The sequence below is a fragment of the Aythya ferina genome, assembly GCF_964211825.1.
Source record: "Aythya ferina genome assembly, chromosome: 28".
In the NCBI taxonomy this organism is placed as follows: domain Eukaryota; kingdom Metazoa; phylum Chordata; class Aves; order Anseriformes; family Anatidae; genus Aythya; species Aythya ferina.
This window is the reverse complement of record NC_140325.1, coordinates 2,349,485-2,414,829: the sequence shown is the minus strand read 5'-3', so window position 1 is coordinate 2,414,829 and position 65,345 is coordinate 2,349,485. Positions and strand designations below refer to the sequence as shown.

At 66.5% G+C, this 65,345-nt stretch overlaps 5 protein-coding genes across 16 annotated transcripts in view; 2 read left to right on the top strand and 3 right to left on the bottom strand.

The window, feature by feature from the left end:
* ENDOU (endonuclease, poly(U) specific) overlaps nt 1-3,392 on the top strand; it is a gene marked incomplete at its 5' end in the record, with an annotated part of 8,775 nt that extends 5,383 nt beyond the window's left edge. For both annotated transcript variants that reach the window (XM_084499754.1, XM_084499755.1), the window contains 8 exons: nt 676-810; nt 989-1,030; nt 1,267-1,438; nt 1,551-1,750; nt 1,844-1,957; nt 2,047-2,153; nt 2,452-2,594; nt 2,958-3,392. In XM_084499754.1, coding sequence (XP_084355880.1) covers nt 676-810; nt 989-1,030; nt 1,267-1,438; nt 1,551-1,750; nt 1,844-1,957; nt 2,047-2,153; nt 2,452-2,594; nt 2,958-3,072 — 1,028 coding nt within the window. In that variant the 3' untranslated portion in view covers nt 3,073-3,392. The remainder of the gene's footprint in view (nt 1-675; nt 811-988; nt 1,031-1,266; nt 1,439-1,550; nt 1,751-1,843; nt 1,958-2,046; nt 2,154-2,451; nt 2,595-2,957) is intronic.
* Nucleotides 3,393-13,994: 10,602 nt separating this feature from the next.
* NEUROD4 (neuronal differentiation 4) lies at nt 13,995-14,990 on the bottom strand (the record flags this gene model as incomplete). The annotated part of the gene is made up of 1 exon (XM_084499863.1): nt 13,995-14,990. One exon carries the CDS (start codon nt 14,988-14,990, stop codon nt 13,995-13,997), a length of 996 nt encoding a protein of 331 aa, XP_084355989.1.
* Nucleotides 14,991-28,903: 13,913 nt separating this feature from the next.
* TESPA1 (thymocyte expressed, positive selection associated 1) lies at nt 28,904-37,235 on the bottom strand. Of its 6 annotated transcripts, none has more exons than XM_084500224.1 (12): nt 35,619-37,235; nt 34,618-34,771; nt 33,137-33,357; nt 32,816-32,858; nt 32,153-32,202; nt 31,999-32,052; nt 31,703-31,763; nt 31,462-31,548; nt 31,161-31,369; nt 29,909-30,918; nt 29,521-29,602; nt 28,904-29,395 (listed from the first exon to the last, which is right to left on the bottom strand). In XM_084500224.1, exons 3-12 carry the CDS (start codon nt 33,300-33,302, stop codon nt 29,316-29,318), a joined length of 1,842 nt encoding a protein of 613 aa, XP_084356350.1. In that variant the 5' UTR covers nt 33,303-33,357; nt 34,618-34,771; nt 35,619-37,235; the 3' UTR covers nt 28,904-29,315. The 6 variants fall into 6 exon arrangements, with proteins under 6 accessions (XP_084356350.1, XP_084356349.1, XP_084356351.1 ...); XM_084500223.1 differs by lacking the exon at nt 35,619-37,235 and adding an exon at nt 34,869-35,101; XM_084500225.1 differs by lacking the exon at nt 35,619-37,235 and adding an exon at nt 34,869-35,100 and having other exon boundaries at nt 31,462-31,545.
* A 2,024-nt stretch (nt 37,236-39,259) lies between these two features.
* Nucleotides 39,260-45,724, top strand: PPP1R1A (protein phosphatase 1 regulatory inhibitor subunit 1A). Of its 5 annotated transcripts, none has more exons than XM_084500054.1 (7): nt 39,260-39,428; nt 43,289-43,349; nt 43,982-44,019; nt 44,140-44,203; nt 44,530-44,751; nt 44,866-44,958; nt 45,633-45,724. In XM_084500054.1, exons 1-6 carry the CDS (start codon nt 39,348-39,350, stop codon nt 44,952-44,954), a joined length of 555 nt encoding a protein of 184 aa, XP_084356180.1. In that variant the 5' UTR covers nt 39,260-39,347; the 3' UTR covers nt 44,955-44,958; nt 45,633-45,724. The 5 variants fall into 5 exon arrangements, with proteins under 5 accessions (XP_084356180.1, XP_084356179.1, XP_084356181.1 ...); XM_084500053.1 differs by having other exon boundaries at nt 39,261-39,428; nt 44,866-44,954; nt 45,628-45,724; XM_084500052.1 differs by having other exon boundaries at nt 39,267-39,428; nt 44,530-44,757.
* A 1,894-nt stretch (nt 45,725-47,618) lies between these two features.
* Nucleotides 47,619-63,403, bottom strand: PDE1B (phosphodiesterase 1B). Of its 2 annotated transcripts, none has more exons than XM_084500041.1 (16): nt 63,360-63,403; nt 62,499-62,634; nt 56,190-56,303; nt 54,821-55,003; nt 54,027-54,093; nt 52,868-52,984; nt 52,623-52,763; nt 51,397-51,497; nt 50,416-50,541; nt 50,198-50,299; nt 49,853-49,973; nt 49,673-49,754; nt 49,445-49,571; nt 49,062-49,201; nt 48,692-48,805; nt 47,619-47,748 (listed from the first exon to the last, which is right to left on the bottom strand). In XM_084500041.1, exons 2-15 carry the CDS (start codon nt 62,627-62,629, stop codon nt 48,708-48,710), a joined length of 1,650 nt encoding a protein of 549 aa, XP_084356167.1. In that variant the 5' UTR covers nt 62,630-62,634; nt 63,360-63,403; the 3' UTR covers nt 47,619-47,748; nt 48,692-48,707. The 2 variants fall into 2 exon arrangements, with proteins under 2 accessions (XP_084356167.1, XP_084356166.1); XM_084500040.1 differs by lacking the exon at nt 47,619-47,748 and adding an exon at nt 48,577-48,599.
* Between the last annotated feature and the right edge of the window lie 1,942 nt (nt 63,404-65,345).

Genomic DNA, 65,345 nt, shown 5'->3' with positions numbered 1-65,345 from the left:
ATAAATAGTTCGGCGGGGAGGCCCCAGTTTGCCCGGCGTGGCGGAAGGACTGGTGGACGGGTAGAAAATGAAGGCGTCTGGAATGTGGCACTCCTCCGCGCTGGGGACGGCTGGGCCTGGGGCACTGCCTCGAAGCCTGGTGTTAACGGGGTGAATCAGAGCAGGCAATTAGTGGTGGGGAGCCAAAAAGGTGCTTCCCCGTGCCAAGCGACCTGCCAGGGACCCCGGCGTGGCACGTGGCTGCGGCCGAAGGGGAGTGACCCGTGGAGATGCGTCCTGGGGACTCAGCCGGTCCAAACGCCACCCCAAAATGTTGGGAAAGGAAAGATCCTGGACAGCTTCGCGGCGGGAGCTTGGTCCTTGCGGCTACCCCAGGATGGGAGCAGGGAGGGAATGCGCTGAGCTACGGGCGTTGGGGTGCTGCAGCATCCCCATGGTCTGGGGAATGAGGAACTGGCCCAGCTCTGGAGCAGCTGGGGCTCCTTTCCTCACTCCTTTCCTTGCTCCTGGACACCCTCAGCACCGGTGTCCCCGTGCTGTCCCCTGCCACCAGCCAGGACCCAGAGCCACGCGGCAGCTTGGGCTGAAGGCAGAGATGCTCCCGGATTTGGGAATGGATGATGCAGGGCTCCTGGTCCACCCCGCAGACCACGCTGTTGTTTCTCTCCCCCAAAGAGCTGTACACGGCCCCCGACTCCTGCAAGGGGCGCTGCGAGGAGCCCTACAGCAAGGAGGACGAGTGCCACTGCGACGCCGAGTGCGAGAGCCACCACAACTGCTGCGAGGACTACTACGAGCACTGCCGACCGGGTGAGCACTGCTGCCTGAGGAGGGGGCTCCGTGGGGATGCTGGAGCCCGGCGGTGGGGTGCCAAGGGCTGGTTCCGTGTGGGCACCCACCCGTGCCGCTGTGCGCTTGTGCGCGTGGTCCTGGGCAGCCCCAGCCTGCTTCTCCAGCACCCTGAGCCCTTTTTCTTGTTTTTGTGCAGGTGGGGAATGGGGTGAGGAAGCAGCACGCAGGCATGCTGGTGGTGAGTGGCTCTGGGTCCCCTCTGTGTGCCTCTGGGCTGCTTGGCACCTCTTGTTTTGGCACCTTTGAGGTGCTGCCACCGTTTGTGCAAAGCCTCTGCGTGCTGGTGCTGAGCCTGGGGGTCGAGGACTGATGTCCCCCTCTCACTTAATGAAGGCTCTTGCCCCCAAAAATGTGGGGTTGGTGCCGGCTGGGACCCCCCTGCACCCTGTGGTCACCCCGCGCCTCTCCCCGCAGAGGGTTTCTCCAGCAGCCGCGATGCCATCAGCGACCAGGAGCTCCTGCAGGTCTCCGAGCAGCTCTACGGGGCCGATCACAACAAAGCCCGGCCCCAGGACATCACCATCAACCCTCAGTACCGGGCTGCCCCCGACGAGACGGATGACCAGGAGGATCGCTCCCCCCGGCCGTGAGTGCGCCCCGGCACTGCCACCAGCGCCCTCACCACGTGCCAAGGGACCTGGCCGTCTGGAGAGGGGTCCAAAAGGGTCTCCAAAGGGTTCCTCTCCCCCCCTCCCCAGGCTCTACGCGTTCGTGAACGAGAAGCTCTTCTCCAAACCCACCTACGCCAGCTTCATCAGGCTGCTGGACAACTACCAGCGGGCGACGGGCCGGGAGGAGGAGGTGACGGCGGAGGAGCTGAGGGAGCAGGACACCTTCCTCCGGGAGGTGATGAAGACCGAGCTGATGAAGAAACTCTTCGCTTTCCTCCATCAGAAAAGTGAGTGTGGAGCTTGGGAGGAGCGGGGTCGCCGCGTGTCGATCCCCCGGCTCCTATTTCCCTGCCTCCCTCCCCGTTCTGCTTTGCCCGCAGACCGCTACGGCTCCGAGCAGGAGTTCCTCGAGGATTTGAAGGAGATGTGGTTCGGCCTCTACTCCCGAGGCAACGGCGAGAAGGACTCCAGCGGCTTCGAGCACGTCTTCTCGGGTAGAGCCGGCGCGTCCCGGTGGGATGGGGCAGGGTTTGGGCAGCGGGGGGGGGTGCCCAGCTCACCCCAGGGTCTCATTTGTGCCTAGGGGAGATTAAAAAAGGGCAAGTGAGCGGGTTTCACAACTGGATCCGCTTCTACCTGCTGGAAAAGCAGGGACTCGTCAACTACTACAGCCACAACTACAACGGGCCGGTGAGTGCTGCCACCATGGGAGGGTTTGGGCTGGCCTCACTCCATCATCTGCACCCCGAGGGGGGCAAACGGGGACCCCCCCGGTGCGTGGGGCAGAGGTGCTCACCCCTCTGCCCCCCTACGTGGACCTTGGGGTGGAAGCAGGGTGGGGAGATCTGGAGAAAGTGGTTGCAAAGGGCAAAAGTCACTCCCAGACAGGAGCAGGAGTGAGGCTGGGAGCCTCCTGGAGAGGCCACACGAGGGTTTTGCTTGGCTTCCGAGGGTCTCAGCCCCCGATCCCCCTTCCCCTGCCCTGCAGTGGGACTCCTACCCCGACGTGCTGGGGCTGCAGTTCAGCTGGGACGGCTTTTACAAGGAGGTGGGCTCCGCGTTCATCGGCTGCAGCCCCGAGTTCGAGTTCGGCGTCTACACCTTGTGCTTCATCGCCCGTCCTGGGAGGGCGTAAGTACGACGCCGTGTCCGTCCGTCCGTCCGTCTGTCCTCCTGCCACCGAGCCCTCCTGCTCCCCACGGAGCAGCCGAGTCAGCCCCTGGGCACTCAGCACGGTTTTTGGGGGCGTTACGGGTGGGATTGGGATGGGATGGGGGACGTGGGGACACCGGGAGAGCTTTGGGGAGGGAGGAGAGGTGAGTGTGGGGCGCAGGGGTGGGATTGGGATGGGGACATGGGGACACCGGGAGAGCTTTGGGGAGGGAGGAGAGGTGAGCGTGGGGCTCAGGGTTGGGATGTGGGGACACCAGGAGAGCTTTGGGGAGGGGGGAGAAGTGAACCTGGGGCTCAAGGGTGGCACGTGTGTCCCCACAGATGCCACCTGAGCCTGGGTGGCCACAGCATCAGCATCCAGACCTACACCTGGACCAAGTCCACCTACGGCCCTGGCAAGAAATACATCGCCACCGCCTACGTGATCTCGCCCTGAGGCTGCCCCCATCCCGGCTGGGAGGAACGGGGCGGCCGCAGCCCCACTGCTCCGGGGCCCTGGGCTGCCCCTCGCCACGGATCCCCCGTGTGGGGCAGGATTTGTCCCCCCGTGAGAGATGGGGAGCCCCGGGACCGACGTGGGGCAGGACGGAGGTGGCTGTGGCCCGCGTGGAGGCAGAGAGGGGAGGGAGGCAGCAGCCCCAGTACCTCCCAGTGATGCATCGCCCGGTCGTGGCAGGAGAGCAGGGGGCAGAGAGGGACCCGCAGTGGAAAGAGGAGGCCCCCCCGAGCGAAATAAATACTGACCCTGGAAGGAGATGCGGTCACCTCCTCGGTGTTGGAGACCCTGCTGTGCCCCGAGGGATGTGCCATGGGCAGCAGCAGCTCTGCCAGCCCCCCCCCCACGCCCCAGCCCCATGGATAGGGTGGGCGTTGGGACCCCTGGGTGCTGCCAGGTGCTCCCCAAATCGCCTTTCCCCTGGGGCCACCCCATCCTCCCCATCCCCTGCTCTTATTTTACCCCATCAGCGCGTGTATAAATGTGTGTGCAAACGGATAAAGAGTGCGGGGCTGCTCCCTTCCATCAGGGACCCCAAGAAGACCCCCCCATGGTCCTTGGGCAGCTGCTGACGGGTCCTGCCCCGAGGAATTACCCCACTTGGGGACCCACAGGGCTGCTGTGTGCCCATGGCTGCGTCCCTGGGGACCGTCACAGGGGAATCGGGGTCTGCAGAAGGTGCACCCTCCTCCCGGAGCCCAGCTGTGCTCTCCGGGGGGGCTCTCCCCAGTGGCCCCCGTTCCCAGCACGGAACTGGGGCTGCTCCAGGCTCCTGGGGGCTCTCTGAGCACGGGCACCCTAACATCTCCTGCACTCGGGGGCACAAATCCCAAACCCTGTGGGCAGCTCAACCAAAGGAGATGGCACCCGTTTAGCTCTATTCCCCACCTCCCCACGCTGTCCCAGCACCCTTGGGGGGGGGCTGACAAAGACCCCTACCACCCCCTTGCTGCTTGAGCCCCCTGAGCTGCCCAGACCCCATCCTTTTCCCCACACGTGCACCCCCTCCTCCTCCCCTTGGCGATTCGGGTGCCGTGGGCAGGGTGGCCACCCTCTCGGGGGTGTTGGCTCGCGTGTCATTTTATCCGTGCCCCCCCCCGGCTGCTTTCCTGCACCCCCTGGGCTTGCAGCAGTGCCGGTGGGTGCCTGGGGAGGGGATGCTGAGGAGCGCTGAGATTTGAGCTGCCCGACAGATGGCCGGCTGCCACCGCGGCTGGGGAAGGGGTGGGCGTCCCCGCGCCATCTGCCAGGGGTCACGGGTGACCCCCAAACCCCGCCGCAGGGGAAAGGAGGGGTGTGAGGCGTGGAGGGGGGGGGGGGGGCATGCCAGAGCTTGATTTACAGAAATGCGTTTGGGATGGGTGCGGGTGGGCTCCTCACTCTTGGATCCCCCCCTCACCAACCCCAGCACCGCTCCCCGGGGACGCACGCAGCAGCCCGGGGGCTCGGGGAGGTGCCGTGCTGGTGGGGTGGGTGGCAAGGGGCAGATTGTGTGGGGCAGGGCACGGGGGGGGGCAGCGATGCCCCCGGTACCCTCGTGCTCGCTGGAGCTCGTCCTGAAGCTTTTTGGTGGTTTTTTGGGGGGGGGGCTGCTCGCTGCGGGGCTGCCCTGGCACAGGACCCAGCTCCTCCTCCTGGTTCTGCTCCCCCCCCAGCTCCATCCTCCACGCGTGCCCACCCGCTGGCCTTGATACCCCACGCAGCAGCCTCTGGGCTTCCCAATTCCCCTTCCCTCTCCACCCCAGGATCTCTTCTTCCCTCTCCATCCAGAAGGATCCCAGGCGGCACGGAGAGCTCAGGTCCCCCGCGGTCGCTGGGCACCCCGGGGCTGCCCTCCCTGCACCCGATTTTGGGGTGAACGGAGGCGAAACCCCGCAGGGACGGGTCACCCACCTTGTGCCTTTGTGGGGGTGGTGGGTGCAGGGCTGGGAGACGCTCGGGTGGTGCTGAGGAGCTGCTTCCAGAAGGATTTGGGATCCCCGGGTTGCTGCAGGCAGGAGGGGAGCGAGGAGGAACGAGGTGGGCACGCGCCCGGCCGGCTGCGGGTCTCGAGCCGTGAGCTGGGAAGGCTCCAGGGAAGACCTGGGAGGGCTGAGTGGACCCCAAAAACCCCCAGCAGGTTGCTGTGGGCACGATCCTGCCCTTCTGCACCCACAGGACCAGCAGGATGCGGCCGAGGACCCAGCAGACCCCTTGGGGACCAAAAGGGGTCCCCAAGTCCACCCCACTGGGCACCTTGCGCCGCAGGAGGGGACGGCGGTGTCACCCCCAATTTGAGGACCCCCAGTCCCTCCTTAGGGCCACCACCACATCCCCTCTCATCCTCCTGCCCCTTCTGCCCTGGGGGGGGGCACAGGGGGACCCTCCAGCTTCCCCCCCGAGCGTTGGGAAACCGAACAAAACGAGCGGGGAAGAAAGGGAAGGGGCAGGAGAGGGGTGGAGAGGAGGGGCAGGTGTCAGCAAGCTGCCTCCAGCCATCTGTTGCCAGCTCGGGGACTCGCTTTCCCCCTCCCTCCACCCCAGCTCTGCGTCCGATGGGGCCGATGGATGCTCTCATGGGAGGGGGGGCAGCACGGCGGCGTCCCCCACCTGAGCGCAGCCACGGCCGGGGGTCTCGCGGGGGGCCGGGGGGCACGGGGCTGAGCGCGGCAGCTGAGCTCCCGGAGAGGCTCGGGGCTCCGCTGCCCTCTGCTCCCTGCTCCAAGGAGGAAAGGGGCTGTCCCCTCGTGTCACCCCCCTCCCCAAAAATCCCTCCTTGGCAGAGGTGCCCCCTCCTGATGTAAGGGGGAGATGAACCCCTGAAGTGAGGCTTTTTGGGCATGGGCATCCTCCGGAGGGGCTGCTGGAGCGTCTCCCCCACAGGACGCCCGTGCCCAAACCATTCCCCTGGGTGATCTGAGCTGCTCAGATTCAAACAAGACCCCTCCCCGCCCAAATTTTGGTGAAGGGTTGCTGCGAATTTGGGTCTCCAATCCTCTCATCCATGGCCGGGAGCTGCTTCTCCGCTCCCTTCCCCGCCACCAAAAGGCCAGGACGAGGGGGCGAGCGCGGGGTGGCACCAGGAGCCCGACACCTCCGCGCCTTCGGGGAGGGCAAAGCGAGGATGAGGAGGGTCCCAGCTCCACCCGAGCCCCCCGAGGAGCAAAACCTGCTGGATTATATCCTAATCCCAAAGGCCTTGGGGACCGGGACTCTAAGTGGAGGCTCTCTAATCCCTTCCCGTAAGCGATCCGGCGCTAACTGCCCCGATGGGACTCCGGCCACATCTGGTGGGGGAGCCCGCCGGGGCTGCCCGCGGCTCGCTAAGAGGATGAGGGTGCGGAGGGGAAAATGCTAAACCATTTATGCCTCGGGCACTTTTTTTTTTTTTTTCTTTTTTTTCCTTTTTTTTTCATCCGCGGCGATCAGACGTCGGAGCCGGCTCTCCAACCCCCTCCTCATCGCCCCTCGTCGTCGCTGGGACCCTCCTGTAAAAAAAAAAAAAAAGCAGAAAAAACAGCACGGATGCGGCCACGAGCCCTGCGGGTGCTGCATCCAGCTCCTTTTGCTCAGCCTCTTGGGGGGGGCAAAAATTGACCCCCCCCAGCAGCTCTGCCCCATCCCTGAGGCTCCACGCCAAGGCTGGAGATGATGTCCTGAGCACGGGAAGCTCAGGGAGGGCTCAGAAATTCAATGAGCTGAGCAAAAGCAGATGGGAAAATGACCCCCCCCCCAAAAAAAAAGTAACCACCTAGAAGGGTCCTGGGGGCGGTGTCCCCCCCTCTCCCCCAGCCCACTTGGGGATGAAGGAGTGGGGTCGAATCCTGCTGGGGTGCAGCTAGGAGCTTAGCCGGGGTGGAAAGGGTGAAAAATCCTCATTTTGCAGCCCCAGTGCTTCCCCCTTGGGGGGGCAAACAGAGCGATGGGGTGGGGGGAGAACCAAGCCCCCCCCCCGGAGCAGGGGCATCGCTGACAGCTGGGCTGGGGCAGGCGGCCTCGGAGCAGGGGTTAACGAGCGGCAGCCGAGGCCGTTATCCCATATGGGGTTGTCCCTTATGGGGTTATCCCTTATGGGGTTATTAAATATGGGGGGGGGGGACCGGCACGTGCCAGGACCCTGCCCCACGTGCAGGTCCGAGCCCCCTCGTCTCCAAACCACGCGAGGTGCAGGGTGGCTGCTCCAAACCCGGAGATATTCGGAGCTGCTTCGCCCCTCGTGGGACGCCCCCCCCACGAACTAATTGATGCCACCGGGGGATAAAAAAGACCCCAGAGCTTCACCGGGGTGTGGGGGGGTTCAGAGCGGATCAGGGGGGACCAAGCGGAGGGGGTGGCCGCGGCACGGCGAGCAGGGCGAGGATTTTGGCACTGCCGGCCCGCAGCTGGCCCTGGCCGTTGGGGAGCCACGCGGTGGCCGCGTCCCTTGCCGGTGGGCTCGGGCTAACGGCCGGGAGCCGGTTGTGGCCCCCCCCCCTCCCCAAGCCCCTCGCCCCGAAGCCGGGCGCACGGGCTCCCCGCGGGGGCCGCGGAGCAGCCAACTGTTCCCCGGCGAGGCCGTGCGGCGGCGGCGGTGGCAGCGGGCTGCAGCCCCGGCTAATCCAATCCATCAGGGGGGTAATGAGCTATGAAAGTGCGGATTCAATTAAGGGGGATTGCGACGGAAGGCAGAGCCCCGGCGTGGCAGACGGAGAAAGGAGCCCGCTCCCCTCTGAAAGGGTCCATCTGTGCCGCCGGGTCCCCTCTTTGTGCTCCCTGAAAGGGATGGAGACGCACAAAGGCGGCCGCAGCCCCCGCCAGGCGAGCGCCGGAGCCTCTGCCCATTTCCCTGGGGGGGGAAACTGAGGCACAGAGGGGCGCGGGGAGCGGTTTCGGGCGCCGTGGCGAAGTTTGGAGGGCTCTGGATGCTGCCAGCGAGCCATTTTGCGGGGGGTTTGTGTTTTATTTCTGAGTTAGGGGAGGGTCTTCGGCACGTCCTACAGCCCTTCAGGCATCCCGGGCACGGCTGCTGGCTCAGGACCCATCGCCCAGCTGAGACCCCGAGCTTTGGGCTGGATTTTGGGGTCGCCCTGCCCCGTTCCTACAGCATCCTGAATTTTGGGGGCCTCTTCCCACCGCTCTGTACCAGCACCAGTCCCCATCCCCTGGCGTGGGGAAGCCGCTCTGCTTCGTGCTGGGCAGCTCAGGAGCCCCCCACACCACCCTGCTGGGCTCCGTGCCTCAGTTTCCCCTCCTGGGAAGGGCTGGCAGAGCCAGAAGCACCCAAAGGTGCATGCAAAGGTGCTTCAGCACCCTCCTCTCCTCAGCTCCAACCACCGGGCATCCAAATCTGGGACCCCCCGAGCATCGTTCCGGCTGGAAACACCCCCGGGGGCCTCTTCATGGGAGAGCCCCCCGCCCGATTACAATTTGGGGGGGGGATTGGGCCAGGGACGAGTTTAAAGACGGGATTATTGCTGTACAAATTCTGATTAAACCGTCCCCAAACCCTCCTGCTACAAGATTAAGCAGAGCTCTAATCTCAGCCAAGCAGCAAGACTTCGTCAATAACTCCAAATCTCCCCGCTGTTAGTTTATCTGCTGGGGATTAAGCAGGGAGGTCCCTGAACTTGTATAAAATAATAATAATAATAATAAAATAAATTAAAAAATAAAAGAAATGCCTGTGTGCTGGCCAGTGCGTGGCAGCTGTCATTGCAGGCGTCGCAGCCGGAGCTGCCCCAAATGTCTGCGTGGGGCAGGTTTTCTCCTCGCCCTATGTGGGGCACCAGACCTGAGCCCTTTTGGGACACCCCAAAAATGTCCTTCGTGGTCCAAGGACGGGCTCTGAGACCCCCACATGGGGGAGGACGGTGGGAGCTGGGGGTGAAGGAGCTGCTGCACGCTGCAACCTCGGAACGGAGCCCTTGGTCCCTTGCCCACCCAGCCCAGAGCCCCCCCACAACACCACTGGGGCAGGACCGTGGTGTCCCCTAACAGGGCCATCCCCTTGGGTGCCAGGAGGACACGGAGCACCCCCGGAGCTCCCCGCTTCCCTCAACGAGGTGCTCCCAGCCCTGGGAACGCTGGCTGAGCCGGGATGCTCCCCAGGATGCGGGACAGTCCCGGGATGCGGGATGCTCCGGAGATGCGGGATGGACCGAGCAGATGCCGGGGGAACGCCGGCCCTAATCCCCTGGCCCCGGCCCCGCTGCGTAAACACCCTGTACAGCTTTGCAAACAGATTGAAGCGCGGCTGATCTGGAGCGCAGCGGAGAGCTTAGGGGCTCAGAGGAGCCAGCGCCGGGATTTGCGCGAATTCCCTGCCCCGCGCTGGCAGGAGCCGGCGGGATGGGGACCCCCATGGGGCTGGGGGGACACGGGGAGGGGACCTGGCCCCAAAGCAGGGTATGGGGGGGATGTAGCAGGGCAGTGGGGCAGCCCTGAGGGGGTCTGGGGTCGGGGAGAAGCTGCAGGGATGGCCTGAGGAGCTCCGGGTGCTCTCCAAACCCCTGAATCGAGGGAGATGAGATCCCTCCAGGGGCTGGCCCGCTCCCAAATCCCTCAGGTCCCGTTCCCTTCGAGCCCACCAGCTGGGAGAACACCCACGGGAGCTGCAGGGTTTGGGGACACGTCTACCCCACGGAGACCCCTCGCCCATGCTGTGAGGTGCTCGGCACGAAGCCCCTCTCTGGCTCCTCTCCTCCAGCCTGGCTTTTGGGGTCCCTCCTGCCTGTCCCTGACCCCATTTGGAGTTTCCCACACTGCTCCAGGTCTTGCTGTGCTGCTGGACAGACGTCCAAACAACGTCTTTTTGGGTTGTTTTGTGCCACGCACGTGTGCCCGGGGGTCCCAGCTTTGCACAAGCCCCCATCGAACCCTCAGTGCCCTTTTGGGGGCAGACAAGCCACGTCCCAAATCCCCCGGGGCACAACAGGGTGCCACCACCTTGTCCCCTTGGGACCACGTGCAGCTCCTCGCCCACCGGCCCCGCACTCATCAGCAAGAAAGTTAGCTGCCAAAATCTGATGTCCCCAAGGGGGGAAAGACGATTAACTCGAGAACCGACCGTCTGAGAGTTCGGCTTAGTGGGAAAAGCCTCGTGGCTTCCCAAGCCGGCCACATTAGGAGCTCAGTGGCTCACGGCGTTATCAGATTACAAACAATATCAGAATTACAGCTTTTAAAGCTGGGTTTTAAAAAGGCTTAGCAATTATACGGCTCGGGGCTCTCCCACCCCGCTGGGGAAACCAGGGCGACTCGCAGCCAGGACCCTCGGAGCTGCTCCAACCATGGCTGTTCCAGGGCGAGCTGGGGTGTCCCCTTCCCCGAGCACCACTGACCCCAGGACGGAGATCAAGTGGGCTTCAAGCAAAGCTTTGGAAGTCCTAGAGGTGCACAGAGCTCCGCCAGGTTTGCTGTGGCCATTTCTGAGCCTCATTTCCCTCCCGAATTCCTCTCCATTCGCCCCGTTATTGACCCACGCTGGGGGACACGGGGTCTCCAAGCTCTGGGACATCTCCGTCCCCAAGTGCTTCCAGCTGGGGCACCTCCAGAAAGCCTGGCACCTGCGTGTGATCTCCACCACACCAAACCTGGGGTCCCACCACCCCACACGGAGCCGTTTCCCATGGGAGATGCTCTCCCATCACAAGGAGATGCAGGAGGGGAGGACGGACCACCCCCTGCTCCAGCCTCCCTGGTCCTTCCCAAAGGAGCATCCTCCGGCCCCAGCTGCGACCCGGCATGGGACAGGGGGAGTTTTTAACAAAGGAGCCTTTGTGCTGGATGCTAATTAGTCATTAAGGCCGGGTAAGTGCTCCTGATGGGCTAAACTCATGGGGCAGGGACCCTGCTCTCCTCACACCGCGGTGCCCACCGTGGCTTCACGTCCTCGCCAGGGACGGTGACAAGTGGCACTGCTGTCCCCAAAGCCTGAGCAGAGGGCGAAGCCTCTGAATGTTGCAGAGACACCAGGGCACCCCCCCAAATGTCCCCCCAAGCCCAAGAGCCCCCCCAAGGCACCAGGGAACGGCCGTGAACTCACAAGGGACCGTGCACAAGCACAGTGGCCTCGGCCACAGCCTGGCGCAGCTCCCGGCGTTTTGGAGATGAGTTTGGCCACCGAAGGGTGCTGAGGGGGGGCCGGGGGGGCCGGGGCACAGCTGGACTCTGGGCACCAGCGCTGAGCTGGCAGCATTGCCACAGCCAGAGGCTGTTTTTCCCTTCACTGCTGCCCCAGCATCTTTGCAGGGGTCACCGTGGGGGGGTCTCACCCTCTCTGCCGGCTGCAATAACCCCCAGCCCACTGCACGCACAGCCTGGGGCAGGGTAAGACCCCTGCGTGGGGGGGTTCCCGCTTGCTTAGGGGACACAGGAGGCCTCCACGCCTGCCTGCACGTCCCCCCATCCCTTAGCAGCAGAGCTGCAGCTGCGGGCCCCCCCGGAGAGCCCCCTCACCGTGCACAGCTTGCGGGGACGAGGCGCTCGGCGGCTCCCACCGGGCTCCGTGCAGCAGCCGGCGTGGGGCTTGGGGGGGACGGGGAGGCTCCGAGCGGCGCGGGGACACGTGGCACTCAGGTCCCCGTGCGAGGGGACGGCGGGGATGAGAGGCCCCAGCGGCAGCCAGGAGCTGCTCCAGGATTTGAGCACAGCTGGGCAAGGCAGGCTCCGGCGAGCACAGCACCGAGCACGGGCAGGGCGATGCGCGCCTCGCACGTGGATGGGGTGAAACCAGGACGTTGGTGCGTGCACACCTGCGTGTGTGTGCAAATTTGGGTGACCTCCTGCGTGTGCACACATGCAGCAAGAGGATGGCGTGCCAGCGTGCAAAGTGTTGCCATGCACGTGTGAGATTTGTGCGTGAGCGCGGCTGCGGGGCGCACACGTGGCTGCTGGGGCGCATGGAAAGGTTCCCATGTGTGTGTGCGAGTCCACACGTGTGTTTGGGCACACACCAACATGTGTGTGAGCTTGTTTGTGGCGTGCAGCCCATGAAAACCAGCTGCAGATGACCGATGTGCCAGGGACAGTGAGCAGAGCCCCAGGGCAGAGACAGCAGCAGCTGGATGCTAAATGCCACCACCCCGTAGGGGAGCCCGGTGCCACCCAGATCCTGCCACCCCTGGGGACCTTCCCGGCTCCCAGCAGGACACGGAGCCCAACCCCATGGTCAGGGATCCCAGCTGGACCCCAGCATGGGGGGTTTGGGAACAAAACTCCCCGTGTCCCTCTGGTTTCCCCGCCAGGCAGCCCGCGTCGCCACGCTGAGGACCACAGACAAGGAGACGACAGCCCCGCGGTGATGCTGCTTCAAACAAGACCACAACTTTATTTGAGCTAAAAACCCAATTCTGCTTTCTTTACAAAAGGATAAACATTTGCTCTCAGTACAAAAGGAAACAAGCCCTGGGATCCAGGGGCTGGGCAGGGACCTCCGGAGCGCAAATCCTCTCCAAATTCCCAACTCTGTACAAAACACCTCGGTAAAAGAGTGAGGTTTGGCCAGCCGGGCTCGCGAGGCCAGTGGGGATTTCAAAAATAGTTGCCTGCATTTTCTTGAAAACAAAAATAGTTGCATAGCCTTTAAAAGTTATTGCTCATAGAAATACAGGGGACGAGTCGGGAGCTGCTGGGCACCATCCAAAAGACGAGAAATGGCAACGTTAAACATGGAGTTCACCATTAAATATGCAAGCCCTCGGCTAAAGTACTTGGTTCAGTCACCAGGAGATAGACCGCCGGGGCAGGAGGGAAATAAATTAAATAAATAATGGCTAATAAATAATCCTGGAGCAACGGCACTGCAAAAACCACACGTCTCCACAAAGCTAACTCCAACTAAGCACTTGGAAGTCAACCGGAAAATGAGGAGGTTCTTCAGCACGTTCCACATTTCATGGAAAACAGAGGGAAATAAATTAGACACGCACCCCCCCCACACCCCCCACCCCAAGTAAATAATAAATAAAACGGGGAATTAAGACACGCTTCTTTTGGCGGGATGTCTTGGGAACGCGGATCGTGGCAGGTACTCTACAAACCCGAAGAAGACGTGGCCCCGGTGGCTCCTGTTTCAGCTCTCGAGTCCGGGATATTTGTGCTCTGAAGGGCCGAGCATCCTGCAGCGAGGTGCCACGATCCGTGACAGTCGCCTGCTGGTTTTGGGTCCGAGGGCTGAGGCTGAGGAGCAGGGCAGCGGCGACGAGCCGAGGAGGGACTGTCACGGAGATCTTAATAGGGCAGATACGGTGGCACGGGACTCCCTCGGGTGGGGAGCAGCCCCGGGGGTCTTCTAGGGGTGGCCCACATCATTCCCACCTCTGGAGCTGGACCCTCTGCTGCCCTGGGACGGCAACTGGGCAACCTGAGGGGCCGGAGGGGCTTGGGGTTCCCACCCCGAGGAGGGAGCAAGCTGAGCTCTGGGGGCTCAGCAAATGTTTGTCCCTGGTGCTGGAAACGTGCAGGGCGAAGCCACCTCTGGGAGCATCTCTGGGGGAGAGGGAGAGGGGAGCAGCAGCCCGGCTGTGGCCGGTGGTGGAGCTCAGCTCCCAGGCTCTGCCACCCGAGCAGGATTTGGCTCCAGAGCCCGGAGCAGGAGAGCTGTGTGGACAAGAGCCCCGTCCCCAGCTGGAGGTGCCTGCAACCCCTTTCCCACCGCGCCTGGAGAAGGCATTGAGGGCATTTCACGGGTCTGCAATGCGGGCTCAGATCTCAGGAAGGGTTCTGGGGGCAGCTCTGAAACTCGGCGAGGTGGCACGGGCTGGGGGAGGACGGGAGGGCCAGCGGCGCCTTGCGCAGCGACGTCCTGCAGAGATGCTCAGGGGTCTCGCTCCGGCTGCGTCCTTCCAAAAACAGCTCGGCCCAACGCCTCCCCGTCCCCAGAGTTCGGGTCTGCCCCTGCTTGGCTACTCGTTGAAGATGGCATTGAGCTGGGGCCCGGCCACGTGGTGCGGGTAGGACTCGTAGCTCATGTCTATGGGGAGCTCGTAGCGGGGCACCGCGCTTTGGAAGTGCGCTCCGTGTCCGTGTGCGCCCGCCAGCCCGACCGAGGGGTAGTGGGCCATGAAGGGGTAGGATTTCTCCAGCTCTGGGGACCCGTCTTGCTTCAGGGAGAAGTTCCCGCTGATGCTCAGGGGCGGCGTCAGGGGCCCCTCGTAGGGGGGAGTGGTGCAGTCATTGGGGTGGGCGCCGAAGGACGCGTCCACCAGGCTCTTGAAGGTCGGGGGCTTCAGATGCAGCAGGTGGGTTTCCATCGACCCGTAGGGCGGGCTGGGGAGCCCCGGGGACTGGTAGCTGAAGGAGTGGCTGGAAATGGCCGGGTCGCACACCGGGGATTTTTCTTCGTGCTTCTCCAAGAACAGGGTCTGCGGCCCCAGCTGCAGGCAGCCAGCCACCAGGTTGCTGGTGGGCTGCGACAAGCCCTTGCAGAGCATCTCCACGAAGCTCTTGCCTTCGGGGGTCTGCCCTGTCTCCAGCACCTCAGACAGAGCCCAGATGTAATTCCTGGCAAGCCGCAGGGTCTCGATCTTGGATAATTTCTGCGTCTTGGAGTAGCAGGGCATCACCCTCCTCAGGTTGTCCAGAGCATCGTTCAGGCCGTGCATCCGCGTGCGCTCGCGGGCGTTGGCCTTCACCCGCCGGGCCCTGAATCTCTCCAGCCTCGCCTTGGTCATCTTCTTCTTCTTTGGTCCCCTTCTTTTCGGCTTTTCCCCGTCGTCCTCTTCCTCCTCTTCTTCCTCGATGCTGTCGTGCTCTTCGTTCAAGCCCGGCACCAAGCTGAAGGGAGCTTGCCTGCCGTCCTCCTCCTTCAGCTCGCCTTTGGAGCTCAGCGTTTCGCCCATCCAGGCTTGGGTGCTCAGGAGCTCCGCCATCTCCTTGGGCTTGGCGTACGTCTTCGTCATCCCTGAGCTCTGCAAGAAGGGGACAAGAAGTTAACGAATCCCAGCAGGAGCTTTGGGAACCGAGCACAAAATCATCTGCTGGAGACACCGACTGCTGTCTGTCCTCCAGCGGTGCCCGTGGAATCTGTCTGTCTGCCCCTACAGCAATTTCTAGGGATTTTTGTTACGTGCCCATCGTTGTAATGTGTGGCATCCAGCACAAGACACCACAGTTACGATTTTTCTACCAAAAGGCTTAGTTTCAGACAACCTTTATGGGGCTCTCAGTCCCGTAGCTGACACGTTGAGCCAGGAGCCACTGAAGCTTTATCCTGGGGACTTCCAGGAATTCACTTTGGGGTTGTTCCCACCCATGAGTTTGCCTTGGAGCCTGATCTCCCCCTGGGCCAGCCCCATCCTCGTGGCTTCAGCCCCAATCCCACCTCGTGGGCTGCAAAAGGAAGCCTGAACAAGCCGAGGTCCCTCTGCTGATCCATCCCCGGAGCTTCTCCTGCCCTAACCTGGGCACATTTGCCTTCACCTTCGTTTCCCTCTGCCGTAACGAGCGCCGTCCCGCTGCACAAAGCAGCCAGGGCTTCATGTTAATCACCCCCCCAGATCCTGTCACCGCGCCTGCCTCATTTAATAAAGCTTAGCCTCTAAGCAGCTTTGCTGAAAGTGTGCTGTCCGAGCCCACCCCACGTGGAAAATCCCACTTTTAATATGCGTGATGGGGCTCGGGGGCTGGATTAGGGTGTTAATTGCTCTGCCCAGCCACCGCATCCCAGGAGGACCGTGTGGCCCCAATTAACTCTCGGGTAAAGCAAGCGGAGGCGGTCGGATGCTCGGAGATCCGGGGAGCCAAGGTGGTGAAGGAACATTTTGGGGATGAATTTGTGGGGCTGGCCGAGCCGGGAGGGAGCAGGGGCCAAATATCCTCTACCAGCACACTGGGAGGGCCACAGCTTTGCACCAGAAAGGGCTGTAGGTCCACTCAGTGCCCCCCTCCAGACCACGGTTCTGGGGCTGTGAGCCCAAGGGTTGCTTTCCCTTCACCCTCACAGACCTGACCCTGCACCCCTGCCCTCAGCACCCATCCCTCGCTCGTCCCCTGCACCACAATTCCCTCTTAGAGGGGTGCTATTGGTGAAAAATCAGCAGATTTGGGGCTTTGTGTGAGAGGCAGGACCAGCTGGTTCCCCCCTTCCCCGCACTTCGCAGGGCAGTATTCCCACGGGAGGGTGTCAGGAGGTTGCCTCTTTGGAAACGGTTTCCAGCTTGAGCTCGCGGGGATTTTGCTCTCGCTTTCTCTCCAGACTATAGATTTAATAAATAATTAAAAAAATAATAAAATATGGGGGGAAAGGTAGACAAAAAGGGAATTGCCTGGTGGAGTAACTTCCCCGTTTCCCAAGGAAGATGAGGAACCCACTGCGGGTGGGAGGCTTTTCCAGCCTGTTTTGCTGGGACACCTTTCCTTTTGGACATCTCCACCCCACAATGAATGAACCATCAGGAACCCACTGCGGGAGAAAGCCAAAAACTTGATGTTCAGTTTGCCATGGCTCGGCTCTCCTGAGCTCTCCTGGTTCTCCCTTTGTGCCACGGGACACCGGGCTCTGATCCCAAAATAAGTCGGATCAATTCCTTTTCCTTTCCAAGCAGAAGAAGGGTCTGGGAGATGGATCCGGGGCAGATGCTGGCACAAGAGCCAGGCACAAAACGGGAATTCAGCACGGAAGGGGGCAGGAGGGACCAGGCAAGGCAAGAGGACCAGGAAAATTAGGATTTACCCGAGACCTCTGCACCGTGCCCTGCCTGGGAACGCAGCGGGATGGGGCTCAGCTCTACGTGGACCCGCTGGGCTCTGGCTGCCAGGGAGATTAAAAACCCTTCGGCTGCTCCTTCAGCCCCAGTACGGCTATGGGACCACTGGGGCTCCAAGTCCTGGCCCCAGGAGCTTCTCCAGTCCCACTCTTGGTGGTCCCAGTCCAACCATCAGCCAAACTGGTGCAGAGAAGAAGGGATGCGATGGATTTTTTGGGGAGGACTAAAACTGCTCAAGAGCATCCCTGCAGCACCCAAACACCCCTGGAAAAGTGGGAGGGAGCCGGGGGGTGCTGGGAGCCACCAAATCCATCCCGTTCCTGGGATGTGGGGCTGCGGGAGAGAAGGGGGCAAGTTTTTGGGTCCAGGCTGGGGGGGAGCCAGGAGCTCCCCTGGCCTCAGCTGCGAAGGCTCCCTCCCCGCTGGGCTCCTGGCCCTGGGCAAAATTCGCTGGGAAAAGGCACTGGGACCCCTCCCGGCCTCCCCCCTCGGGCTCTGTCCCCCCCCCAGGACCCGAGAAACAAAAGCTGGAGGCTGGGGCATCTTCTCCATCTCCCCCCACCTCCATCCCGATCCACAGCGCGGCCCCGACGTGCTTGGGGGGAAAAGATTTGGGGGGCGCGGGGGGGACCCGATCCCACCCCGACGGCCACAGAGTCAAGGGGAGGGGGTCACAGGGCTGGGTGGCGGGGCGGGGGGGGGCACGGAATCCCGTCGGAGGGGTCGGAGGGGTGCTCGGGGTGTCCCCCGGGGGGGGTCCCGGTGCGCCCTTACCTGGGCACCGCAGCGAGTCCTCGCTGTCACTTGCCCGGGCGCATGGTGGTGGCGACCCCGGGGGGGCGGACGGGCGGTGGCACCGGGGGGGGCACCGTGGGCGACACCGGGAGAGGCACCGGGAGCGGGGCCAGCTCCGCTGTCGGGCGGTTTTGAAGCTCTCCCCGCTGCCGGCGGCTCCGGCACGGTCGCGGTTCCCCCCCCCCGGTGGCTCCTCCTTCTTGGGGAGGTGACCGAGCCCGGCTCCTCCCGCTGTCCCCCCCCCCCAACCCCCTCGGGACCCCGACGGCAACCCCCGGCACCCCCCCCGGTGGGTGCTCCCCGGAGGGAAGCATCCCTGGGTGGGTGTTTGTGGGTGAGCAGCCCGGGGTGGGGATGTGGGGGGGGTCCCCAGGGTGGGTTGTCCAGGGTGGGGTCCCCAGGGTGGGCGTCCCCAGGGGGGGATCCCTTGGAAGAGCACCCCAGGGTGGGCTTCTGTGGGTGGGCGCCTCCAGATGGGTGCCTCCAGATGGGGTCCCCAGGGTGGGTGACCCCAGGGAGGGGTCCCTTGGAAGAGCACCCCAGGGTGGGCTTCTGTGGGTGAGCACCCCCAGATGAGCACCTCTGGTTGAGCACCCCTGGGTGGGCACCTCCAGATGGGCACCCTTAAAAATACACCCCTGGGATGAGCACCCCCAAACCAGCACCTCTGCACGAACACCTCCAGATTGGCACCCCTGGGTGGGCACCCCCAGATAAGGACCCCTGGATGGGCACCCCCAGATTATCACCCCTGGATGGGAACCCCTGGGTGGGCACCCCAGATTATCACCCCCAGGATGGGCACCCCCAATTTTGCATCCCCAAATGAGCACCCCCTGGACAAGCACCCCCAGATGAGCACCCCCGGATGCCCTCCCCAATTTGCCCAGCACCCTGCCCCACGCTCCCCCAGCACCCACTGGGGGCTCACCCTTGGGTGTCACCCCCTCCAGCCAGGTGCTGGGCTGAGGAGCAGAGCTCGGGGTGGCTTTGGGTGCCGTTGGCTCTGACACAGGTGCTCGGGGTGGGCGCTGGGGGGCTGCGTTTCCCCCCCCTTGGCTGTAATGAGAGTGCGAGGGGGGAGTAATTAATTGCTGGTAGGGCCAGAAGGGGCCCGTCTGAGCTCGCTGCTGCTCAGACAAGAGGGAAGGGGCCCAGGGCTTCTGCCTCCAGCTCCGGACGGCGAGAGGGGCGAAAAAAAATAAGAAGAAAACACAAAAACGGATTAATTAAAGAGGAGAGAGCCGGGGAGCCCCGCATGGACCTCGCCTGCGCCGGGCAGGCACTGGGGCACTGAGCGCCTCCCCCAGCATCGCTTCTCCCCTCTCCCCCAGTGCTCCCCAGTATAAACCATTCCGGTACTGGGCTCCTCGCTCTCCCCATGGCCGGGGGGTGGCACCCCAAAAACCACCCCCCTGCTGCCGGGACCGTTGCCCCTCGCCTCTCGGGGACCCTCGGCGTTAATCGAGGGCGCTCGCCATCACGTCTCTTGGCAGCCTGGGATTATGGGGGGGGGTGGGGGGTGGGGGGGGCATACTAATTAATTCATTAGCGGCTTCGTGGCTTAATTCCCAGCGCCGGGCTGGGCTGGGGCAGGGGGAACAGCTTGAGGCCAATAAATCTGCCTGTTGCCACTGCCCCGCGCCGCCGTCCCCTCCCTGACAGATGGCTCCAACAGGTTCGGCCCCACAAAAGGGGCGTCGGGCACCATTTGGGGGGGGGACACGCGGTGACGTCCCCCGTGCTCGGTGGCCCCCCAACGCCTGGGTGACCCTCGAGCTGCATTGTCTGGCGGCCCCGCTGCCTTTCAGGGCCGGCCACGTGCCGCACGCTAATCCCATTGTGCGGGGGGCTTGGCATCTGTTCGCTGATGGGGGATCGCCCCCTCCCCATACCCATTCCCCCCCCCCCAAAAAAAAAAAAAAAAAACAAAAAACAGGGATTTCTCTCGCAAGATGTTCCCCTCGTCCCGCTCCCGTCGCCGGTGAGCCCCTGGGAGCACTGGGGTGGGGTCCTTGGTGTTTGTGGGGGGGTGAGGGTGAAGCCCCCCCCTCCTTGTGCCGGGCGTTATTTCCATTTATATTGCCCAGGGCCGCGGGGATTTTGCCTGCTGGGCGCGGGGAGGAGAGGGGCAGGGGGTGAAAATCCGGCCCCTGGCAAAGCTGGGGGGGGGCTCACGGTCCCTGGAGCCGACCTGTGCCCAGCTGTGTCCCCCCCACCCACCCAAAACCCTCCCACCTCCTGGGTGTCCTCTCACCCCCAGGGGTCCCCCATCCCTCCGCTCCTCCTCCCACATGTCCTCACCCCCCCAAAAAACCCTTCCCAGCCCCTCCCCTGGGGGTCCCCATCTCCAGCAGCCCCCCCACCCCCTGTAGGTCCCCCCCCCGTCTCATCCCATCCCTCCCGTGCCCTCCCCACGTCTCCTTTGGTGTCACCCCCTGGGCTGCCTGCGACCCCCCCTTTGGGAACGCCACGATCCCAAAAAGCCGGAGGATTTGGGGGGGACCCGGAGCAGGTCCTGCTGCTGCAGGAGGGGCCAGGGCTGGGTTTGGGGGGGCTCCACCTTAACACTGCCCCATCCTGAGCATCAAATAACAGGGAAAAGCCACCACCCAGGCGCTCAGAGCAGGATGGGGGGGGTCTGAGGAGGACAAAAGCCCCCTCCCCTCATCCCACCGGTGCGCCCAAGCCTGGGACCAGCCCCCAGCACCCCTGCCCAACGCCCGGCTCCTCTCCCCATCCCATAATCTGATTGCTCCGGAGGGGCCGTGGCCTGGAAGGGAGGGTAATTGCCAAAGTAAATATTGTGAAAGCCCCCCCCCAACGCCACCGCCACCGCCACCCCGGCCCCCGCTGCCCACCGCCCCGCGCTGCTGCCGGGGCTGGAATTCCTGGGCCCGTGCGGAAACGCAATTACCGCGTATTAACGGGGTCTAATTTAATCCCGGCAGCTGCGCCGGGGCCGCCTGATTTGCATGACATTGGGGAATGCAATTAAAGAGAAATCAGGGGCTGGGGGGCCCGCCTGGACTGCGGCGGGGGGGTGAGGGGGGGTCCAGGCACGGCCAGGCGCTCGCTGACCCGTGTTTGTCAAATTGAGCGATGGTGGCACCGCGGAGAGGTTGGGGGGGGGTGGCTGGGGGGGGACACGCTCTGCATGACAAAGGGGTGCCCCCCCCCACACCCCGCTGGCTCGGCCCTGGGGGGCTCCCGAGCACCCTGGTGGCCCCACGGCACGGCGGGATGGGCGCAGGGGTCGTCGCCGCGCGGTGGCTGCTGGCTGGGGGAGAAGGGACCCTCCGGGGTGCTTGGGAGGGGTCAGACGCTAGGGGTGATTTTGGGGGACATTTGGGACCCTCAACCCTTTCTGCAGCCCCCCCCCCCGGCACTGGGATGGGGACAGCATCACCCTCGTGGGCACCCAGCCCCTCCCGATGCCGTGCAGGGCTCCGGAGTTGCCCCTGGCTGAGTTTTTCTCCCCGTTCCCTGCCTCAGTTTCCCCCCAGCCAGCACGCAGCCAAGCGCCCAGATGGGCTGGGGGGGGGGCACAGCTGGGCTCAGCACCCAGCCCTGCCGTCCCCCCCCCCAACACACCCCCCCCGGGGAGCACAAGGGGCTCTTGGCCAGCGCGGTCGCTGGCTCGCTGCGCTCTTGGCTCCCTGCAGGCCGCCTGATGGCACAGCTGGGAAATCCCACACGCCCCACAGAGCTGGCAGGGAGCGGGCATCCTGCACTGCTGAGCCTGGGAGAGGGGGGCTTGGGGACACCCCCGAGCTGGGGACACGGGGACGGGCAGGCGTCACACACGGGGGGCAGCGAGCGGTGCCCCTGTTGTGCCGTAACCGGGTGCGATCCCGCTTGGCACCACCCCAGGACCTCAGGACCCCATTGCGTGAGCCCTCTGGCATGGAAAAGGGGCGCACCGCCGAGCACCCTGCCCACAAAAAGGTCCCCAAAAGGCTCCCTCCAAGTCCCGAGCCGCTGCTGGGTGCTGGGGTGAGCAGGAGCAGAGGGGGCCGGGGGCCACATCCAGCCCTGTTCCATCCTTTTCCAGCAGCTTTGGCCCTCCTGGAGCAGGGGCACAGCGCAGGCTGCAGCCAGCAGCTCCCTCACCCCTTTTTTTTTTTCCTTTTCCTGCCCCAAAATTGCCCCAGGATGCTCAGCACAGCACCCAATCCCTCCCCTTCCCATGGTTATTTTGGTCAGGGCGCATTGCCTTGCGTGACCCCGAACGGACCCGAGCTGGACGCCAAAAAAAAACTCCTGGAGGAGCCTCTGCGGTGGCCACGGGGTGAGGGTGGGGGGTGCTCAGCGTCACCTCCACGTCCCTGGGGAGCGTCACCAAGGGGGGTGCAGCTGGGGGGAGCTGGGGGGTCCTGGGCGCAAAATGGAAAGGGCACAGGAGGAGGAAGAGGTGAGGAGAATCCACACCGTGTCTTGGCCCATGGGACAGCCACGGCCCCACGGGACAACCACGGCCCCATGGGACAGCCACAGCCCCACAGGACAGCCACGGCCCCCCCAGGACAGCCACAGCCCCCCCAGGACAACCAGGGCCCCCCGGCACGAGTGTGCCGAGCTGCAGCCGGAGCCGGACACGCATCCCCGGGCGGGAGCTGACATCTGCTGGTAAGAAATCTCAGCAGCCTGCCAGCCCCGCGGGGCTCCTCGTCCCGCAGCGGGGTGCTCCCCACCCCGGATCCGGGGTGCTGCAGGGCGCAGGGGTCCCCAGCTTGGGCCAGCACGTGGCGGCGGTGCCTTGAAATTTGGGGCCGGCGGCGCCTTGTGCGTGGGGACGCAGCCTTGGGGACAAGCCGGTGACAGCCCCCGGGGCTTCTCCCCGCTGTCTGAGGCACTTCTGAGCCCCCAAAACCATCGTGGGGGGGTCAAAGGAGCCAGCCTGGCATCAGCAGGGGCCCTGCGTGGTGCTCCTGCCTCTTGGCACCAGATTTATCCCAGTGGGGAGCTGGGATTTATCCCCGCATCCCCAGGGGCTGGAGGCTCCTGCTCCGGCTGGACCTGGCGAAGAGGAGGAGGAGGAGGAGGAAGAAGAGGAGGAGGAAGAAGAGGAAGAGGAGGCTGTTTTGGCACAGGCAGCGTCGCTGCTGCCTGGCCGGCCACGGCGGGCCCCAGATGTTGCGCTGCGGGCAGGGCTCGGCGCTCTCTGCCCGCTTGGCAGCCTCCTGGCCCAGCTGCCTCCCCCAGCAGCCCCACAGCGGCCCCCGGGAAAAAAACCACGGCCCCCCCCCGGTCCAGCTGGCCCCGACCCAGGCAGCGGCCAGGCGTGAAGATCGCCCGGTCCTGTGCGGCTCGGAGGGAAGCAGCCCCGGGGAAAAGGAGCCCGAGCCCCTCTGCGGGCACCTGGAGCCGGCCAAGGGCGATTTTCCAGGCTGCTGGAGGGCAAAAAAGATGGGGGGGGGACGTTGGTTGGGGGTGGTCGCGGAGCATCCCCGCTGGGAGAGGATGGCTCGTTGTGGGTCTGAGTTTACAAGCAAATCCGTTCATTAGCGGATGAGCTAATTAGGAATGGGTCCCCCAAGGGCTGCTGCTCCGTGGCTCCCCAAATCAACCCCGGCTTGGAAATTGCAGCTCCTGGTGGGGAGATGTCCTGGGCCTCGTCCTCGATGCTCTGCGATGGGATGGGGGCAAAAAAAACCCAAAACCAGGCTGTGGCCGTCCCCATCGCTGCTCCAGGGCCAGGAAAAGGGTGCCCGGGAGCCTCGGAGCCCTGTGCCGGGGGGGCTGGGGGTGAATTCAGGCTCCAGGCGAGGCGACGCAGCTCCTGCACCCTCTCGTGGTGGATGCAGGGTGGTCCCCGGCTCCAGTAACTCCCAGTGTCCCCCAGTTCACGCACTGGGGACATTTGGGGACGCCAGGTGCCACCACCTCGGTGTCCCAACCGCGTCACCCCGAGCACCCCGGTGCACTGAGGGTCCCTCACCGAGCTTCAAGCTCAGGGGGTGCGCACCGAAAATGGCTCCCTTTTTGGGGTCAATCCCCAGGTTTTGGGGACAATGCCGTGCCCGGTGCAGGCCCGCTCCTTTGTGCACGATGCAACTGGGGGCCAGCCTTTCACGCCGGATTACAGCACCCGGCACAAAAACCACGAGGGCTCTGTCAGCCGCCGTCTAATTGAAGCTCCTCTCCATCCCGAGCGAAATCCGTGGTTAATAACACCAAAACCCACCTCGGGGAACAATTACGCGGCGAGGAGCTGTCAGGAAGAGCTCGTGCCGTCTCCCAGAGGACATCCCACTCTGCGGCAGCTCCCAGCAGCCTCCTCCCGTGGAGAAAAAAAAAAATATAAAATATATAAAAAAAAATTAAAAAAGACATGTTTTTCAAAATGAGATTTCTCTCACCTGCAGCGGCGAGCTCGGAGGTGGGAGCTGCTGCTGCGCTTGTCGCTGCATTCATTGAGCCACCCCCTGCGCCTTCCTCGGAGCTGGGTTTTGCCACGGGAGAGCTCCTGCGTGGTGGCACGGCTCACGCCTTGCCCCGTGGAAGTGTGAAAATTGCTCGTTTTTCTCCCCAAACTGCCCAGAAGTGTTTTGGGGGAGGCGGTGGCGGTGCGAGCGTCAGCCCCGTTGGAGCTGGCAGCTCCTGGAGCGGGGGCAAGACTTGGTCTGCTGCAGCCTGCTTGGCCCGGAGAGGTGTTGTTTTTTTCTTGGAAAAAAGCCTGCTTTGGGGAAAATCGCACATGGCTTGGCACCTCTCAGGGCAGCGCAGCACCGCTGCGGGAAAGGTTTTGGGGTGGGCTGGTGAGCGCCCAGCTTTGGTTTGTCCTCCGAGCTGAAGCAAAGCCCAGCAGGTCCACGATGCTCTCCCTGCTGGATCCTCGGGCTGGGACACCAGTAGGCACTGGTTTGTTGGTCTGGGACACCAGAAGGCACTTGTTTTTTGGACTGGGACACCAGTAGGCACTGTTTTTTTGGTCTGGGAGACCAGAAATCACTGGTTTGTTGGTATGGGACACCAACACGTACTGGTTTATCAGTCTGGGCCACCAGTAGGAACTGGTTTGTTGGTCTGGGCCACCAGCAGGCACTGGTTTTTGGTCTGGGCACTGGTCCATCAGCGTAGTTCCCTGATTTGGGGTCTCGGGGTACACCTAATGCCCCAATCCCACAAAGCTGGACCCTCCCCACCACCACCCTACATCTCCTGCGCTCCGGGGCAGATCCGTGCCCCCCCAGGGCAGCCTCTCCTCATCTTCTCTCAGCGTCTTCCCCCACCCCGGGGGGATCAGCATCATCCCACGGCGCTGCCATCATCATCCTCACACCCCCCAGGCATCCCCCGGCCCCATGCTGATGCCTTTTGGGGCAGAGCAGGGGGGGGTGGCAAATCCACACATTCGGCACCCCGGGACCCCCGCGTAGGGCGAGCAGAAGGCTCAGCGGCACGGCTGGGGCTCGATTTCGGGCGGGGAAGGAGCAGCAGCAGGGGAAAAGAGGTGGGAAAACGAAATCTGGGGGCAGAACGCCGGGACGGGTGCCCGCGCCGAGCCCGGGCTGGGGATGGATTTGTGCCGCGCATCACAAGCGCTCGACTCATCTCCAGCTCAGCCCACTCGGCTCCTCCTGGCCTCATCCCACTCGTCCTCAGCCCGTTTATCTCAGCTCAGTCTCATCCTGCTCCCAAATCCCTTCCTCCTGCACGGCAGGAGCTGATTTGGGTGCTCCCGGAGGGGAAGGCGAAGGGGTCAGCGTGGTGGGAAGGGGGCACCCCCACCACCTCCCCGGCTTCTGAGCGAAGGGGGTGCCAGCTTGTGCCAGGGCTGGGGAGCTCGGCTTGTCCCCAAGCACCCCCTGTCCCCCCTCCCCGTGTCACCCCCTGTCCCCAAAAGCCACCAGCCCTACTCAATCCCAGCCCCGACAGCACCAGGATGCCCCAAAACGTCCTACAGACAGTGGGGTCGCCCGGAGACCCCACAGCCCTGAGCAAGCGCAGGGTGGTGGTGGCCAAAATCCCCTCCTGGGGGGCACGGGGTGCTCCCGTGGGATCCCAGCCCCAAGATCCCGGTGGGTCACCCCATAACCGTGCTGGGGGATGGGGGTGACCTGCTGCACCCTCCAGACCCCAAAAAAGCCACGGGAGAGGTGGGTGAGGGGGGACGGGGGAGGCGGTGAGCAGAGCACCCAGCACCCAAAGGCAATGGAGAGCTCAGGGGCAGAGAGGTGCCATGGGATGGGGTCTCGGGGTCTGTCTTTGTAGGGTCAAAAATCAGTGGGGAGGGGGTCTCCGGGATGGAGAAGGACCCCAGACCGTGACTGTGGGGTCGGGGGGCGTCCTGGGAGCACCGTGGTTTTGGGGGAGAGGCAGAAAGGTCCCTGGGACCCCCGAGCCAGGGCACAACTGGGTCAGGTCCCGATCCCACAGCGAGCACCAGGCAGGAGGGGACAGGGAGCAGTTTGGGGACGGTTTTATTGGGGTTCTGCCTCGGCGAGCTCCATCCTTTTTCGGCAGGGGACGAGCTGGTGGCACTGGGATTTGGGCACGGGGGGGGGGGGCTGCAGCAGGGGGCGCGCAGAGCCCTGGGCCGGGACCCCGGCGTCCCCAAACGTCCCCAAACGTCCCCAAAGCCAGGCCACCGCTTCGGGGACGGCGCTCGCCCCTCTATCCCTCTGGAGGAGGCAAAACAGAGAGCTGAGAACCGGCCGCAGCCCCCCAACCCTCCCCCCCAAAAAAAAAAAAAGCCCTCAAAAATCCTTTCTCACCCTTTTTTCCCCCAAAAATCAGGCGCACCGCCCCCGCCAGGGTGTCCCCCAGGGACCTGACGAGGCGCTCCAGCAGGTCGGTGGCGTCCACCAGCGCTCCTTCCGAAGCCCGGTCCCTGCCCTCGGCATCTGGGGGGGGGAAAGAGGGGGTCTCGGGGGGGCTCTGGTGCTGCCCCCCCTCCCCATCGCCACCCCAATTTGTACCCTGGCCCAAAAAGCTGCTGCAGCCCTGGAGCTGCTGCTTCTTGTAGGTTTTTGGTTTTTTTTGGGGGGGGGGGCACCGTGGTTGGTGATTGGGAAGCAGGGGGGGGTTTGGGGGGCTTCCAGGAGTGACCCCCCCCCCAAAAAAAAAAAGGGAGAAGCCACCCCCAGGAGAAGGGAGAAGCCCCCCCTGAGAGCAGGGTTTGGATGTGGGGAGTGGGGTCCCCACTCAGGACCCCCCCCAGGTCCCTCAGGACCCCCCCAGGTCCCCATCAGGACCCCCCCACGCCCCCCCCCCAGCTTACCGGTGCCCATGGAAGGCGTCACGTCGGTCGGCACTGCGGGTGGAAGGGAGAGAGGGGCTGGCACCGACCCCCTTTGTGGGGTCGGGATGGGGACAGAGCCCCCCGAAAACGAGCCAGGGACACCTTAACCCCCCCAGGACCCCCCCCCCCAAAAAAAAAAGGAGCTGCCCTACTCACAGCCAGCAGCCAGGCTGCAGGCCAGCCCCGCCAGCACCAGGAGAGCCCAGAGCTTCATCGTCCACGGGGATTTTGGGGTGGTGGCACTTTGGGGACAACCGGGTCCTTATGAAGGCAGCGGGCACAGCTCGGGGGGGTCGGGGGGGTTGGGTGGGGTAAGGTGCCCCCCCCCGGGCATGGGGCCAGTGTGGGATTAGCTCGGCTTAGCCCCGAACCCCTCCGGGAGCCACCAGTCCCAGCCAAACCGCGGCCGGTCCCGGTCCCCCCCCCGGGCTCCATGGGATGGAGCCGTGCCCAAAGCCTGGGCTGGTTGGGTGGCTCCGTGCCACGTCCCCCAGTACACCCTACACCCCTCCCAGTACACCCCAGTACACCCCATACCTCTCCCAGTAATCCCCACACCCCTCCCAGTGCACCCCATACCCCTCCCAGTACACCCCAGTACACCCCATACCCCCCCCAGTACATCCCAGTGCACCCCACACCCCTCCCAGTACACCCCAGTACACCCCATACCTCTCCCACTACACCCCACACCCCTCCCATACACCCCATACCCCTCCCAGTACACCCCAGTACACCCCACACCCCTCCCAGTACACCTCACACCCCTCCCAGTACACCCCAGTACACCCAGGGTTGTACTTCCAGCCCTCCCGGAGAGCTGGGCTGGAGCCGCAGGAAAACAATTCGGGTGGAAATGGGGGAAAAAAACCAATCCTGGTGGTAACGTGAGCGGTTTTGGGGGCGGTGGGGGGATGCCCAGGAGATGCTCGGGGCAGTTTGGGTCCGTCCTGGGTGGGCGTCCGATCCCAGTCCCCGTGGTGAGGGGCTTGTTCCCAGCTCCTTGGTGCTGGGCGCTGGTTTTCGCCCTGCTCCCAGCCCAGCGTGCCCGATGGTTGGGATGAAAGTGGCCATGGGTGTCCCCAAATGGGGACAGCCCACCCCTGAGCCCCCCCCCCAGGCTTTTTTGGGGATCTTTTCCCCGTCCCATCCTTGACCTGCCCGGATGACGAGGATTTATCCCTCTCTTGGTCCAAGGAACCAGGATCAGGCAGAGCGAGGGGACTGGGGAGGTGCCTGCAGGTCACTGGGGGGGGTCCAGTTTTGGGGACCCCGTGCAGACCCCCCCTGCACAGCACCCGTGGCACCCGGGGCGCAGCGGCGGTGGGAACCGGGCTGGGTCCCGGAGGGGCTGCGTGGTTAATCCGGGATAATCCCCCCCTTGGCTGCTCTCCACCGGGAAGTGCTGGGGGGTTATTTTTCCACTTTCCCTCCCCATTAATCCCAACGCTGCTGCCCTGGGGCTGGGGCCTTCCTCCTCCTCCTCCTCCTCCTCACCGCCAGGCACCCGGAGGCGGCGCGGTGCCGACCGCAGGTGCCGCGGTTCTGTCCCCACATCTTTGGGGTGGGGGGAGCTGGTGGCCCACGGGGACGCACGGGGACACCGGCTGGGACCTGGCAGGGATGGAGAGGTGGCCCTGGGTGACACGGGGCAGGGAGATGGGGTCGGTTGCCACCAAACCAGGGGACAAAAAGGGGACCCCGCGCCGGGGAGGTGGCCACGGGAGGTGCCGAGGTCGCCCCCCGTTATTCGGCACGGGGGGGGGGGTTAAGGGAGCTGCAGGGCACCACGGCGAGGTGAGGAAGAAGAGCAAAGCCGCCGAGATAAAGGGGGCAGGAAGACGAAGAGCAGGCCCCGAGCCATAAAGCAGCCAGATAAGGAAACGGGAGGGAGGCTCGGGAGGGCTGAGAAAGGGATGGGGAGCGAAACAAACGCCCGGCAGCACCGAGCCGTGCCAAAGCCCAGCACCTCCTCCAGCTCTGCACGCCCCGGGAGATTCACACAACCCCCATCTTTTCCTGGCTTCCCCCCCCCCCAAAAAAAAAAGGCAGAGCCACATCCTGATCCCTTGGGGAACTTTATTTCTTTATTTCCAGTGTGCTGTGGGCTCTGCCCCGGCAAACCCCGTCCTAGTGTTACACGCGCCCGGGGAGCAGAGCGTTTCCAAAGTGCTAGTGAAGCCCTGAAAACAAAAACAGGGCAAAGAGGGGGGGGGGAATCTGGTGCTTTTGGGGGTAAAAGTCCTGAGTTGAGAGGTTCCTGGTGCAGCACACGCACACACACACACACACACACGTGCACGCACGCTCACACCCAGACCCACGTCTCCACGCGGTGCTCAGCTCTCGGCTGAGGACGGGCTCCGGGGTCCAAAACGCTGGGATGGGGGGGGCAAAATCCCTCGTGAACCCCTCAGCGGCTCCCAGCCGGTGCTGGTGCCGTGGTGGGGGGGCGAGCAGGGGGTCCCTCGGGGGTCTCACGGCGTCTGCTCGGGCAGCGGCTCCTCCACGAAGCCGCTGCTGTCGGAGTGGCCGCTGCAGCCCTGCAGCATCAAGCCTGGAGAGCGGGGAGGGGGCGCGCTGGCAGCGGTGCCGGAGAAAGCCCCCCGGGGGGTCCTGAGCACCTCTGCGGCCCCCCCAGTGTGCCCCCTGCCCCCCGGAGGAGAGCCCCCCCGGACTTACTTCTCCGGACCCGCAGGGAGGGAGGGAGGGAGCAGCCGGTTTCCTCGTGGGCATCGCCGTCGTCCTCGCCGGCGCTCGGCACCTGCACGGGGGGGAGGGTGTGCAAAAAAGGGGAGGGCTGGAGGCACGCGTGCAAGGGCGGGCGTGCGTGTGAGCACACGCGTGTGCTTGTGCAAAGGTGCCCCTGTGCGTGCACAAGCACCCACGCCAAGGTGCATCCATGCACGTGCACGCTGCGTGCGCTCCCGAGCGTGCACCAAGACGCCTCCGTGCACGAGCGTGGCTGTGGGCGTGCAAGGATGCTCCCTCGTGCAAGAGGCTCCAAATCCTTCATCCCCTAAACTGCCGCCCCCTCGCCCCCCGTCCCCAGCCCCCCGCTGCCCCTCACCTCTTCCATCTCGAAGGAGTCCGGGGCCTCTCCGCAGCGCGTCTCTGCCCAGCTGGGGTGATGGGGGGAGAGCCCCCCCAGTGCCGGAGCCTTCCCTTGGGGGTGCAGCCCCCGTGCGTCCCCCTGCCACCGGCTGCTGTCCCTCGGGTCACCCCCCCGGTGCCGTCCCCTGCTCCGCCGGGCCCGTTGGCCTCCATCTCTCGGCTGGTGGGACCATGGGGACGATGCCCCGCAGGAGTCCAGGGGCTTGCTGGGGGGCTCGGCCCCTTTTTTCCCCCTGGGGGAGGACCCCCAGGGGCTGGAGCCAAACCCGGAGTCCCCCTCGGCTCCCGGCTGCTCGGGGGTGGCGCACACCCACCCGCCACCGGTGGCTGCGGCGCACGGAGCTGGGGACAAGGCGAGGTCCCCCCACGTCTGCCCGTCCTCGGTGCCACCCTGTCCTGTCCCCACGGGGCACGGAGCACCCCCAGCCCACGGCAGACCCCCCAGAGAAGGTCTCAGGCAATGGGGGTGCTCCTCAGCAGTGTCCATCCCCTCTGGGGACAACCCTGGGGACATCCCTGGTTGCCGGTGACACTCGGGGACACCCCCTTCCAGCCACGGGGGTGCCGGCGGAGACCCCCGGGCTCCGTGCGGTGACATCCCCAAGGGCACCCCAGCGATGTCCCTTTCCCCACCCTCCCCATCGGGGGGCTCGAAGCGAAACCTCTCCTCCCTGGCCCTCTCCAGCACCTCCTGCACCACCCTGCCCAGGGCGCCGGGTCCCCGGGGGCTGTCCCCGGCGCGGGGGGCCGTGTACAGGCACATTTTGGCCACGGCCTTCTTCAGGCGGTCCCCGGGGGAGAGGACGGCGGGCTGGGAGGGGGGGAGGTGGATACTGGGGACGTCGGGGTCGGCCCAGGCGAGGCGCGAGGGGGAGATGCGCTGCACGGGGGTCTTGGAGACGTAGGAGTAGAGGCAGAAGAAGGCGTCGGCTGTGGCGGCCAGAGCTTGGACCTGCTGGAAGCGACCTGGGGGGGGGAAGGAGGAGGCAAAAAAGGGGGTGAGGGGTGCTCAGGGGGCTGCAGCAGCCTGGTTGTGTTCCCCCCCAGATGGCACTGGGGGGGAAACCGAGCATGGGAGCACCTTTGCCACCGTCCCCGTGGAGCAAAGCACAGCGCGGCAGATAAACCCCGGCTCTAGGGGGGTGGGAAATCAGCTCTCCACCTCATTTTCCCCCAAAAAAAAGCTCGGGGACCCGAGTGTCACTCACTGGCCAGCATCAGGCAGGGGTCCTCCATCTCCATGCGCCGCACCTGGGCCTTGAGGAAGAGCTGGAAGTCGATGCCCTTGGCCTGCGAGGGCGCCGAGAAGAAGCGCGCGGGGATGCGAGCCACGGCGCCCGGCTCGCTCTGCACGAAGCCCAGGTTGTAGAGGATTTCCTCGGCGTCCGCCTGCCGCCACTCCAGCACCTCGGAGATGCTGTGGAGGGGACGGCCCCGGCTCAGCGCCACCCAAATTGGGATGGGTGTCGCGAGGGGGTGGCCCCGAAACCCCCCTCGGGGAGCCCCTACCTGGAGCTGGTCTTGTTGGTGAGGCTGGAGAGGGCGCTGGATGCCATGCTGTGCCCCAGGTGGAGCTGCTTGCCCCGAAAAGCCCTGCTGGGGGTGGGGGGGGGAGATGGCAGGAGGTGGCACAGCCTGGCCCACGCTTGGGGACAACCTGAGAGCCTTGGGGACAACCCGAGAGCCTTGGGGACAACCCAAAAGCCCTGGGGACGGCCCAGGGCGCACGGGGACGGGACCCAGCCCTCACCTGCCGGTGGCTTTGTCATTCCCCGGGAGCAGAAGAGCTGCAGAAGGGAAGCAGAGAGGTGCTGGGGGGGGGACGTGGGGTTCATGGGGGGCTGGGGACAGGTCCCCCGCCCGCCACCCGTGCTGCAGTGACACCTCGCTCGCTGCCGTCACAGCCCCAGCGGGTGCAGGGTTTGGGGACGGGTGACAGCACCAAGCAGCCGGTTTTGGTGCCCTGCACCCCCCGGGGGACGCTCTGCCCCTCGGGGACAGTGCCACCGCAGGAGGGGACAGCCCGGGGGGGGGGGGGGGCGCTACCTTCAGCTCCCAGCGTCAGATCGTCCTCGAAGCTGGCGCTGCTGCTCCTGCAGCCTGCAAGAGCGCGGCCGTGAGCCAGTGGGGGGGGGATTTGGGGACACATGGGGACCCCCCCCGTCCTCCCCATCCGCGCTGCGCCCCAAATCCTACGTACCGTAGGGACCCAGCAAGCCCAGCTCCTCCGGCAGCACCTCCACGGATGACCTGAAGGCAGAGCAGACCCCCAGTGAGCACCCAGGGGTGCTGCCCACCCCCAATCCTGGGGGGGCTGCGGCTGGGAAGGGTCCTGAGCACAAGCGCTGGGGGACGGGGACAGGGACAAACCGGGGGGGGACAATGTGCTGGTGGCTCAGCTTGCAGGTGGCAGCATGGCACAGTGGGGGTGGGATGCCCAGCACCCAGGGGACCCCAGTTTTGGGGTGGGGGGGTTATTTTAGGACCCCCAATGCCACCCCTCTTGCCCGGCCCTATGGGGGAAGCCGAAGCCAGCCGGGGGTTTCCTGGTGACGCCCGGCGTGGGACCCGGTGGCAGCGCCGAGGCCGGGTGCCAGCTGCGTTTCCTGTGCGGGGGCGAGCAGGGACTGGGGGGGGGACACACACACACTGCTGTGTCCCCCCCCCCTCGGTACACACGTGCCTGTGGCTCCTGTGCCACTTCCAGCAAGGGCCAGGCGCGAGCCACCAGCATCATCCCGCACCCCTGGGGCGCACGGGGATGGTGCCGGGGGGTGTGCAAAAAGCCCCGGGGGGTGCAGAAAGCCCCGAGGGGGGGGCAAAGCGGGGAGGCAGCGTGTGCCCTGCGGCCCCAGCAGCTCACCCGCAGTGCTGCAGCCACGTCTCTATCTTGCTGGAGGAGCTTCCTGCGGGGAGCGGAGAGGCAGCGTGAGATAAAGCAGCACGAGCCGAGCACGAGGGGCCCCGCGGCGCTGCGGCCACCGGCGCTGAGCCCAGACCAACCCCAGGGTGGGGGGGGGGGGGAGCGTGCACAACCCCCCCCACACACACCACGGGCAAGTGCCCACGGGCACGCTGCGCCCCTGCACGTGCTCACGGATGGCTTGGCACGCGCACGAGCACGCGCGCACGAGCAGTTCCCATGCGTGGGTTCATCCCTTTGCCCCTTTGCGCCCCCCCAAACCTTCAAGGAAGACGTCGTCGAGGTGGGGGGGCTGCAGCTCGGGGACGTCCTGCATGGCAGCGGCCGCCTCCTCCTCCACCACCGTGGTCCTCCAGCAGCGGCTCTGCCTCACCCAGGCACGCCGCTTCTCCCACGAGGACGGGCTGAGCACCGAGGCGCCCTCCATGGCAGCTCCAGGAGGGCCGGGGAGCTCTCCCGGGGCAGGGGGGGGGCAGGAGACCCTGCGGGGACAGGAGAGCCCTCAGGATGTGTCTGGGGGGGGGTCTCCTCCTCCAGCATCAGGCCGTGGGTGCCACGGGGGGCTCCGCGCCCCACAAGGCATCCCCAGGTCCCCGCATCGCCCCTTGGCACGGCCGCGTTGCACGGCACCGTAACATTTCGGGGTCTCCTTTGTTTTTTTTTTTCTTTTTAGGAGCGGGGGCAGCAGCAAACGGAGACCCCGTTTCCATCCCCATAGCTGCTGCTCGTTCTTACTGGGGAGCGATCCCGCTGTGGGGGTGCACAGCACCTCCGACCCCGCTCCCTCGCCCCTCACCATGGCGTGGATGGGGTCGGGGTGCACGGGGTCCTGGTTCACAGCTGGATTTAGGGCCCCCCCGCAGCATCCTGCACACCCCAACCTACATCCCCGGGGGCACCCCAAGCCCCCTGCACCCATGGGTGACGTGAGCTGTGGGTGCAATCCCTGGCACCCCCCCTCCCAGTGCGCCCCCAGAGCTGCAGCGGTGCCGAAAGTCCCCAGAGGGGGGAGGGCGCAGCGCAGCTCGTCCTTGTCACCATTTCCCCATTTCTCCTCCCGCCGGGCCAGGTGCAGGACGGGTGAAGCTCCCAGGGCCGGGACGTCCCCCCCAGGCACCTCGGGGTGCTCAGGATCGATCCTGGAGCACCCCACACGGGATCAATCCCCGGGATGGGGCGGCTGGGGGGGGCTCGGGGAGCGGCCACCCCACAGCCGGGTGCTCGCCAAGGCCGCATCCAGCCCCACGGGGGGCACGTGGCCGGGGCTTGCCCCATCCCAACCCCTCGGGGGCTGCAGGGAAATGCTGTGCCCCCCCCTAAATCTCAGGATAAGTGCCCCCAGCCCCCAGCCTGCCTGTCCCCAGGGGACACGGGGGCTTTGCAGAGCCAAGCAAGAGGCCACGGCGCACGGGGCCGTGGATCGGGGACCGAGCGCGGCTCATTCGTCCCAGCCACGTGCCCCAACCCCATCCTGTGCCACCCCCAGCCCCGGTCCCCACCATCCCCTCCGGTCCCCTCTCCCCCCAGCACCTCCCTGGCACGGGGGGAGGTTTCTCTCTCCTCCAGGACCCACCTCCCCGAGACACCCCCCAACCCCTCACCTCCGCCCCCCAACCCCGCATCCATCCACCTCCCCCTCATCCGCCCCCTCTGCCGTGCCGTCCCCCCAGCCCTCGCTTCCCCCCCCCAAGACCTTTTTGGGGTGAAACCAACCCCGCACCCCCCCCATCTCCATCACTCACCCACGCAGGGGGCACCCAGGCAGCCCACCAAGGCGCTGCCTTATCCCCACCGAGGGGCCATCGGCCTCGTCCCCCCCACCCCGCCGCCACCGTCACCACCACCGTGCCCGGCCCCCGGCGGCATCTGTCGTCAGCGAGCTGGGAGGAAACTCATCTGTTTTGAAGAGGAAATTAAAAAAATCAACAGTGAAACCTCAAAACGTTGACCCACATCCGCTGCCACAGCGGGAAAAACTTAATGAGCTGCCTACGTGGGCGACGGGGGGCTAATAATAGCCCGGGCACCCAGCGAGCCACCCGGGGCGCCCTTTCCAGGGGTGACAAGAGCACCCATCTCCGGGACAGGGGTCTCTGGGGGCGATGGGGGCAGCCGTGGGGATGCGCCCAGGCCAAGTGGTGCTGAGCAGGGCGGGGGGGTGAAGGGCATGGAGGAAAAAGCCGCTTGGTGATGCCGGGGGCGATGCTCCTGGTGGGACACGGGGGTGCCCACGCTGCCCCGCACCTTCCAGCTGGATTTTTGTCTCCCTGGAGGACCCAGGAGGATGGAGGGACACCCCAAAAACTGGCACGCCGTGCCAAGCTGCAGGTGGCCACGCGGTGATAAAGGAGCTGCAGGAGCTTATCGGCGCCCTGCCCGCTGCCCCCCAGCGCTGCGCGGCTCTGATAAGGGGCTGGGAGACAGCACGGAGAGGGGACAGAGGGGACAGGCTGCGGGGAGGAGAGGGGACAAGCTGCGGGGACACCGAGCCGGACGGTGAGGCAGGACGGGTGCTGGAGGTGGCTTTTTAAAGGCTCCTTTCCCCAAAGCTTTTTGCTCTCCGCGCAGCCCCAGCTCCGCTCCCACCTTCCAGCAGCTCCTCCAGCACTGGGCTGAAGGCACTGGGGGGCAAGGAGAGGCACCTGGGGACAAGGACAAACACCTGGGGACAAGGACAGGTGCCTGGGGACAAGGACAGGCACCTGGGGACAAGGACAAGATGGCACAGAAGGATGGCACTCACCTCCATCCAGGACATCGTGGCCACCAGAGCTGCCTGTGGGCCACCAGCGCTGCTAGGACAGCAGCAGAGATGGACGAAGAGGCTGAGGAAGAGCTCCGGGATGAAGATGGCTTCACCCCCGTCCTCCCCTTGACCTTCGCTGGTTTTTCTACCCCAAAAAGAAGAGCGGCGATGGGGCAGGTCCCGGCCCAGCCCTCACCGGCCCCGTGCCCCGCGGCGAGCCCGGCCAGCTCGGCTCGACCGAAGGCAGGAGCCCGTCAAAAAAGGCAACGAGTCGGGCCGTCAGGACGCGCTCTCCTGGAATGGTGCTGCCCGGAGGAGGGATATTTTTAGCCTGCAAGCGTTTGTGGAGAAAAGCCCCGAATTAACCATTGCTTTCGCCTGCCCGGAGCGCGATTTTCCAAGGACGCCCCGCGGCGCATCGCCACCCTGCCACTTTTTTGTCCCCTCCTGCGCAGGGAAGGGATTTGTCCTGGCCGTATCTCCTGTTCCCTGGCTTCCCTCCAGGCCAGGAGCAGAAAAATAGCCTCCTCCTCCCACAGGATGCTTTCAGCCCGATGCCCTTGGGGTGTTTTTTTTTTTTAGCCCTGGGTCACATCCAGCGCCCGCCGTCCCCACCCTGCCGGGGATGCTCGGGGATGTCAGGGGACGCTGCGCTTCGTGGCCAAGGGACCCGGAGCATCCCCACACCCCTGCTGAGTTCTCCCAGCACCATCACCCCAAATCCGTGCCCGATTCCACCTTTTCCTCCCCGATTTTTGCCCCCCCAGGATGACTTTGCAGCCTCTCTGAAGCTGCTTTCCCCTCCACCTTCCCCGGGCTTTGAAGCCTCCGCCTCGCCGCCGAGCTGGGGCCGCATCCAAGGCCCCCGGGACGTGGCCGAAAAGAGCAAGGCCGGATCGAAACCGGGCAGGATTTTTCCCGTAAAAGCCCGGCGAGGAGCAAAATGGAAAGGGGGGGAGCCGGGAGGGGGCACAGCTGGGGATGTCCCCTCAATCCCCAACCAAGGGGACCCCGGGAGAGGACCCCGTGCGGGGAGACGTACCCAAAAAATACCCCAAACCACGCAGCATCCTCCATTTCGCCCCTCCTGCCTCCGGGGGGGGGCTCAGGGTGGTGCAGGATTGAACCCCAGCACCGAGGACAGATGGGTTGGGGGCCACCGAGCCCCCCCGGAGCAGCGGGGTGCGTTGGGGCCGCTTGCACCGAGCGCTTGGTGCATCAATAATTAACGGGGTCGAGGCTGGCCCTGCGTGACGCCGGAGCCAGACACCCCCAGGGGACGAGCAGGGCGGGGGGGGCACACGGTTTTAGGACCATTTCGGGGTTCCTGGTGCTTTTCCCACAGCTCCAGGCCACGCGTGCAGGTTGCCACCGCGTCCTCGCGCCACCCGGAGGGGTGACCCCAAACCTGCAGCACCCAGAGGTGCCACCGTCCCCAAAGTCCCCTCCCGGCTGCGCCACGCGTGGCACCGGGTCCCCTTCCCATGAAAGCCGGGGGGGACATGGGCAGAGCATCCTGGATGAGGGGGGGGGAGAGGCTCTGCCGCCCCCCCCGCCTGACCTAGTTAGCTAATTCACGCTGCCGGAGCCTCCCGTGGCATGAATAAGTGATGGGACGCGCTTTTAGGGCTGCGGCTGCGGCGCTGCCACCGTGTCCCCCCCCTTTTTTCTGTCCCCCCACCCCGGCAGCCAGCTCCCTAGGCCGGATCTGGTGTCCTGGGGGGGGGCTCTGCCCCTTGCCGAGGGGGTTTTGGGGTTCCCAGCAAGGGGAAGCTTCGCCAAGGGCGGGTGGAAGGGGCTGGGGACAGGAGACCGTGAGAGCCACCAGGAGGAGACCCTGCGGGGGGGTGGCTTTGGTGGCTTTGGGACAGGCCCCGGGGGCCATCAGCTGCCCCCACCCCGGAGCACGAAGCCCACATGATGGCTCCAAGGGTGCTGGAACCGGGTACTGGGGGCCCCAAAATTCATCTCTCCAAGCACGGGGACGAAGCTCGGGGCTGTCCTCGTCCCCCCCAGCCCCCCGGGGTGGCCGATGGCACAGAGCAGAGGTCACCCATGTCCCTGTCACCGCTCTGGGGGGTGTCACACCTTGCCAAGGGGGGTTCCACCCTGCCTGGAGGGGGTCACTGTCCACGCCGTGTCCCCTACAGGCTTGGGGACAGCCCCAAAAACACCCCCCAGCACCGGGGACACCGGGGACGTGGCCCCGTGCCCACCTCGAGGGGCGGCCACATGGCAGTGCCCCGGTGTCCCCAGCCCATGGGGGGGTGGCCCTGGGTGCAGGGCTTCTCTCGTCCCCTCCTTGCCCCTAAATCTGTCACCCCCTTTTTTTTTTTCATGCTGCCACCCCGTCCCTGCCAACGTCCCCTCTTGGGCCACCAAATTTGGGGACGCAGCCACCCTGGGGGTGCCACCACGCCACGTCCCCCCTGCAGGTACAGGGGACAACGGGGACAGGGGTGGCACGGGGCCACCTCCGCAGGCAGGGACGGTCCCCGTGGGGGCTGGGGGGGGGGGGCAGCGATCGATGCCCCAGAGGAATTTGCCCCCGTGGGCAGCAGGCCCGGGGCGCAGCACGTGTGGACTTTGCTCGTGCCGTGCCCTCTGTGCACCCGGCTGCTGGTGCCTGTCCTTGTCCGGGCGTCTGTCCCCGCGTCCGTCTGTCCGTCCTGCTGTCCCCACACCCCGCTGGCCACGTGCTCCGAGGGGGTGGCCGTGGGTCTGTCCCTGGGGGTCCCGATGGCCACGTCCAGGCGTCTGTCCCAGTGTGGGCCTGCGTCTGTGCCATGTGTCCGTGTGTCCTGTTGTCCGTGTGTCCTGCTGTCCGTGTGTCCCACCACACACGTGTCCTGCTGTCCATCTGTCCTTCTGCCCATGTGTCCCCCCATCCGTGTGTCCTGCTGTCCGTGTGTCCCTCTATCCATGTGTCCCCATGTCCGTGCGCCCCACCACCCCCATGTCCCCCCACCCGTGCCCCACCGTCCGTGTGTCCCAGCGTGTCCGTCTGTCCCCACGTGCCTCCACCCCCACGCATCCCCCTGTCCTGGTGTCCGTCCGTCCGTCCCCATTTCCTCGTTGTGCCCTGTCCGTGTGTCCATCCCGGTGTCCGTCTGTCCCCCCCCCCGCGCTCCCCTTCATCCACGTCCCTCTGCCCAAGCCCCGGTGGCTGCGCCTGTCCCTCTGTCTGTCCCCTCCATCTGTCTGTCCGTCCATCCATCCATCCGTGTGTCCGTCCGTCTGTCTGTCCGTCTGTCTGTCCATCCGTCCGTCTGTCCGTCCCAGCGCCCCCCCCGCGCCCCCCCCCCAAAACCTCTCCACCCTTGCGCTGCGCCCCTCTCCGTGCGCTCTGCCCCCCCTGCCCGTCTGCCCCCTCCCGCTGCCCGTCTGTCCGTGCCCCTGTCCGTCTGTCCGTCCCGGCGCCCGTCCGCCCGTCCCTCCCGCTGTCCCTCTGTCCCTCCCCGTGTCCGTCTGTCCCTCCGGCACCCAATCCAATCGCCTCTACCGGGGCGCGCACCGCCGGGTAGAGGCGGCGGGGAGGGCGCACAGCTCGGCACCGGGACCGGGGCGGCTCCGGGAAAAACGCTCCCCGTTGGGGGTGGGGGGGTTGAAGGGGGGGGGGGTTGAAAGTGGGGGGGGAGCGGAACCGGGGCGGGCCCGGGGCGGGCTCGGGGCGGCTCCGGGAGGCTCCGGTAAAGCACCGGGAAGGCGGCGGAGGAGCCGCCCGCCATGGAGCCCAACAGCCCCCGCAAGATCCAGTTCACGGTGCCGCTCCTGGAGCCGCACCTCGACCCCGAGGCGGCCGAGCAGGTGGGGGGCACCGCGGGGGGGGGGGGACACCGGGGACACCGGGGGGGTGACAGCGGGAAGGGGGGGGGGGGCACCGGGAAAGGGGAAACGCCGGGGGACGGGGGGCAACGGGAAGGGGGATATGGGGAGGGGAGGACAACGGAGGGGGGGGGGGAGAATGGGAGGGGGGTGGTGGATGGGGGGGGGCACCGGGGGGGCATCGGGGGGGACACCGGGGGGGACACTGGGGGGGACATCGGGAGGGGGTGGCACCGGGAGGGGGACACCAGGGAGTGGGGGGGTGGACGCTGAGGGAGGGGGACAGCGAGGAGGGGGGGACACGGAGAGACTGGGGGGGCACTGGGTGGGGGCCGTGGGGTGCTTTGAAGCCCCCCCCCGGGGACAGGGAGGGGATCCTGTGCTGTCCCCGGGGGGTGCAGGGCACGGCGCGGTGCTGAGCAGCACCCTTGGGTGCCGTGCAGCAGCGTGGGTGCTGGGGGGGTGTGGGGGGGGGCACTGGGTGCTGCGTGGGACAGGCACACCGATTTGGGGTGCGTGGGGCTGGGGGCGGCGTGGCCCCATCCCCCCCGACCCCTGTGACGGGCCCTAACCCTGGGGACCCCCCCCCCCGCACCCCACTGTCCCCCAAAGGAACCCCCCCACAGGCTGGGGGCCACCCATGGGTGCCGTCCCGGAGCCCTTGGCTAGCTCAGCACCCCGCAGGGTGGGTGTAGGGTTACGGGGCCCCCCCCGGCACCCACGCCACCCCCCCCCCAAGGTTGCTCAACCCTTGCTGGAGGGGCTCCAACGGGCCCTAGGGCGAAGGGGTCTCACCCACAGCCCCCCCCCCAGCTCCGTGGGGTGACCCTGGGGGTTGAGGGGGGGGCACAGGGTGGCCAGCAGCACGGGGGGGGGGGCTCGGGGGCCCGTTGCAAAACCTTTTTGGCTCGCTGCGTGGCCCCAGAATAGCAGCAGGTATTGCATGGCCAGGGGCCCTCCGGCCGCGCTGCTCAGGGCTGGGAACCCTCCCCCGGGGACCTCTATGGGCCCCCCCCACCCCGCAGCGAGCACCCTTGGGTGCCCCTCCGACCCCAAATCCCGCAGGGTAGGGGCGTCGGGGCCGGGCGGGTTTGGGGAACACCACGTGCCCTCCCCAACCGGGCTACGAGGAGCCCAGGGGTGCTGAAAAAGCGGGGAATTTGGCTTTTTTTTTTTTTTTTCCTTTTTTTTTTGGCAACCCCCCCCAGCCGAGGGGAGCGTGCCAGCGGCGCGGGGGCGAGCGCGGGGCCGCCAGCATCTCCCTGTCGCTAAATACGGCCACGCACCAGCTGGGGCTGCTGCACGGCTCATTTCCAGCACCCAAAAAGGCTCTGGGAAAAAGGGGGGGGGGGCTCAGGAGTGCGCCCCCCCCACCCAATTTGGGTGCGGGGGTCCCGGCATCCTGCGCCCCGTAACGCTTGGGGGCATCCCGTGCCCGTCCCTGCCTCGGTTTCCCCTCCCCGCAGAGCTCTGGGGGGTGCTGGCCCTGCTTTGGAAGGGGTTTGGGGTACGGGGTCGCCCCCCCAAGGGGGGTCTCAGCCCCCCCAGAGGCTCTGTCACCTCCTGTCCCCGTGTCCCCAACGGGCTCGGGGAGGTGGCAGCAGGTGCCGGTGCCGGTGTCCCCTCCCCAAGTTTGTAACTCACTTTATTTTTTTTTGGGGGGTGTTCCTGCAGGAAAAGACCTGGCGGGGATCCCCCTTTTGGGGAATCCCCTTTTTTGGGAATCCCCTTTTTTGGGGTCCCCCTTTTTGGGGTTCCCCTTTTTGGGGATTCCCCTTTTTGGGGTTCCCTTTAGTGGGGTTCCCCTCGGAGAGGTTCCCGGGGGGACTCGGCCCCGCGTGTCCCCACGCCCCGCAGCGCTGTCCCCAACCCCTTCCATCCCCACCCCACACCTCGTCCCCGCCACCCGCACCCATCGGCCCTCACCCTCCTGGGTGCCACCCATGGGTGCTGGGACCAGTGGGGTACGGGGGGGGGGGGGGGCATTTGCTCCGTCATGCTCGGAGACAGGTTGGGGCCACCCCCGTGGGCAGCTCCCCGACCCCATTGATGTCCCCGACCCCATTGAGGTCCCCAATCCCCCCAGGGGGGTGGGAAGGATGGAAGGGACCCCCCCAGCCGAGCCCCTCGGTGACGCCGTCCCCGTCCCCCCCCCACCCCGGCGGCTGCTCCCGGCCCCGGCGTTTTCTTAATCGATGCTGGAGATAAAAATAGAGCGGGCAGGAGAGAGGAGAGGGGGGGGGAGCTGAGAGTGTCCCCCCCCCATGGGGTGGGGGGACCCCAGCAGGCGTCTGTGGGGTGCGGAGAGCGAAGGGGACCCCCCCGGGGGGTGGGGGGTTGGGGGTGTGAGGGGTTTGGGGTGGGGGTTTGGGGGTTTGGGGGTTTGGGGATGGGGGGTTTGGGGATGAGGATTTAGGGTTTGGGGGATGGGGGGTTGGGGTTTTGGGGGTTTGGGGTTGGGGGTTTGGAGGTGGGGGTTTGGGGATGGGGATTTGGGGTTTGGGGGGTTTTGGGGATGGGGGTTTGGGGATGGGGGTTTAGGGTTTGGGGGATAGGGTTTGGGGTGGGGATTTGGGGATCTGGGGATTTGGGGATGGGGATTTGGGGATTTGGGGATGGGGATTTGGGGTTCTTGAGGGTGGGGTTTTGGGGTGGGGGGGTTGGGATTTAGGGATTTGGGGACGGGAGCCCGGCCCCGAGCACAAGGGATGCACAAACCAGGTCCGTGGTGCTGAGCTCCGGCTGCGTGACCTTGAGGGGGTCACGCCGGTGTCCCCCACCCCGTCCCCATACCGGGGGGGGGCATTTTCCAGGCTGTGACCCCCTTGGGGTGGGGGCACCGGGGGTGCTGGAGGAGCTTGGGGACACCTCGGAGTCACCTTGGGGTCCCTCTGGGGGGTCCCCTTGGGCCAAATCCCCAAATCCAGCCCCTAAGAGCCCGGCCCCAGCACCCCGAGCCCTGGAGGGGGGGGGGGGGCGAGGTGGGGTGGGGGGGGGGGGCGATTTTCGTCTCCTTTTAATCTCCGCTTAAAATCCAGCTCGCGGGTTTCTATGGCAACCGGGCTGCCACGGGGTGGGGGGGGGGATTGGGAATAAAGGGGGGGGGGCGCAGGGGGGTGGTGGGCTGGGGCTGAGGCTGCGCACAGCCGGGGAAGGGGCTTGGAGGGGGTCCCCCCCCCCCCTTCCTTTTCCTTCCTCCCCCCCCCAGCCCCGCCCGCTCTGCCTGCTCATTAGCATCTCATCAGCATCTCATTAGGCAGCCCGCCTCATTAGGGAATCCTCGCCGCCGCCGCCGCCGGGAAATTCGGGGCCACTCAGTCAGTGGGTCAGCGGGGAAATGGGGGGGGGGGGCGAGCGGCCATCCCCCCCCCATGGGGACACCGGGACCACCGCCGGGGCTGCCACACCACGGGGGGCACCCGACAGCCACGGCCACCCCCCCCCGGGCCACCAAAGCCACCCGAGGGGCCACCAAACCCCCCCCCCCACACGTGCCCCTGGGGATGCTCGGGGTGACCTTGGGCAAGGACACGCGGGCGGTGGCCGAGGAAGGGCAGGGCCCCAGTGCTGTCCCCGCTGTCCCCGTTGTCCCCACGCCATGGCCATAATTAGCTCCTGATTGTCATTAGCACCGTGGGGGGGGGGATGTTGATTTAAAAGCCACCTGCGTCCCCGGGCAGGGCTCGGCGCCCCGCGTCCCCACGGGGCCACCGCCGGCTCGAGGCCAAAGGGACAAGGAACGGGGCTGGGCGAGGTCTTGGGGACAGGGGACAAGGGAGGGGGGGCAGCAGGATTTGGGGCGCAGCCACGGGTCCCGACTGTGCCCCCCCCTCTCTCTCCAGATCCGCAGGCGCCGACCGACGCCGGCCAACCTGGTGCTGAGCAGCGACCAATCGTCCCCAGGTGGGTCCCCAAAGCGCGTGGCACCGCGTGGCACCGTGTGGCACCAGGGTCCGGCACCCCACAACCCGCCAGGTCCCCCAGGGAGGGGACAGGAGGGGACCCGTGGGTGCTACAGGGGGGGGTGGTGGTGGTGGTGGTGGCACCGCCCGGTGCTTTTTAGGATCCCGGCCCATCCATCTCCGGGGGAAGCAGCTGCCGGTGACACGCGGCACCGCCTGGCACGTCCCCAAGGCTGGCACGGGCAGGGGGACACCAGCTGTGACATTTGAGAGCCTGTCGCTGCCCCCGGCCGGCATCTGGCCTTTGGGGACGGGGGCTGACCCCGGGTGGTGTCGCCGTCCCCGGGGTGGCTTCGTGTCGTCCCCCCCCCCCCCCTCGCTGCTTTGGTGGCCGTCCCCAAATGTCACCTCCGGACAACGCGGTGCCAGCAGCTTCATCCACGTCACCGGGGTGCTGGGACATCCCTGGGGGGGGTTCAGGATGTGGCCCCAGCACGGCACCATCCCCCACGCGTCCCCCTTTCCCTTCCCGAGGGGGTGAGCGGGGTGGGGGCACCCAGCACCCATGGGTGCCGGGCACCCCGCGCCCTCCCCGTGCCACCTCCCGTAACCTCCCGCTCCTCCTGTCCCCAGAGATCGATGAGGACCGACTCCCCAACCCCCTGCTGAAGGTAGGTGCTGCCACGAGGAGCCCCCCAGCACCCCAGGGTGCCCCCCCAGCACCCCGGGGTGCCCCCCACCACCTTGTCACACCCCCCCCTTTCTGTCACCCACCTCCGCTTGCTTTGCAGTCGGGTCTGGCCATGTCCCCCAGGCAGAGGAAGAAGGTGTCCCGCACCACCCCCACCATGAAAGGTACCTGGGGGGGTGGTGACGGTCCCCTGGGGGTCGCAGGGGACACGCGGGTGGCCTGGCTGTGGCCCCCTAGGGTGCCACCACCTTGGTGGCACGGCTGGGAACTTGGGGACATAGGGACATGGGGACACGGGGACACAGAAATGGGGGCTGCTGCGTGCAGCCCCCCATCGGCGGGGACATTTGGTGGGGACATTTGGCTGTGCCACCGCGGTGCCACGGGGACGGGGGCGTCCCTGCAGCCGGGAACACCACAATTGGGGACACGAAGGGGGGGGCTCGGGGACGCCGCTGTCCCCAACGCGGTGCCACTCGCTGCCTCGCAGAGCTGCAGATGATGGTGGAGCACCACCTGTGCAAGCAGGCGCAGGGCGAGGAAGAGGAGGAGGAGGAAGCAGCCGCCGCCGCCGCCACCACTGCCAGCCAGGAGCACGGCTCCGGGTGCTGCCACCACGGTGACAGCGGTGACACCGAGCACAGCCACAGCCCCGGGGGCTCCTGCCCGCTGGCCCGGGCTCAGCCCACGCACCAAGGTGGCCCCGGGCCCGGTGAGAGTGAGTTTTGGGCACCGTCATCATCCCCTCTGGGGAGGGGGGAGGGGGGAAAAAGGGGAGCTGGGGGTGGCGGGGTCTGCGCTCAGCCCCCACCCCTCGCACCCGCAGGGACCCGCGGGGACGGGAGGCAAAGCCTGGCCCAGGAGGGCGCCCATATAGCACCGGAGGAGGGCAAGGGTGCTGCCAGCAGCCAGTAGGTGCGTACTGGGGGGCTGTGGGGGCGTACTGGGATACTATGGGCACATACTGGGGTGCTGTGGGGGCATATTGGGGGGCTGTGGGGGCGTACTGGGGCGCTATGGGCATGTACTGGGGGGCTGTGGGCGCATATTGGGGTGCTATGGGTGTGTACTGGGGGCTGTGGGTACATACTGGGGGGCTGTGGGTTCATACTGGGGTGCCATGGGTGTGTACTGGGAACTGTGGGTACATACTGGGGGACTGTGGGTGCATACTGGGGTGTTATGGGTATGTACTGGGGTGCTGTGGGCATGTACTGGGATACTATGGGCACATACTGGGGTGCTGCAGGCGTGTACTGGGGGGCTGTGGGTGCATACTGGGGCACTATGGGTACGTACTGGGAGGCTGTGGGTGCGTACTGGGGTGCTGCAGGGGCATACTGGGCCATCATAAATATATACTGGGGCACCGTGGGGGGGTACTGGGACGCTGTGGGTGCGTACTGGGGCACCACAGGGTGCATGGGGACACCGCGGGGTGCGTACTGGGGCCACTACAGGGTATACTGGGAACACCGTGGGCTGTACTGGGAACACTGGGGGGTGTACTGGGGACACTGGGGACAGGTGGCACCACGGGAGGTGGCAGTCCCCCAGCACGTGTCCCCCCCCCCAAATCTGTCCCCAGGTGCCCCCCCCGCCGGCAGGACGACGGAGCCGAGCCACCGCCTTTTTTTTATCGATCGTTTTCTAAGATTCCGACGGCTGTTTTGGGGCGTTCGTGACCTTTTCGTTGATTTTTTTGTTTTTTTAATTATTATTATTTATTTTATCGGCCGCCTGGGCCTGGCCTTGGGGGGGGCTGCCCCCCCCCCCCCCCCCTCTGCTATCCCCTAACCCCCACCTACGGCCACCGGGTCCCCCAGGGGGGGTGACACGGGGGCAGCACAGCCCCCCCCCGACCCCCCCCCACGCTTTGTCCCCCCCCCCTCACTGCCACCCCCGGGGTGTCCCCGGGGCCACCTCGCTGTCACCGCTGGGGACACGCACACTCACGGGGGGGGGGGCACACGCGTGTGTTTGCACACTCACGGGGGGGGGCACACACGTGTGTTTGCACACCCGGGGGGGGCACACGCGTGTCTTTTTGCACGCCCACGTGAGCGCACACGGCCACGGAGGGGGGGTGCCCACCCGCGCCGCCGCGCACCCTTGGGTGCCCGCCCTCCTTGCACACCGGCATGGGCGCACGAGCACCGCCGTGCACACGCGTGTGCGGGGGGGCCCAGCACCCGCCCCCCCCCCCCCGTATTAAACGCATCCCTTCTCCGTGCCGCCTCCTCCTTGCCTTCACGCTGGGTGGGCGCGGGGGGGGGGGACACCCCCGGGATCCCCCACCCTTGGGTGCTGCGGCACCCCACTTGGACACCCTGCTGCCACCTCCGTCCCCAAACCTTCCCCCCCCCACCCCACCCCCCCAGCCCCTTCCCCGGTTTCGGGTTTTTAGGGAGGGGGTGCCGGAGGCGGGCTGAGCGGTGGCGCGCGGTTTTATTAATTAATTGCTCGTTAGCGGCGGCGCTTCGTTTGCATGCGTGTGCGGGTGGCAGCTCTGCCAGCAATGACCAGGGCGGAGGCACGGCGAGGTACCGCATGGTAGAAAAATACAAACACACACACACACGGGCCGGGCAGGGCGGCCGGCGCTGGGCTATGTACACGGCGGGGGGGGCACTGGGGAGGTGGGGGGGGGGGGATGATGCTCGAGGCATGCCGGAGCGGGAGGATGCCGGAGCTGGAAGATGCTCGAGGCACGCCGGAGCTGGGGAAGGGTGGAGGGTGGCGGAGTTGGGAGGCTGGGGGGGTGCTGGAGGATGCTGGAGGATGCTGGAGCCAGGATGTGGGGGGTGGTTGAGGGATGCTGGAGCCAGGATGCTCGAGGATGCTCAAGGATTCTGGAGCCGGGATGCCAGAGGGTGCTTGAGCCAGGATGCCGGAGCTGGGATGCTCGAGGATGCTGGGGGATGCTGGAGCCAGGATGCTTAAGGATGCTCGAGCACGCCGGAGCCAGGAAGCTGGAGCCAGGATAAATGAGGATGACGGAGCCAGGATGCCAGAGGATGCTCGAGCCAGGATGTAGGGGATGCGGGATGCTGGAGCCAGGATGCTCGAGGATGCTCAAGGATTCTGGAGCCAGGATGCTCGAGCACGCCGGAGCCAGGAAGCTGGAGCCAGGATACGTGAGGATGACGGAGCCAGGATGCCAGAGGATGCTCGAGCCAGGATGTTGGAGCTGAGGTGCTCAAGGATGCTGGAGAATGCTTGAGGGTGCTGGGGGATGCTGGAGCGAGGATGCTCAAGCACACTGGAGCTGGAAAGCTGGAGCCAGGATGCTGTGAGGATGATGGAGCCGGGATGCTGGAGGATGCTCGGAGATGCTGGAGCCAGGATGCTCGAGGACACTCAAGGATGCTGGAACCAGGATGTCGGGGGATGCTCGAGGGTTCTGGGGGATGCTGGAGCAAGGATGCTCGAGGATGCTGGAACCAGGATGCTGGGGGACGCTTGAGGATGCTCGAGCACACTGGAGCCAGGATACCAGAGGATGCTCGAGCCAGGATGGCAGAGCTGAGGTGCTCAAGGATGTTGGAGCCGGGATGCTGGAGGATGCTGGGGGATGCTGGAGCCAGGACGCTCAAGGATGCTTGAGGGTGTTCGAGGATGCTGGAGCCAGGGTGCTCGAGGACGCTCAAGGATGGTGGAGCCAGGAAGCTGCGGGATGCTTGAGGATGCTGGAGGATGCTCGAGCACACTGGAGCCAGGATGCCAGGGGATGCTCAAGCCAGGATGCCGGAGCCAGGATGCCGGGGGGGGGGGGGTGCTTGAGGGTGCTGGGGGGGGGGGTGCCGGAGCCAGGATGCTCAAGGCTGCTCGAGCACACCAGAGCCAGGACACCGGAGGAAGCTGGAGGGGGGTCCTGGGGGTATTTTGGCACTGGAGGCACACCGGAGCCAGGAGGTGCTGGAGGATGCTGGAGGCACCCCAGGACCGGGGGGTGCTGGCACTGCCCCCCCCCCCCACCACCACCAGGGCCCTGTTCTGCACCCCCCGAGGTGCTCCTGGGGCCAGCAGAGATGGGGACAAGCCCCATGGGGACGTGTCCCCAGCCCTGGGTGGGGGGGCAGATGTAACCCAGGAGCCACCCCACAGCGGGGGGGGGGGGTGCTGGGACCATATGGGGACAGGTCCCCGGGGGGGGGGGCAGAATGGGGACGGCACATTTGGGGACACCACATTTGGGGACCCCCCCAGCAAAACCATGGTGTCAGCAAAAAAAACCCTGCCACCCCCCCCCTCGGTGTCATTGTCCCCAAACTCCCCTGAGCACCCGGTGTGTGTGGGGGGGGGGCACAAATCAAATTTTTTTAAAAAGCCACCAGGATAAAACCCGGGCTCGGCGTCACCGTCACCGGTGGCCTGAGGCCACCCGGGGTTGGCACAGGCTGGGGGGGGGGCTCCTGGGGGGTCCCAAGCCCCCCCCCCCCCGAGGACCTGGGGTTGGCACCCGGGCGGCTCCTTCCCTGCGGATGGCGCTGGACTCGATGGCATCGGAGAGACTTTGGGCTGGACGGCGTCACTCGGGGGGGGGGGGGGGGCGAGGACCTGGCAGCCAGGAGGGGAGGGGGCAGGGCTGGCCCAAAAGGGTCTGCGTGTGCCCCCCCCACCCCCCCCCCGCCTCGTTTTTGGGTGCCCACCTGGCTCCCGCCGGCGCTATTCCAGCTCGCCGTTGTGCTTGTGCCGCCCGGGGGGCGCGGGGGGCTCCTCCTCGTAGGGCGACAGCTCCTCGATGGACGCCTGGTTGGTGATGCCTGGGGGGGGGGGGGAACAGGGGGTGTGGGGGGGGGGTCCTCGAGGCAGCCCCGTGGCCCCCCAGGACCAAGAAAAACCCAGCTCGTCTCGGGGAGGGGGTCACCATCCCCAGGGGTCACCCCCAGGGGTCACCGTCTCCAGGGGTCACCGTCCCCAAGGGTCACCCCCAGGGGTCACCAGTGTCAGGGGCTGCTCAGTGCGGATTTGCCCCCCCCCCGGGGACCCCCCCCCCCGGCTCTGGTGACCGTCCCCTACCGCTGGCCGCCCTCTCCTTCCACTTCTGCTTGTTCTCCTGGATGTATTTGGTCCAGGTGGCGCGGAAGCTGGCCAGGTCGGCGTTGATGTCCCCCCCCAGCTCCAGGTGCTCGTCCAGGGACGTCTGCCGCCACTGGGAGCTGCGGGGGGACACCGGCGGTGGGACAGAGCCACCCGTGTCACCGTGTCACCCCCCCCGACCCGTCGCAGGGCGCGTGCGCCCACGTCCCCATTAAGCGTGCGCCCCCCGCATGGCTGAGCTGCGCCAGATCCACCCAGGGGGGCTCTGGGGGAAGGGGAAACCGAGGCACGGCCTCTCCAGGAGGACGTGGGGGGGGCTGGTGAAGCAGGCAAGTGGCTGGGGGGGGTTGGTGGCCCCCCACCTGGCTTGCTGGGTGGCCACCGGGTTGCCCTTGGCTTTGGAGCCGTCCTCGGCGGGGGGCAGCACCAGCTTCTCGGCCACGTCGGTCAGCACGGAGAAGGTGGGCTCCACGATGAAGTCGATGAAGCCTGCAGGGGGGGGGGGGGCACGGCGTCAGAGGGGACCTCACGTGTGTGTTTGTGTCCCCAAAAATGGGGATGGAGCCGGGGGGGGGGGGGGGGGGGCTCACCGATCTGCGACTGGGCCACCAGCGTGGAGGTGCGGTCGCAGAGGGGGGAGAAGGGCAGCCCCAGCTCGGCCTCTTTGTCACCCTGGAGAGGGGAGAAATTGTCCCCAAAAGGTGGCCGCGGTGACACCGGGGGGTCCCGGGGTGTTGGGGGGGGGGGGGGGGGACACGCGGGGTCCCTACCTGCCTGAAGAACTCCTCCATCAGCGCCTTGGTCCAGCGGCTGTGCACTGCCCACTGCTTGGTGGGGTGGCTGATGTCGGCCGCGTGCAGGAGCAGCGACAGCGCCTTGGATTTATCGATCCTGGGGAGGGCAGCCGGCAGCTCAGGCTGGCCCCCCCCCAAAAAAAACAAAAAACAAAAAACAAAAAAACAAAACAAAAAAAAAAAACGAAAACAACCAAACGCGTCCCCTCCTCCCCGCAAAAAATGAAAACCAAACGCGTCCCCTCCTCCCCGCCACCCCCCAAAAATAAAAAAAATAATAATAATAATTAAAAAAAAATCCCCCGGCGTCCCCGCTCACACCTCTCCAGCTGCTGCAGCGCCGTCTTCATGGACTTGACCTGCTGGAAGTGGCAGGACATGTCGGTGGCCAGGACCATCTCGATCACCAGAGCCCGCAGCTCCCTGCGCCGCGGTTGCGGAGTTGGGGGGGGGACAGGAGGCACCATGAGGGCTTGGGGGGGGGGGAGCTGGGTGGGGACAGCCCCCCGGGGACAGCGCGGGGACGGCGGGGGACTCACGCGAACTCGTCCTTGGTGAGGTTGACGAAGATGTTCATCTCCTCGTCCTGCATCATGCGGAAGACGGCGCTGATGTGGTGGTTCTCCAGCACCGAGCGGTCGTTGTAGAGGATGGCGCAGTCCGACCTGGGGGGCGAGGGGACACCGGGGACCCGCGATGGCACCCGCCGGGTCCCGGCATGGCACCCCCCTTCGGGTGAGGGATGTCCCCGCAGTGCCAGCACAGCGGTAGCCGGGCCATATCGGTGGCCCCGTGGTGACAGGACATGTGCGCCCTGGCCATATCGGTCACCCCGAGTGTCCCCAGGGTGCCAGGACATCTACATCCTGGCCGTATTGGTCACCCCAAGTGTCCCCAGGGTGCCACCAGCACTGCCCCGGTCCTCTGGGTGCCCCTCAGCACCCCACGTGTCCCCGCAGCCTGTCCCCAGCCCTGCTGCTCTGCCCAGGCTGCGCCCTGCCACCTCTGCCATGCCACGGCAGCCCTGCTGGGCCGTGCCACCTGCACCGTGCTGTGTCCCCCTGTGTCATGCCATGTCCCCGTGCACCATGCCCTGTCCCTCTGCACAGTGCCACATCCCCATGTTGTGCCGTGCCATGTACCCCTGTGCTGTGCCACGTCCCTGTGCCATGCCATGTCCCTCCATGCCATGTCACATCCCCGTGCCATGCCGTGTCCTTCTGTGCCGTGCCGTGTCCCCCTGCCCCCATGCCATGTCCCTGTGCCGTGCCATGTCCCCTCGTGCCATGCTGTGTCCCCTTGTGCCATGCCATGTCCCCATGTCCCCATGCTGTGCCACGTCCCCTTGCACCGTGCCATGTCCCCCTGTGCCATGCCACGTCCCTATGCTGTGCCATGTCCCCTCGTTCCATGCCCCCTTGCACCATGCCATGTCCCCTCGTGCCATGCCATGTCCCCTCGTGCCGTGCCATGTCCCCCTGCGCCGTGCCGTGTCCCCGTGCGGTGCCAGCAGCCCTCACTTGGTCTGGATGTGGAAGCTGTTGGTGGTGCCCGTGTGCTCGTAGTCGTGGATGGCGGCGGCGAAGATGATGGCCAGGACCTCGATCTCCGTCAGGTAGTGCTGGGGACAGGGGCGTCAGGGACAGGGCCACCCCCCCCAGGACACTGGGGGCACTGGGGGGCTCCAGCGACACCCCACAGGGGACAGGGGCCACCTGGGCACGGGTCCTGTGCGTGTGCGTGGCCACGCGTGACAACGAGGGGGGGGGACGGGGTGCGGTGTCACCGCCTGTCACCCCCCTGGCCAGGGTGACCCCGGCCCCTGCCATCCTTGCTGCGTTCCCATGGTGACAGCGGGGTCGGTAGGTGGCACCCCGTCACCGTGGCAACAAGCATCGCCTGGACCGGGGGGGGGTGTGCTGGGACCCCCTGCCCCCATGGTGTCCCCATCCCCATGGTGTCCCTCTCCCCATGCTGTCCTGGTCCCCATGGTGTCCCCATCCCCATCCTTGTCCCCATGGTGTCCCTGTCCCCACTGCATCCCCGTCCTCACGGTGACCCTGTCCCCATGGTGTCCCCATCCCTGCTGTGTTCCTGTCTCCATCTCCATAGTGTCCCTGTCTCCATGGTGTCCCTGTCCCCATCCCCATGGTGTCCCCGTTCCCGCTGTGTCCCCATCCCCATCCCTGCCATGTCCCCATCCCCATGGTGTCATCATCCCTGCTGTGTCCCTGTTCCCATCCCCACGGTGTCCCTGTCCCAACCATGTCCCCATCCGCAACCCTGCCATGTCCCTGTCCCCATGGTGTACCTGTCCTTGTCCCCATCCCCACGGTGTCCCCATCCCTGTCCCCGCCGTGTCCCCATCCCCAGGGTGTCCCTGTCTCCACCATGTCCCTGTCCCCATGGTGTCCCCATCCCTGTCCCCATGGTGTTCCTGTCCCCACCATGTCCCCATCCCCAGGGTGTCTCTGTCCCCACTGTGTCCCTGTCCCCATGGTGTCCCCATCCCCATGCCGTCCCCGTCCCTAAGCTGTCCCTGTCCCTGTCCCCATGCCGTCCCCATCCCATCCCCATGCTGTCCCCGTGCCGTCCCCATCCCCGTGCCGTCCCTGTCCCTATGCCATCCCCGTCCCTGTCCCCATGCTGTCCCCGTGCCGTCCCCATCCCCATGCCGTCCCCATCCCCGTGCTGTCCCCGTGCCGTCCCCGTCCCCGCGGTGTCCCCATCCCCGCGGTGTCCCCACCAGCATTCCGGTGCGCAGCAGGAAGCAGTGCACGGTCTGGGTGACATCGGCGGCGTGCGCCTGGTTGTGGTAGGGGTTCCGGTACTTCCCGTAGCCGGCCTCCAGCGCCTCCAGCAGCGACGTGAGGAAGACGGCGGGGATCTGCGGCGCAGGGCACACGCGTGTGCAAGGCGGCCACACGCGCGTGTGCGAGGCAAAGGGGGGGGGGGGGGGCAGCCCCCAAAGGGGGTGGGCGCCGGGCGCACCTTGAAGCGGCTGCTGAGGTTGTGGCGGGTGAAGAGCTCGTAGACGATGGTGCGCAGGGAGTGCTCCTCCGTCACCCGGTTCAGGGCGAAGACGTCGAAGCACCACAGGTCCAGGCTCTGGGGGGGGGCAGCAGGGGCTTGGCCGGGGTGGGCTCGGGGTGTTGGGTGAGCGGTATGGACCAGTATAGCCCAGTATAGCCCAGTTAAAGGCCAGTATGGCGGGTGATGCTCGGTGAGGTCCGTAAATGCCCCGTGATGCTCAGCAGTGCCAGGTGGTGGCCAGTAACTCCCCGCAACGCCCAGTAACTCCCAGCAAAGCCCAGTAACTCCCCGCAATGCCCAGTAACTCCCCGCAATGCCCAGTAACTCCCAGCAAAGCCCAGTAACTCCCAGCAATGCCCAGTAACTCCCAGTAAAGCCCAGTGATGCCCAGCAAAGCCCAGTATGGCAGGTGATGCCCAGTAGTGCCCAGTGAAGCCCAGAAATGCCCCATGATGCCCAGTAACTCCCAGCAAAGCCCAGTAAAGGCCAGTATGGCCAGCAATGCCCTTTAGCACCCAGTAAAGCCCAGCAGTGCCCCGTGATGCCCAGTAACTCCCAGTAAAGCCCAGTGACACCCAGTAAAGCCCAGTGATACCCAGTAACACCCAGCAAAGCCCAGTGATACCCAGTAAAGCCCAGTAAAGCCCAGTATGGCAGGTGATGCCCAGTAGCACCCGGTGAAGCCCAGAAATGCCCAGTGATGCCCAGTAACTCCCAGCAAAGCCCAGCGATGCCCAGTAAAGCCCAGCAAAGCCCAGTAACACCCAGCAAATCCCAGCAGTGCCTAATGATGTCCAGTAAAGCCCAGTAACACCCAGTGAAACCCAGTAAAGCCCAGCGATGCCCAGCAGCACCCAGTAAACCCCAGTGAAGCCCGATGGTGCCCAGCAACACCCAGTAACGCCCCATGAAGCCCAGTAACCCCCAGCACCGCCCAGTAAAGCCCAGTAACCCCCAGTGGAGCCCAGTAACCCCCAGTAGCACCCACAGACACCCAGCAAATGCCCCCCCCCCCCCAGTCCCACTGGGATCCCCACGGAACCGGCGGTGCTGGGGGCAAAGCGCTGGGGGGGGGCAGCCCCGGGGGGGTCTGGGGGTGCTGCCCCCCCCCCGGTACCTTCAGGCAGTTGAGGACGGAGGTGGAGTAGCTGGGCCCCACGGCCGTGTATGTGCGGCGAAACATCCTGCAAGGGGGGGCAGGGGGCTGGGGGGGGGGCCTTTGGGTGCTGGGGGGGCCCCTTTGGGTGCTGGGGGGGCCCCTTTGGGTGCTGAGCACCCACCTGAATTTTGGGGGGGCTGATCTGGTGCTTGGGGACCCCCCCTGGGTGCTGGGCACCCCCCTGGCTGCTCAGGACCCCCCCCCAAGGTTCTCAGGACCCCCCCCAGCAGCTCAGGACCCTCCCCAGCTGCTCAGGAACCCCCCCCTGAATTCTCAGGACCCCCCATGGGTTCTCAGGACCCCCTCCCCGAGATCTCAGACCCCCCCCCGGCAGCTTAGGACCCCCCCCCCACCATTTCAGGACCCCCCCCCAGCTGCTTAGGACCCCCCCCTGGGTCCTCAGGACCCCCCCCGAGATCTCAGAACCCCCCCCCGGCAGCTCAGGACCCCCCCCCACCATTTCAGGACCCCTCCCCAACTGCTTAGGACCCCCCCTGGGTTCTCAGAACCCCCTCCCCAAGACCTCAGTACCCCCCCCAGCTTCCCAGGACCCCCCCCCCTCGATATCTCACCCCCCCACACCCCCCCCCTCTCCACCCCCACCCCCCATCCCCCTACCCACCCCCATTAACCCTTTCCTAGCCGCATCCCCCCAACTCCTTGCTACATCCTCCCCCCTCCCCTCCACCCCTATTCCCCTTTACCCCCCAAAAACGCCCCCCCACCCCCTTTATGTGCCCCCCCCCCCGGACCTCTCGACGAAGATGCCGGCCTGGACGGCGTGCACGATGCTGCGGAATTTGGGTTTTTCCTCCGCCCGGCGCCCCTTGGCCCGCGCCTGCTGGGTGAAGGTGGCCGCCAGCCAGTCCCGCACCTCCGCCGGCACCGCGTCCGAGCGCATCTCCCGCAGCTCGTCCTCCGTGTCCAGCATCTGCCTGCGGGGGGGTTGGGGGGGGGGGGGGAAAATAATGGGGTTAGGGGGGGGTTAGGGGGTTAGGGGGGGTATGGGGGGGTATGGGGGGGAAGGGGAGGTGGGGTTAGGGGGGGTTATGGGGGGGTTAGGGGGGGTTATGGGGGGGTTATGGGGGGTTGGAGGGGTGGGGGAAAGGGGGTTAGGGGAGTTGGGGGGGGCAGGGGGTTATGGGGGGGTTAGGAGGGGTCACGGGGGTCAGAGGGACTTGGGGGGGTTAGGGGGGTAATAGGGGGTGAGGGGGGGAAGGAGGGGGGAAGGGGGGGTGGGGTTAGGGGGGGTAATAGGGGGTATGGGGGGGAAGGAGGGGGGAAGGGGAGGTGGGGTTAGGGGGGGTTAGGGGGGGTTAGGGGGGGTTATGGGGGGGGTTATGGGGTTAGGGGGGGTATGGGGGGGAAGGGGAGGGAAGGAGGGGGGAAGGGGGGGTGGGGTTAGGGGGGGTTGGGGGGGGTTAGGGGGGGTCTGGGGGTAAGGGTCATGGGGGGTCATGGGGGGTTAGGGGGGTCAGGGGGGGTTAGGAGGGGTTATGGGGGTCAGGGGGAGTCAGAGGGGTCGGGGGGAGTCAGAGGGACTTGGGGGGGTTAGGGGGGTAAGGAGGGGTGAGGGGGGAAGGGGAGGGAAGGAGGGGGGAAGGGGGGGTGGGGTTATGGGGGGGTTATGGGGGGTTATGGGGGTTATGGGGGGGTTGGAGGGGTTGGGGAAAGGGGGTTAGGGGAGGCAGGGGGGGGTCAGGGGGTCATGGGGGGGGTTAGGGGGGTCACGGGGGGGTCATGGGGGTCAAGGGGGTCAGGGGGACTTGGGGGGGTTAGGGGGGGTTAGGGGTGGTAAGGGGTGTAAGGGGGGAGGCAGGGGGTTGGGGTTAGGGGGGGTTATGGGGGGTTATGGGGGGTTGGAGGGGTTGGGGGAGTCAGGGAGAGTAAGGGGGGGTGGGGGGGATTAGGGGGGGTTAGGGGGTCATGGGGGGTTGGGGGGGGTCAGGGGGTTGGGGTCATGGGGGGTCAGGGGGAGTCGGGGGACTTAGGAAGGGTTAAAGGGGTTGGGGGGGGTCAGGGGGAGTCGGGGGCTGAAGGGACTTGAGAGGGGGAGTCAGGGGGGTCGGGGGGGGGTCCCCACGCGTCCCCCCTCCCCGACCCCGTCCCGGGGGGGGGCACCTGGTCTCGTCGATGTAGACGGCCTCGAGCAGCGACGCGGTGTACTCCAGGTTCCTCCTCAGCTCCTCCAGGTTCACCTCGCCCCCGTCCAGCTGCTTCACCATGGAGCGCAGCCTGGGGGGGGGGGACACCGCTGGGGGCTGTGGGACCCCCCCCCTCTGATCCCCCCAGGATCACCCCTCTAACCCCATGGGATCCCCTTCCCCTTCCAGCCCCCGTGGGATCCCCCTCCAACCCCCACGGGACCCCCCCCAAATCCCCGTGGGACCCCCGCTGGTGGTCCTTGGACCCCCCCCATGGGACCCCCCCCCCCCGGTGGGGGCAGAGCTGAGCGGGCGGCACCCAGCGCCCTGCAGTCGCAGCACCCGGCAGCCTGAACCCCAAAAAGCCAGCGGCCCCAAAATAGTGCACGCCCCAAAAACCTGCACCCCCAAACCCCAAAGCCTGCACCCCAGAATCCCCAAACCCTAAACCCTGCACCCCTAAACCCCAAACCCTGAACCCCTAAATCCTATACCCTGCACCCCCAAATCCCAAAGCTCTGCACCTCCAAATCCTAAACCCTAAATCCCCAAACCCCAAAGCCTGAACCCCAAAACCCCAAAGCCCTGCACCTCCAAATCCGAAACCCTGCACTCCCCAAACCCCAAAGCCTGAACCCCAGAATCCCCAAACCCTAAACCCTGCACCCCAAAACCCCAAAGCCTGAATCCATAAATCCTACACCCTGCACCCCAAAATCCCCAAAAACCTGCACTCCAAACCCCAAACCCCAAAACCCCAAACCCTGCACCCCCAAACTCTAAACCCTGCACCCCCAAACCCCAAAGAATGCACCCCCAAACCCTAAACCCCGCACCCCCAAATCCCAAAGCCTGCCCCCTCCCCAGACGAGCCCTTCTCCGTCTGTCCGTCCGTCCGTCTGTCTGTCAGGGGGGGTTTTGTAGGGGGGGGGCTCCCATCTGCGCGCCCGCCGCCCCCGCAGCCTCACCCGTCTCCCGCTGCAGCCGCCTCGCCCGCACGCCGGCTGCCACCCGAGCGCGGGGGACCGGGGACAACGGGGGACAAAAACTGTCCCCAGACCGCCTGGGGGTAGGGAGGGATGGGGAGGGGGACAAGGGACAGAGAGGGGGGGTTGTGGGGGGGTGGCAGCCCCAGGAGCGGGCACCCTGTGGCATTTTGTGGCACTTTGTGGCACCGCGGTGTCACCGGCACCGGGGACACGCTGGGTGCCTGCTGCTGCCTCCTGATGGCACCAGGGACACGTCGCTGCCACCCAGTGCCACCAGGTCCCCTCCAGTGCCACCCAGTGCCACCAGGTCCCCATCAGTGCCACCCAGTGCCACCCTATCCGAATCAGTGCCACCCAGTGCCACCAGGTCCCCATCGCTGCCACCAGCCTGGTCCCCACTGGTACCCAACAGGTCCCCCTCAGTGCCACCCAGTGCCACCCGGTCCCAATCAGTGCCACCAGGTCCCCATCGCTGCCACAAAATGCCACCAGCTCCCCCCCAGTGCCACCCAGTGCCACCAGCTCCCCACTGGCCCCTCCCCACCGGTGCCACCCAGCACCCACCGTGTCCCCACCACCCGCGCACCACGCCGTCCCCGAGGCCGGTGCCACCTTGTTCCCAGAGCCACCACCTCCCCGTGGCCTCGGGGACCCCGCAGGGAGCCACCAAGTGCCACCAAACCCAGGGGACAGCCCCAGGGGACAACCCCAGGGGGACGGGGGCCGCGTCCCCAGGAGGGGACCCCGACGCGCGTCACCTCCGGCGGCAGGGTCCTGGCACCGAGCCCAGCACGGCCCCGGGGGCCGGGCACGATTTAATTAAGGGCTGATTAATTAACGGAAAGCAGGCGGCAGCTTCCTGCGCTCCCTCCGGCCGCCCGCTCCCTGGCAGCCCTCGGCCTCGTTAGCGCTAACGAGAGCTGGCAGCGGGCGCGAGGCACCCGGGGCCGCGGGGTGGGCGCGGGGGTGGGCACGGCCACCAGGTCCCCGGTCCTTGTGCGAGGTCCCCAACCCTCGTGCAAGGTCCCCCATCCTCGTGCAAGGTCCCAAATCCTCGTGCAAGGTCCCAGATCCTAATTCAAGGTCCCCAACCCTTGTGCAAGGTCCCCAATCCTTGTGCAAGGTCCCTCAGGTCCCTCATCCTTGTGCAAGGTCCCCGATCCTCGTGCAAGGTCCCCAACCCTTGTGCAATGTCCCCAATCCTCGTGCAAGGCTGCACAAGGTCCTCGTGCAAGCGCTGCTGGCTCTGTGCAAGGCCCCACGTCCCCTTCCTGTCCCCTTGTCCCCTTTCTGTCCCCATCGCCGCCCAGGGACACGTGGCTTCGGGGGGGGGCTCCCGACTGTCCCCAAAGGCCACCGCCGGGTGCTGCTGTCCCTCCGTGCCACCACGCGGTGACACCAAAGCCACCGAGGGAGGGGGGGGGACGCCGTGTCCCCTGTCCCCAACCCCAGCACACGGGGGTGGCACTGGGGACAGTCACCAGGGGGTGGGGGGGGTCCTGCAGGAGCCTGGGGGGGGTGACAGGATGGTCCCCAGGAGGGGACACCGCCTGGATGGGGAGGGACCGCGGGGGGGGCCTTGCCACCGCCCCGGCCACCGGGTCCCCAAAATGTGGGGACAAAACCTGGGGACAAAGCCACCGGGTCCCCATGTCCCCAAACCCCTCCCCACCTCCCCCCCGCTCCTAACGAGCTTCGGAGCCTCGTTAGCGTCCTCCCCCAGCCTGCCTTTTTTTTTGGGGGGGGGGTCACATCACCCCCTCCCCTCCTCCCCACAGGGTGACGCCGCTTGCACACGCGTGTGCAAGGCGCCGAGCCCCCCCCCCCGTGCTTGTGCAAGGGAGGCACGAGCGCAGCCGTAAGCGTGCAAGGAGGGCGCACGAGCGCGCACGCGCGTGTGCAAGCGGAGGCGCACGCGTGGTGGTGAACAGGCGTGCAAGGCACGCGCACGGCCACAGGGGCCCTGGCGAGGTGACGGTGACGGTGACGGGCGAGCGAGGGGGGCCGGGGGGGCCGCCAGACGTCACCGCCGAGCTGGGGAGCTGCAGGGGGAATGTCACCTTGGGAAGGGACGGTGGCTTCGTCCCCTGCGCGGACGCACGGCTCTGGGGATGTGCACGGCTGGGGACAGACACACCTGGGGACACACAGATCTTGGGGACACACAGATCTTGGGGACACAGACCCCTGGGGACACCAAGACCTTGGGGACATGCAGCCCTTGGGGACACTGACACCTTGGGGACACCCAGACCTTAGGGACATGCACATCTGGGGACACCCAGACTCTGGGGACATGCGCCCCTGGGGACACAGACCTTTGGGGACACCCAGACCTTGGGGACACGCACACCTGGGGACACTCAGCCCCTGGGGTCACCCAGCCCTGGGGACGGAGACCCTTGGGGACACCCAGACCTTCGGGACATGTGCCCCTGGGGACACCAACCCTTGGGGACACTCAGCCCTTGGGGACACAGACCCTTGGGGACACCCAGACCTTGGGCACACTCAGCCCCTGGGGACATGCGCCCCTGGGGACACCAACCCTTGGGGACACCAACCCTTGGGGACACCCAGACCTTGGGGACACCGATCCTTGGGGACACGGCCCCATGGGACCCCCGTGTCACTCCCCATTTGTGCCTGGCGCCAGGCGCCCCAAACAGACCCCGGGGACCTCCAGCTGGACACGGCCAAGGGACGGCCACCCCCAAGGGACACGGCCACCCCCGAGGGGGGACAGCCACCACCAGGGGGGGGGACAGCCACCCCCCGCCCCCCCCCAAGCTGCCAGGAGCAGGGGGTCTCCTGCGTCACGCAGCAGCGCTGCCAGGCAGGTGCCACCCACGCCCCCGGTCCCCACGGGCTGCCTGTCACCACCCACGCCTCCCCGTGTCACCTCCCCGTGTCACCTCCCCGTGTCACCTCCCCGCGTCCCACACCTGCCACGAGGATGATGGAGGCTCAGGATGCTCCAGCAGCACCCCAGGGTGACACCAGTGTCCCCAGAGCCACCCTGGGAGGGGGCACAGAGGCGGCTCCCCCCACCCGGCACCGGCACCCTGGGGTGCCCCGTGCCCCAAGTGCCACCCCGGGGACCCGCTTCGAGTCCCCGTGTCACCCAGCCTGGGGACAGAGGACACGTGGGTGCACGGGGACGGCATGGGCAGAGCCCCCCCACCCCCCCCATGAGATTTTGGGGAGGGGGCGGCAGCAGGAAGGTGGGGGGGAGGGTGAGCAGGGCGCAGCCCACGCGCTCGCACACCTGCGCACGCGGCGCCCGCTCAGGTGCGCTCACGCCCACGAGCTCCTCGTGCACGCCCGTGCGCCCACGCGTGCACGAGCACAGGCGAGCCCACCCGTGTGCACGCTCCCACCGGGTGCTTGCACGCACACAGCTGTGAGCACGGCCGTTTGCACGCATGCACCGACGTGTGCATGGCCGTTTGCACGTAAACATCAATGTGTGCACGGTTATTTGCATGTGCACAGCAACAAGCACGGAGTTTGCACGCACACAGCTGTGTGCACGGCCATTTGCACGCACGCACCAACGTGTGCATGGCCGTTTGCACGCACACAGCAGTGAGCACGGCCGTTTGCACGTATGCACCAACGTGTGCACAGCCATTTGCACGCACACAGCAACACGTGTGGCCGTTTGCACGCTCTCACCAACGTGCCCAGCCGTTTGCACGCTCAGCCTTGCACGCACACTCACCCCGTTCCACACCCAGGCCAAATCCCGACCCCGCCACGAGTTTGCACGAGGGCGGCCGGCGTGAAACACGCCCAACAAGCACGAGCCCCGCTCTCCGTCCCCGTGCCCCCCGGGGGGGGGACACACCAGCTCCGTGCACGTGCGCGTGCCCGTGCGCACCTTCACGCCCACGGGCACGTTTGGGGGCTGCGCTGCGGAGCACGCCCACGTGCGCGGCCGGGGCACGAGGGCGCACACGCGTGCACGCACGTGAGCTCACGCGTGGGCACGAGCACGCGGCGCCTGTGCCACCGAGAGCCCCCCCCCGGGGCAGGGGGGGGACACGGTGACACCCAGGGTGTCCCACGAGGCGCCCCCACCCCCCACGGTCCCGACACCCCCCCCCAAATCCTCCCCGGGATTTTTGGGGGCACCCAGACCCCCCTGCCCACCCCGTGTGCCCCCCCCTCCCTCCCCGGCACCCCCAGGTTTGTGGGTGCCCCCAGCCCCCATGGGTGCTGGTGCACACCCCGAGGGGGTGCAGGGGATGGGGGGGGTCCCAAGGGTGGCTGGGGGGGTGCGTGGGGGGGGGAGCAGGGAATGGGTGGGTTGGGGGGCACCTGGGGGTCCCCAAGGGGAGAGGGCGCTGGTGGGTTTTGGGGGGGGGGCAGATGAGGGTCCCAGGGGGTCCTGCCTGGGGGGGGGACCAAAGTGTATGGGAAGATTGGGGGGGGGGCAAAGTGGGGGTGTAAAGGGGGGGGGCAATGTTTGGTAAGAGAAGGGTCCTGGTTTGGGGGTCCCTGCTGGGGGGGGGGGTCCTGGTTTGTGAGGGGGGGGCAGTTTTGGGGGGCTTTATGGGGAGGGGCCTCACACCTGGAGGGAGGGGGGGCCATTTATGGGGTACCCTGGATTGGGGGGGGGGCCTGGTTTATGGGGGGTGTTCATGTGTTGGGAGGGGGATCCCAGTTTGGGGGGGAGATGTTCATGGTTTGGGGGGGGATGTTTGGGGTTTTGGGGGGGGTCTCAAGTTTTTTGGGGGGGGAGTTCCCAGTTTGGGGGGGTGCGTCCCAGTTTTGGGGAGAGTGCTCAGAGTTTTGGGGGAGATTTTCAGGGTTTGGGGGGGTCCTGGTTTGGGGAGGATGGTCAGGGGTTTTTGTGGGGGGGGTCCCAGTTTGGTGGGGGGTCCCTGTTTAGGAGGGGATAGTCAGGGTTTTGGGGGGGGTGCTCACGGTTTGGGGAGGCATCCCAGTTTGGGGGGGGTCCCAGTTTCGGGGGGGGTCCCAGTTTGGAGGGGATGTTCAGGGTTTCGGGGGGGGTGTTCCCGGTTTGGGGGGGGTGTCCCGGTTTGGGGGGGTGTTCTTGGTTTAAGGGGGTTTCTGTTTTGGGGGGGGACGTTCCTGGTTTTGGGGGGGGGTCCCAGTTTGGGGGTGACATTCCCAGTTTTTGGGGAAGGTCCCGGTTTGGAGAGGGTCCCGTTTTGGGGAGGGTGTTCCCGGTTTGGGGGGGGCGTCCCGGTTTGGGGGGGCTGTTCAGGATTTTGGGGGGGCTGTTCCCGCTTTGGGGGGGTCCCGTTTGAAGGGGGGGGGTCACTCACAACGCCCGCAGCTTGACCCAAATCTTCTTGCTGGGCGCAGCCTTGGTGTCCAGCGGCGCCGGGCAGCCCCCGGCCGGTTCCAGCCCCTCTCGCTCCGTTTCCAGCCCGGGGGGGCTCCGCGGCGCCTCCATGGCCCCTGCGGCACCGGCCCCGACCTCAGCCCCCTCCGGTACCGACCCCCACGGGCCGGGGGGGGGAGTCGAACGGGAGGGGGGGGCGATGGAGCAGCCGCCGGTACCGCCCCGCCGCCGCCTCCCCTTCTCCGGTACCCGGCGGCTGCGCAACCGGCACCGGCCCCGGGCGGCGGAGCTAAGATGGCATCCCGGGCACCGGGGGTGGGGGCGCCGGGGGGGGGCACCGGGGAAGAGGGGGGGGCCACGGGGATGTGGAGAAATGGGGGGGGGCGCGCGGGGATGGGGAGGAATAGGGGGGGCGCACGGGGATGGGGAGGAATGGAGGGGGGCGCACGGGGATGGGGAGGGCGCACGGGGATTGGGGGGGCGCACGGGGATTGGGGGGAATTGGGGGGGGGAGGAATTGAGGGGGGGGGTACCGGGGATGGGGAGGAATGGGGAGGGGGAGTAACGGGGGGGGGGAGCACCGGGGATGGGGGGCAGCGAGGGGGGAGTGAGGGGAGGGGGGGTAAATGGGGATGGGGAGCACCGGGGGGGATGCGCGGGGAGGGGGGGGGGAGGAAATGGGGAATAATGGGGAGGGGGATAACGGGGGGGGGGGCACCGGGGATGGAGAGCACCGGGGGGGGGAATAACGGGGATGGGGAGCACCGGGGGGGGCAAAGAACCGGGGTAAGGGGGGGGGTCTCCGGGGATGGGGAGCACCGGGGGTGCTGCGCGCTCCTACCCGGGGGTGCTCCCGGTGCCGGTCCCGGTCCTGCCCCGCTCCCGGTGCCCCCCCCCCGGTGCTCCCGGTCCCCGCCGCCGCTCCCGGGGCTCGCCGCAACTTTCCCCGAGCCCCGGCACCGGCGGGAGGGCGGGGAGGGGCGGGGGGAACCGGGGGCGGGGGCGAGGGCACCGGGACCCCGCCCAGCCCCGCTCCGCACCGGGCCCAGGGTTGGAAAGGGAGGGGGGGGGGGGGGGGGAAAATGCCCCGGGACCCCCATGGGGTTTTGGGGAGGGGGGCGCCCCAGGATCCCTGTAGGGTGATGAGGGGGGGACCCCCCAAGCCCCCTATGGGGTTATGAAGGGGGGACCCTGAGACCCCCATGGGGGGGGGTGGGAGGGGGTCTGAAGGGCCCTGATGGGGTTTTTTGGGGAGGGGGCAGCCCAGGATCCTTATAGGGCGATGGGGAGGGACCCCAGGACCCCTGTGGGGTTGTGAAGGGGGGACCCTGAGACCACCGTGGGGTTTTGGAAGGTGTTCCACAGGACCCTCATGGGGTTTTGGGGAGGGGGGGGCACCCCAGGATCCCTATAGACCCTATAGAGCTCTGGGGGGGGTCCCCAGGACTCCTGTAGGGTTTTGAGGTGGGGTACCCCAAGACACCCATGGGGTTTTGGGACAGATTCCTCATGACCCCAATGGGGTTTTGGGGAGGGGGGGGCGCCCCAGCACCCCCACAGAGCTCTCAGGGGAGACCTGGGGACCCCCACGGGGTTCTGATTTGGGGCACCCCAGGACCCCCATGGGATCCGGACATCTTGTAGGGCCTACAAAAACCCCGCTGGGCTGTTTGGGTGCAGGGACCCCACTTCCCAGGCCAGGCCACGGGGCGACGGCGGCTTTGGGAACGGAAAATTTGGGGGTAATTTGGGGAGGGGGGGGGGGCCCATCCCGTGGTGGGCTCCCCCCCACCCCAACCCCTTCCCTACGCACCCCCTGACCCCATCCCGCGCCCCCTCTTCCCCATCCTGACCCAATGGAGGGGATCCGGGGGGCTCCAGGCACGCACCGGGGGGGGTGGGGAGAAATTTTGGGGTGCCCGAGCCCCCCGTGCGCCCCGATGAGCTTGGGGGGGGGGCGCAGCAGCCCCCGCGCTGCCTCCCGCAGCCCACGCCGCTCCGCAGCCCCCGGGGAATATTAATAAGCCCTTACGTAAGGCCGTAGGTGTGCTCAGCACCCGCACCGGGGGGGGGGTCCTGGGGGGGGCTTTTTGGGGTCCCAGCACCTCAGCACCCCCTTAGGCCCGCTGGGGGGCTGCCCACGGGGCGTCCCCCTTCTTGGTGTCTGCAGGCGAGCACCCACGGGTGCTGTTCGTGTCCCTACAGGAGGGGTGCTGTGCCCCCCGGGGGGGGGTCTCCCACTTTTCTGGGGTGTCCCTTGGGTGCTGGGACCCCACTGGGGGGGGGGGGTTGGGGGGCAGCAGGGAGAGCCGCCCGGCCCGCTGCGTGGCCTGGGGGCTCCTTTCCCCCTGCTGGGGGTTTTTTTTGGGGGTCCCCCAAACTTTTGGGGAGAAAAGGGGCTGGGAGGCAGGCCGGGAGATGGGGTGGAAGAGGGGGGACCCCACAGTTTGTGGGGCAGAATAGGGGGGTGGGGGGGGAAATTAGGGGAACAGGGTGGGGGGCGGCGGGCGCGGGAGCAGCCGTGGGCAGGGATGCGCGCGAGACAAAGCCGGAGCGGCGGCGGGCAGCTCGTTAGGGCTTAATAACGTGATTAATGAGCACCAAAAGAGGCTCGTGCAGCACGCTGGAACCACCCCCCAGCTCCGGGTGCTCATTTCGGGGGTGTCGGGCTCCTCGGGGAGTCGGGGGGGGGGGGGGGCAGACCCCAAAAGGAGCCGCGGTCACCCCAAAACCCGTTACCGTTTCCCCCCCAAGGGATCGACGAAGCGATGGAGCGGCCTCGGTGGCCACACGCTCGCCACCTGGGGCCACCAAGGTGGGGGGGGTT

What these genes read in the sequence shown, in the direction of transcription:
- TESPA1 (XM_084500224.1), bottom strand. Translation starts at nt 33,302, where the DNA reads ATGGAGGGCGCCTCGGTGCTCAGCCCGTCCTCGTGGGAGAAGCGGCGT. An exon ending in CGACGACGTCTTCCTTGAAG is followed by an intron (nt 32,859 to 33,136) that starts GTTTGGGGGGGC and finishes CGCTCCCCGCAG; the next exon opens with GAAGCTCCTCCAGCAAGATA. An exon ending in TCTGACGCTGGGAGCTGAAG is followed by an intron (nt 31,764 to 31,998) that starts GTAGCGCCCCCC and finishes TCCCCCCCCCAG; the next exon opens with CACCTCTCTGCTTCCCTTCT.
- PPP1R1A (XM_084500052.1), top strand. Translation starts at nt 39,348, where the DNA reads ATGGAGCCCAACAGCCCCCGCAAGATCCAGTTCACGGTGCCGCTCCTG. An exon ending in ACCCCGAGGCGGCCGAGCAG is followed by an intron (nt 39,429 to 43,288) that starts GTGGGGGGCACC and finishes CTCTCTCTCCAG; the next exon opens with ATCCGCAGGCGCCGACCGAC. An exon ending in CACCACCCCCACCATGAAAG is followed by an intron (nt 44,204 to 44,529) that starts GTACCTGGGGGG and finishes GCTGCCTCGCAG; the next exon opens with AGCTGCAGATGATGGTGGAG.
- PDE1B (XM_084500041.1), bottom strand. Translation starts at nt 62,629, where the DNA reads ATGGAGGCGCCGCGGAGCCCCCCCGGGCTGGAAACGGAGCGAGAGGGG. An exon ending in ACCTCAGCAGCCGCTTCAAG is followed by an intron (nt 52,764 to 52,867) that starts GTGCGCCCGGCG and finishes CCTGCGCCGCAG; the next exon opens with ATCCCCGCCGTCTTCCTCAC. An exon ending in GTGGCCACCCAGCAAGCCAG is followed by an intron (nt 49,202 to 49,444) that starts GTGGGGGGCCAC and finishes GTCCCCCCGCAG; the next exon opens with CTCCCAGTGGCGGCAGACGT.